Source organism: Chenopodium quinoa, unplaced genomic scaffold (assembly GCF_001683475.1).
Source record: "Chenopodium quinoa cultivar QQ74 unplaced genomic scaffold, ASM168347v1, whole genome shotgun sequence".
Lineage (NCBI taxonomy): Eukaryota > Viridiplantae > Streptophyta > Magnoliopsida > Caryophyllales > Amaranthaceae > Chenopodium > Chenopodium quinoa.
In genome coordinates this window covers 1,549,874-1,621,962 of record NW_018743252.1, presented here as the reverse complement: position 1 = coordinate 1,621,962, position 72,089 = coordinate 1,549,874, and the positions used below count along the sequence as shown (strand labels likewise).

The window sequence follows — 72,089 nt, the reverse complement described above, 5'->3', positions numbered from 1 at the left end:
TTGTATTCTTTCAAAAGTTGATGAAAGTCATCACCCAGAACTCCTAGAGCAGTCGTCCTAACCTTGACTGTTCGGTCAGGGCGCGAGTCGTCTAGGATTAGGTCTGTATGCTCACCAGTCGGCTGAGGGCGGAATTCATCTGACCGCTCCTCTAACAATGATTGCTATTTCTTCTCTTTTCTTGCGGCCCCCATCTGGGCAGCCTTTCTTTTCCTGCCGCCTGCTTCTTGAACAGGCGCACTCTCCTTGACATTGTCAAGGTCTGTTTTTCCACCACTTGACCCAGCGGCCATGACAGTGGGCTTGATATCCGAGAGATAACACTCTCGGGCCATCTTCTGATCTCCCCTTAGGGAGCCGACTGTTCCGTCATCCCTCTCAAATTTGAGCAACATAAGAGACGGGATAATAACAGCCTTTGAATTATTCAGGGTTGGTCGTCCCAGAATCATGTTGTAGGCCGAGAGTTCTTCAACTACCAAGAACCGGACCACCATGTGACGACCTTCCCCTTTTTCGCCCAGGCGGACGGGTAAATCCACTCGTCCTACCGGGTGGACGACTCCACCTCCAAACCCTACTAGAGGGTGGGATACCGGGTGTATGCAATCAGTCTGGTATTTGAGCTTTGACATACATTTGCTACTGATAAGATCTGAGGAACTCCTGGTATCTATGAGGATTCGGCCAACTCTCTGGTTGGCCACTTTACATTCAATGACAATGGAGTCATCATGCGACCCGCTTACCCCTCCTAAATCTTCTTCAGTGATGACAATTTCAGGAAATGAATATTTGGAGGATCGTTCTTGGTGAACAGAATTGACATCTAACCGCCTGATATTGTCCTTGTTGCCCCTGATAGTGGGGCCGCCTCCTGAGAAGCCGCCTGCAATGGTGTAGACGATTGCATCATCTGTATCAGAGCTGTCGGTCTGTTGATTCTTTTTGGCCGACTGCTTTTTCGAGGAAGTGTTCCCCTTAGATTTCTTGACATAAGAATCAAGATCGCCTTGCTCAGCCAGGCGGTCCAGATACCGCATGAGACTGATGCATTTATTGGTTTCATGACCAACGTCTTCATGATAATCACAGAACTTTTCTTGGTTCCGGTTGCTCGCAGAACCTTTCATGGGGGCCGGCTTCTCAATTGAGATCCGTCCCTTGATTTCTTTCAGGATAGCTTGGTTATCCTTGTTAAACGCATACTTCGGGGAGTATGGTTTGAATTCTTTCTTCTTCTTCTGGGCCGGCTGTTTAGAGGAATCAGCCGCCTAGACCTCTTTTCTCTTTTTCTCATCTTTGTTGGACGACTGCTTCTATCGTCCTTCTTTCTTGTCGAACCTCTTTCCGTCCGACTGCTTTCCAGTACTACAAAGATCGGTCGCTTGTATATAGGCTTCTGCTTCGATCAAGGCTTCTTGAAGAGTCGCCACCCTCTTTCGAACCAAATCAAATTTGAAGGTCAACCCGTCCTTGAGACCTCTAAAAAAATCAGTATAAGCCACCTCATCCGGTAGGCCTTGAATCTGTATCCTCATCAGGTTGAACCGCCTGATATAAGAACGAAGCCCCTCCTTCTCGCCCTGTTGAATTGTCCCTAAATCAAGGGTCGTCTTTTTCGCAGGTATGTTCATGGAAAAATTGGAGGTGAATAAGTAAGCAAGCGTCCTGAAGTTGTTCACACAACCATTCGGCAGGTTGCCGAACCATTGTTGTGCGATTCCTTTAAGAGTCGCTGGAAAACACTTGCACCAACTGGGATCATCCAACCCTTGGAGGTACATCAGGTTGGTGAATGCCATCAAATGGTCTTCTGGGTTAGTAGTGCCGTCATAGGCGCCTACTTACACATTTTTCACTTTGTCCGGTTGAGCGGCTTCAGTAATTTCCTTGGAGAAGGCCGACGACTGTTCCCCAAGTCTAAGCAACCGTAGCTGCCAGTCCATAGATTGGACATTTTTTGCCGCCTGTCCTCCAAACAAAGGTGGCTGCAGAAAATATTGTTGTTGCGGTACAAATGGTAAGTTTGGTACCGCCTGGTCACTATGATAACCAGACCGACGGGAGGTACCGCCTGTCTGACTCTCATTATTTGACTGGGTATACCTCATAGAGGTATTGCGCAGACTATCTTGAAAATCTAAAGTAGAGGCCGACTCTGACAGTCGGTCGTTCTTCTTCTGCTCTAGCAATAACCGAGCGTCTGTGTATGTTTTCTTCGACCCATCCGCCTGTATATGACGAACGGGCTTCCTCTTTCCTGGAGTTGGAAAGCGGTACTTTGTGAAATCAAGCACAGGCGGCTCCCACTTCCTAGAGTTAGGATGAGGGGTCGCCTCTCGTCCTTGAACAGGCTTCCTCTTGCCTGAAGAGGAAGGTTTCTTAGCCGACTGCTCCTTGGTCAGAGAAGGCGTCTTTTTGTTGAGGAGTTCCTGAATCTCTCCCTTGAAGCCCCTCATAAAGGTCATGAGTTCGTTCCTTGTAATGGAAGCAGACCCATCTGCCGGCTGCTGCTGAGCAGGCGGTGCACCGACTGGATCACTGAGTCCGGTTTGAGGATCTTCCCGTTCTCTCCTTTCGGTATGACGGGTACGCCGGGCCCTTAGGGTCCCGTCTGAAGCTGTATGTGCTTCAACTTCAAACTCTTCTTTAGTATCATGATCCGACTGAACTTGAGGATCGTCCAGGGGACGCCTTTCTTCAGGAGTCGGTACAGACGTGGATGCCATCTCAAAAGTACTCTCCCCACAGGCGGCGCCAAAATGTTTCGGGGTTTTCTGATGTCCTGCGGGAGAGTTACAATTCCGAGACTGGAACCGGACGCATGTACCTGCAAAACAAACGGATACTCCGGATGATTGGAGATCCGCCTCCAACGATCAAGTTAGTACTTGTTTAAGGAGTAATTAATGCGGAAAAAATGTGATTGAGTCTCTCTAGGTGAGAGTGTTTAATGTGTGTAATCCCCCTTAATGAGGATTAATGAGCATATTTATATGCCTTGGGATGCGTGCCAATACCTAGGTTTAGGTTTAACCTAGGGCTGACTGGGCTTCCCACAAAGATTGGGCCTTGTTGGCCAGTTTTCCCATGTGTCATGGGAAGGACACGTGTCGCGTCGCAGTTGGTCCATGGTGGACGAATATATGATTGACACGTGACAGGTTCCTATTGGCCCATGTGGCGGACACATGGCGGAACCTGACTGGTCTACTTGTCAGATGGCGATTGGTGGATAAAAATCCCCTAATCACTTACCATCAACCAAAAGGTTGGTGGTAGCCGCTAGAAACAAGAATTTTTTTTTTAGGGTTTTTGAGGAGGAAGAGAAAAAGAGGAGAGGCGGAGAGTTAGATAAAAGTAACGAATTAGATTTGATATATCTAAAATTTTAATGTCACGCAGATTATAATCCATAAATTAAATTATTTTAATGAAAAAAATATAGTAAAAATATAGGAAAAGATAAATTTACTAATACAATACTACGAGTATAAGAAATCCAAAAAAAATATACTAAGAAATATTTAAATGATAAACGCTTATAATAAAGTTTGATACCTATCATTATAAGATAAATTTTGATAGTATTTATGATAAGAAATACGAATTGTTCGTTAATTATAATTAAATTAAAATTTGTGATACCTACCATTATAAATTGACACATCATACGACACAAACAAAATTTCGTATCAATAAAAAACCCCATCAAGCGAATTTTGTTTTAGTAAATTTGTGTTAATTTTTGGTCATCAATGGCCGGGTAATTTTTAGCTTAATTTTTAAAATCCTAGGTTTAAATTAGTATTTCTAATTATTACTTACATTGTATTAATTTGGGATACTCAACGATTATATGTTTATGCATTATTTACTATATTTTTTTACATGCAAATCCAACACATCATATGACACAAATAAAATTTTGTATCAATACAAAACCCCATCAAGCGAATTTTGTGTTAATAATTTTGTGTTAGTTTTAGGTCATCAATGTCCGGGTAATTTTTAAAATCTTATGTTTAAATTTATATTTGTAATTATTAGTTACATTGTATTTATTTATGATACCTAATGATTATTTGTTTATGTAATGGCATACGATTAGATGTTGTATACTTGGCTTTGGTTATTTTTAGAGATGATGAAAAAATTCCAATGCACGCATAGATTTGATTTTATATCGCAACAATTTTTCATTTATTGGTAAATATATTTATTTATTTTATATAAATATAAAGATTTAATTTATATCAATTTCAGTTTGGCTAACATTTCACGGGTCAATTTATCTATTGATGTAGTAAGTTGGTTGTGGACGAGGTTGTTGATTCTATCGAAATAAAAGATATGGTACAACAATGAAAAATGATTTAGGATTTAAATTATTAAAAATTTATCATTTCACATTAAAGATTTTTTATAACGAAAAAAATATCATATTTACAATTTATTTATATTTAATAAATTCATTATAAATTATAGTAAAAAAAATATTAAACTTTTGTAATTTTGTCTGAAATTATTAAATACAATAAATCAAATAATTAAAAATTTTAGATGAAAAAAACGTGCATTGTACGGGCTTCCATCTAGTTAAAGATACTTTAGTGGAAAAGGCTACACATACAACCATTGTATTTGGAGACCACATACAATGTTGCATGGCAGCTTTTCATTGTTAATTAAAATGGGCCCCAAATTCCACAACTTTGTAATTTCATTCAAATTTGAAATGGAATTTCAAATTAACCTAATGTTTAAAATTCAAATAGTTTGTCATTTTCAATGTTAGTAATTTAATATCTTTAATTAATTTTTTTTTTACAAAAATAATTTGTTCATTTCTTCGATTCAATGAACATTGTTCCAAAGACAGGGCGAAACGACAACCATGGCAGATGAAAAAATAAACCTTGAAGCTGGTGCATTATCATTTCAGAATCTTGAATTTACATCCATCGCTCAGATTAGTCGGTTTAATTGAACAAAATAATCGTAGTATACGTGAGAATATTAAGAATTTTCGACTTAAATCAGTTTCAGAATTTTCGAGTTTGTGGTGTTCAAATCACTAACTATTCCAATTAACAATGTAAAGGTTGTGTTATTATTTCAAAAACATATTTGTTACATATTTTGCGGTTTAATTGACTTATTCCTCCTCCATTAATCGTCTCCAGTTATTAATGGGTCTATTTGTAGAATATACCTATTTTCAATTGAAGTAGTGAAATGGGTATTCTTGTTCTTCCTCTTGATTTCAAACGAATTTGGATTTTGTGGTGGAATTACATGATTGTCAAGGGCACAGATGTAATCGAAGGCATATTGAATAATAAATAAATAGGAGATTGACTTGAAAGCCGACAACAGTAATAATGGTCGAAAATGGTTTAAGGTCGTTGACAATGGCAGAAAACCCACAAAAAATTTCGAACAATATTGTTTAAAAATATTTTAGTAACAAAGTAGCTATGTTTGGTAAGCACATATCGGAAAATGACACAACAATTCATAATATAATATTTGAAAGTTTTTTAGTAACACAAGCAGCTATGTGATTAAGGCTTTGATTAATTGATAGATATGCAAACATTGACATGTTGTTACGTGATTTCGAGTTTGATTCCTTAAAGCGCATGTTTTTCCCTTTTAAACTTTTTGCTATTACCCTTGCTGAGATAGATAATGTGAGAAAGACACAATCAATGGAAAGTAATAAGAAATTAAGGTGAATAAGTAAAGGTAATCAACTAAATAACAATAGACTTTCACATTAATAATAAGCGTTGAATAAGATCACAAGTAATAGATTATAAATTCAACTTTTTTTTTTGAAGAATATATAATTGAAATTTCATTTAGATTCGGAAAAATGTAACAAATAATTATACCTTTTGTTTTAATATTGCACGGTACTAGTTTGATAAAGTAGTTTTGCTTATTGCAAAATGAAATATCATGATTATATTAAGTTATTATTATTACTATCATTTTTATCAATCTTATTATAATAATTATATTAATAATAATAACTCAATTATCTATTAACAGGGGATGCTGATTCATGAAATTAGTTGTAAACACAATGGATAATTTAACGATGATAAGTTGTTAGCAACCGAAATAATCGTTTAGTGTAAGATGTCATACATGAGCAAAATTATGAATGAATTACTATAAATTTTGTTGAAGGATCAACTTCAAACAAGTAAAAAGCGTTTACTTGTCAAAGGAATTTTGTATGTTATGAAATATAAAATTGTAATTTATAAATGTATTATTTCTCCTCAAATATTTACTAGCATCGCTTTGAAAAAAATCATCATTGGCGTGAATTTCATTCTATGTAATAAATCAACTTAAAAAAGTCTTCATTTGTATAAGCTCCTTTTTAAATACGACATATCTTATATAGAATGATGAAATATGGTATATGTTACAACTTAAAAAAGCTAATCGTTATTAGTATTTAAGGAGTCCAATTTGGTTATTGTTATTGCATATTGAATTAGCATTAACTCAAAACATATTTTAAGGGTTTAAGTTGTACCCAAAAAAAAAAAAAAAAAAAAAAAAAAAAAAAAAAAAACATTTTAACATCGAAATTTCTCAAATAAAACTTGGAAGATCGCAATAGTATTTTGAAATGCTAAAAGAATAAAATCACGTACAAATATAACCTTTTATTTACTAAAAGGTTACTTTCTATTCATTAGGCTAATATATTTAGTACATTTGTAACCTTATATATGTTAGAGTATAATAAAAAAAAATATATAACCCCTTTTTTTAGTAACATAGGGTCTGATTAATGAAATAAATTGTAAACACCAGGAATAAGTTAGCAATAATAAGTTGTTACTACTCGGAATAATCATGTAGAGAATGATGTGATGATACATGTAACATTTTAACATTATTAACAAGTTTATTAGTTTTATTATTTTAACAATTTTACACTCATACTTGTTTCGAAAAATATTAAATAAATTTTCGCATAATGACTCATATATTTAGTACATTAAATAGTAATCGTATATATGTTAGAGTAAAATAAAGAAAAACATAAATCAATTTTCTAGTAACAGGATACTGATTAATGAAAAAGTTGTAAACACAATGGATGATTTAGCAATAATAAATTTTTAGCAATCGAAATAATCATTTAGTGAAAGATGTCATACATATGCAAAAATATTAATTAAGTGATATAAATTTTGTTGAATAAGTACCTTAAAAAAAGTAGATAAAATTTACTTGTCAAAAGAACTTTGCATGTTAAGGAGTATAAAACTTTAAATGTATTATTTTCTAGCATCACAACCATGTTTAGTATTCTTACTAGCATCACAATCATGTTAAGACTTTGTTAACAATGACAACGAGATATTCACTATAACACATTTTCACTGTTATTAATATAAACTAACAAAATAATTGGGGTTATTTCTTTATTTGTTTTACCCAATTGTTACTAAGAAAAAATTGATTGTTACTAAAAAAAATGTCAAACTTTGGATGAGCCAAGGACGTCGCAAGAACTACAAATCGTGCCATATTTTTATCAGATATCTTTGTTAACTATGATTTAACTAAATTTTTCGGGAGTTCAGAATTTCTTCATAATCTGAATAAATGAAAAAATTGGCATAAGATTATTTAAGTACAAAGAATTATTTTAACTAAATTGATGATTCATGTTAGACGATCCCAAATTATTTTGAGACTAAGGCTTTGTTGTTGTAATGTTTATTTTGAATCAGTTTCAAGGTGGAATTGTATTCTTTAACTGGTGTGATATATAGGTTGAAAACTTATTATATTAGTTATATTCTTAGTAATACTAACTACTAAGTCTACTTAATCACTGAATCCTCATGAAGCACTAATGAGGAATATATGTAGAAAGATAGGAGTCATTATTGAGCTTAATGAGCTATGAAGCATTCATTACCTACGTTTATGTTCAATTTGAAGCATTAAATTTCTTTGTAAAGTGTTGTCTCTAGAAATGTAAATCGTAAAGTATGATAATTTGGCATGTTAATTATGTCCAACTCTTAGTATTGTTCACGCGGAGTGCAGAAAAGTTATTAGAGGATTATGTTATTTATCTCTGTAGCCTTATACAAAGTTATTGCTTGAGTCTCAAAAAAATTGGCATGAGAATAGATTATGATAATATGAGATAATCAACGCACGAATCGAACATGGTGGATTGTTAAATTAATTTGAATTTGGTAGACATGAATGAACAAGCTTGCCAATTCAAAGATTATTACTTCACTGGAATTTTCGTCAGCAATAATGGACTTTGTCATCCTTTCCGGCAGAATGTTCATCTTCTTCGGGTAAGCATTTTTTTTTATTATTGTAAAATAGTTGGCTACATCAATGGATAATAAAATCTGAAAAAAAAAAATAAAGTAATTAATGTTGAGTTTTATTTTACAACAATTAATGTTGAGTTTGCCGCCAAACAAATTCACCCACCAAGAATCCCGCCCAGATTGCAAGAAAGCGTCAAAATGGGTGAAAATTCCCCCCCCCCCCCCCCCTTTTACCTCTTCTTTTTTTGGCTCTTGCTAATGTGACAACATCTGAGTGGTGTTGTATGTAGGGGCCATATACAACAGTTGTATGTGTATCAGCTCCAATACTTTAGCATTTTTAACTTCACATGTACTAACGCATAATTTTAATCATTTGTATTTCTAATTAAATATTTCGGATCTTATAAAATTTGTGTTACAAAAGTACTATGTATAAATTAAGATGAAATTATCTGATTATATTTTGTCTAATATTTACAATAAATTAATAATACAAATCATATCATATCATATCATATCATTAATATATAAAGCCGGTCTCGCAGCTAGGCCACGAGACAGCGACACTTGACATTCCAGTTTTTCGCCAAGTGTCACGCCACGTAGGCAAAAAATAGGTATTATTGTGACATATATGATGCTAAGTAAGCGATTTTTAGATTGATTTTTTAAGATAAAATTGTTGCATAGAGTTTTATTATCGATAGAATTCTAATATTTCATGTATACAAAATTAATCATAACTTTTACTAAATTTCTTATAACTCTGTTTTATTTCCATCACCAAATTCGTTTTACAAAGTTCTTTAAAATAAGATCCATTTATAATATATTTAATTACAAAATTTTATACGTAGCTGGCCAAACCGTGTCACCAACTGTTACAAGAATTACTTCGTTAATTCTATAGGGGTTACTTGGTTAGTGTTATAGCGGTTACTCAATCAGTGTTATAGATAGGGGTTACTTAGTCAGTGTTAGAGGTAACTTAATTAGTATTACAGGGGTTACTCGGTCATTTTTATTACTTTGTCCGCCCAGATAGTGTGGCTAGCCGCATACAAAATGCATTGTTATTTAACTTATTTAAGATTATAGAATCAGTAAAAATAAGTTTTAATCAGTAAAAAATAATTTTAGTTTGGTGAAAATACTTTCATATTTAATGAAAATAATTTAAGTTTAATAAATATAATTTCAAGTTATTAATAACATAGATATTTATTTACAAACAAAACTACAAAAAGTACACTCCATATGATATCGTATGTCTAAATATCCTACATTATCAAAACGAATTATTTGACCGTATTTAACATTCAAGTAAAAATATTATCTTAAAATTTTATTAACCATCTAGGCATCGCCCAGGCACAAAACTAGTCACTAATAAATAAAGTCGGTCTCGCAACCATGCCTGCGAGACAGCGCGCGACGCTTGGGATTTAAGTTTTTCGCCAAGTGTCGCGCCACATAGGAGATAAGTAGGTATTATTGTGATACATGTGATGCTAAGTAAGTGATTTTTTGATAGATTTTTTAAGATAAAATTGTTGCATAGAGTTTTATTATCGATAAAATTCTAATATTTCATATATACAAAATTAATCATAACTTATAATAAATATCCTGTAACTCAATTTTATTTCCATCATCAAATTTGTTTTAAAATGTTCTTTAAAATAAGATCCATTTATAATATATTTAATCATAAACTTTTATACGTAGCTGGCCAAACCGTGTCACCGACTATTACAAGATCAGAGTTACTTCGTTAGTGGTATTTGGTTAGTGCTATAGTGGTTACTCAATCAGAATTATAGATAGGGGTTTCTTAGTTAGTGTTAGAAGTTACTCAATTATTATTACAGGGGTTACTCGATCAGTTTTATAGAGGTTACTTTGTCCGGCCCGCCAGATGGTGTGGTTAGCCGCATACAAAATGCATTGTTATTTAATTTATTTTAAAAAAATATTAGAGAATCAGTAAATAAGTTTTAATCAGTAAAAATAATTTTAGTTTGGTAAAAATACTTTCTGTTCAGTGAAAATAATTTAAGTTCAATAAAAATAATTTTAAGTCAATAATAAAAAAGATATCTATTTATAAACAAAACTACACAAAGTACACTCCATATGATACGTATGTCATTATCAGAGCGGATTATTTGACAATATTTAACACTCAAGTAAAAATATTATCTTAAAATTTTATCAACTATCTGGGCATCACTTGGGCACAAAACTAGTTCTTAAATAAACATGGTTCACATTAATTTATTGTGAACCACTATTATTAGGGACACTACAATAGTTAAAATAAAGGTTACCATGTTAAAATCAAAGTCATTGTGTTAGCATAAAGATCATAAGAGGTTAATTTTTTTTTTAAATGAATGTGTTTTAATTATATTTGTCAATATGAATAATAAAGGTCACTATATTAAAATTAAGATCACTATATATGTTTAACATAACATCGGTTGACATATATGTACTTCAGCTTTAAAATAAAATTAAGGTCTCACGAGTTCAATACAACGTTATTTGCGCGTGGATAGGTCCACAATGATATTATTGTGAACCAGATTTGAATAAGACGGATTTTCATTAACTTATTGTAAATCAGATAAAGTTACACAAAAATAATATATTAATACAGTTACCTTCAAATTAACAGCCTTTTAATAAAATTAACCAAAGTTCAACGTGATCAAATGACTGCATAAATCATGTTCGTTTTTGTTTCATTTGGTACTCTGATAGATGATGCTGGGGCAACTCGTTTAATTCGTGATGCTTGGAGTCAATGTGGAGGGAAGTATAAAGCAAAAGAAAATGTTGCTTTAGGAAGTATAAAGCAAAAAGAAAATGTTGCTTTACTTACAGAGTACTAACATGTTTCACTTTATTCTACTCCCATTATATAATACGCTCTCCGTTTTGTTAAAGTGTCCCATTGCTTGGCATATATGTCGATACTAAACTTTGATTAATAATATCTTCAATTATCAATAGGTGAAAATTATAACAATTAAAATTAATAATCTATTCATTTAAATAATTCCAACAAATACCCACTGTTAGTGAACCAACTCAACTAAAAGCTTAAGCTGATGGTTGGAATATGATTTATACTCTATTACGCCTCCTTACACGAGAGCCTGTTGGACTTGAACTGTGGATGCAGCATGGACCCTCCTCATACCCTTCGCTTAATATTCCACTTGAAAGTGGGGTTTGGATGAGATTTGAACCTGTGATATTTGTGTCACGCTGACTTTGATTTCATGTTAGTGGACCAGCAACTCAACCAAAAGTTTAACCTGATGGTTGAGGCCCAATAATATGTTTTATACTTTATTAACAAGACTATGTTTTTTCGTATGTATTATTCACAAACATTTGGTTTCCGAATGTTATGTTGGAGACGGGAAGAGTGGACATTTGATGTGTGGGGTGAAGAGAAGATGGTTTAGATTAGGATGGGTTATTGTTCTTTGTTTCTCTGTGTTTTTAACTAATGGGTTAGAGATTTCAATTGGATTAGTCCATCAATGAATGGAGCTATAGAAATTATAGTATAAATTGTAGCTTTTGTAAGACTTTTCTAGCATGATGAAAGGGACTTGGAATGTATTGTACCGGAGCTCTTAGTGATGATATTAACCTTCCATTTAGGAATATTGGAGTACTTATTTGTGATGACTGGTGTTTCGGGGTTTTCTGATGTCCTGCGGGAGAGTTACAATTCCGAGACTGGAACCGGACGCCTGTACCAGCAAAACAAACGGATGCTCCGGATGATTAGAGATCCGCCTCCGACGGTCAAGTTAGTACTTGATTAAGGAGTAATTAATGCGGAAATTAAAGTGATTGGGTCTCTCTAGGTGAGAGTGTTTAATGTGTGTAATCTGCGTTTTTAGCGTGTCCTCTCCCTTAATGAGGATTAAGGGAGGTATTTATAACCTCGGGAAACGTGTCAATCTAGGTTTAGGTTAACCTTGGGCTGATTGGGCTTCCCTCGGAAGTTGGGCCTAGGTGACCGGTTATCCCAGGTGTCATGGGAAGGACACGTGTCGTGTCGTAATTGGTCCATAGTGGACGGATCATTGCTTGACACGTGGCAGGCTCCTATTGGCCCATGTGACGGACACATGGCGGAACCTGATTGGTCCACTTGTCAGATGGTGATTGGTGGGGAAAAATCCCCTAATCATTTGCCCCTCACAGGTGGCACGTGACTGGTCACGTGTTACCTGTGACAGGTATCGCCCTGTAACAGGCGACGGCCTGCTACAGGTGTCACTCGGCGAGAGGCCGAGAGATTCTCCCGCCAAAATTTTGAATTCTGGAAGTGACCCTTCGCCTTCTCACTTTGCCTATATAAAGGAGTGTTGATTTCGGTCATTTTCACACTTGAAAACTTTGTGAGAGAACATTCGGACCCCTGAACTTGCTCTGACATTTTGGACCCTTTCTGCCTACCGCCTGCTCTGACAAGCCGACTGCAAAGGATTTTCAGAACTTCATCAATCGTCACTCGTTCAGGTAACCGTCGGTTCTCTTACACTTAATTTTCTCTTTACTTTGTTCTTTTTTGAAATGGCACCACGGAAGCACACGACACGACCTAGGTTAGTGATCAGCCGGTCACCGGGGACGGCTGAATCTAGGACTAGGAGTGCCGCCTGCCCTTTTCTGGACCCATCTTTGCCCTTTATACAAAGTCCGACTGTATCTGTGTCTATGCAGAGCATGATGGCCAGAACAAAAAAGACTGCCAGGGTCTTAAACTCAGACGGTTCCTCCCACAGGGTGCCGATTAGTGAAACATCTGACCAGGCGCCAGATGTGGAAGTGAAACAAAGCGGCTTGAAAGACGGCAGTTCTGAGGGAGGAGTCAAAGTGACCCCTTCCCATTTTACAGTTGACAATTCTACATTCTCTCCTGCTCCTTTTGAAGGAGAGGAGGCGGGCCCCTCCGGGAGAGGGGAAGAGTCGTCCTCTTCGGACTCGTCAGAGGACGATTCCGAGTCTAGCTCTTTTGGCCATGCTTCCCTGGACACAGAAGAGAAAAACAGTAGCCTACAAGAGGCGAGGCTTTCTCACGCAGTTGAGAAGGGGGACGATTGGGCGGAGCCATCCGCCTCTCACTGAGAGCAAAATACCCCCCACTACTGCACGGTACCTCGGGGCCGGATCACGGCCATGCAAGAGAAAGTGGAGAGCTTTATCGCAAACCACACAATGGGCCCCCGCTTTTTAGTGTTCGTGCCGGATCCAGAAGACACAGTCGTATGGCCGGCTGGTACCAGTTATGATGGCGCCTGCTTTGGCTGCTACGAGGCGGCCATCAAGGCTGGGCTGCGCTTCCCACTACATCCAGCTGTTCAGCGGATCTTGGATGGGTATGAGTTGGGGTTATGGCAGTTAGCCCCGAACTCCTGGGTCAACGTACTCGACTATGTGGCCGGGTGCGAACTGCACCGGGTGGAGCCGAGCTTTGAGGCTTTCGCCCACATGAACTATCTCAACCGGACCCCTAAGGCAGGCGGTACCGGCTGGTATCAATTGACGAGCCACAGGGGCTACCTCATGACGAGAGGTAAAGCAAACAAATGGAAGGACTGGCGGAGCACCTTCCTCATCATTGAGAGTTCAGACACAGAGCTGAACAAGCGCTTCAACAGGTGGAACAGGAATCCGCCCCTTCTTGCAGGCGGCCGCAGCATGCCGCCTGTTCCCCCCAAGGCTAAGAAAGAGATCCTAGATAAAGGACTCTTCAAAGTAGAGTCGAAGGTGAACTCTACTTCAGGGGTACGAGAGAAAGTACCCCTGCACTGCGTCCCGAGCTTCAAATGGCTCTACGACGAGTACTTTTTGGCCGCCTGTGGCCTCAGCAGTCGGTGCTCAAGAGGTAGCCGGCCTGTCGAATACTCTGCTGTTCCGTGCATTTCTTGTTATGACTTTTATTAACTTTGCTATTTGTTTTTGCAGCGGACGCCATGAGCAAAATTACCGCCTCCAAGACTGCGGCGGCCATGTTGCGGGCCTCCATCATGCAACAGTCTTCAACCGACTCCCCCAACAAGGGGGCACCCTTGGTGGGCTTCGAACCTTTCACCCTCTTTTTGGAGTTGTGTTTATGCATGTACTGACTCTTTTCTTCTTTTTTAGACGGGCGCTCCAAGAGCTTCTTCTTCCCAACAGCCGGACCCCAAGGCCCGGAGGACGACTGTTGCGAGCTCTCCTGGTTCTGCCAGGAAACATGCGGCGGCTGAGAAACAGCCGGCGACTTCTTCTAAAACTCCAGCTGGGCCACCTAGAAGTATGAAATTGTCCTTGTAAATTTTAGACTTGCTCTCTTCTTTACTAGGTCTAATCTGTTTGTTTATGCTTGATGCAGCCGGCCCTCAGGAGCCTGACTTGGTCGAGGTGGCCAAGTCTATGATCAAGGCCGTTCCTCCAGCTGAAAGGGAGGCGGTCAGGGGTGTCGGCACCCTTGACCTAGACGGGATTGCAGGGGTCCTTGCTGAGGTATACTTAGCATATTTTTGAGTATTTGAATTCCAGGACGCCCGTTTTCTTTTTTGTTTGGAAACTGACGCATGTTCCCCTTTTTACTTAGGCCCTGCTCCGAGTGAACGGCCTTCGCAAGCTGCTTGACCGGAAGAACAAAGAGGTAAAGGCTGCAAAAGCTATGGCCGCCTCTGACTGTGATAAGGCAATGTTTCAAATTGCCTAAAATGAAGTTCTGACCATTGATATTCTTTATTATCAGGCGCAGGCTACCGCCGCTATCCGGGCTCAGTTAGAGGCGCCCAGAAGAGGAATAGCGAGCTGGAGGCGACCATTAACAACCTCAAGGCCGAGCTGAGACCTCTTCGCCAAAAGATGTCCTCATACGAAACCTTGGAGAAATCCTTGGCGAGCGTAAAGGAACGCCTGGTGACCCAGGAGAAGAGTCTTACTCAGGAGCTCTCGGAAAAGGCCGAGCAAGAAAAGAAAGAGCTGGTCCGGGAGATGATGGAAGACTCTGCTCAAATCCAGCGCATGACTTGGGGCCGCCTCTTCCCCAATGCCGACTTTGCCTCATGAGAAAAAACGTACCGCCAGTGTTCTGATAGATATAATCAAGAGATCCTGGCGGCTGCTGAGGAAGAGGCGTTGGAGGAGGAGGAGCAGCCGGTAGTGGCGCTTGTGCCGCTTGGGGGTAATGCATCAAAGAAGTACAGCTGAAGCCGAGTCCAGCAAGAAGAGTGCTGACCAGGCGGCAGCTGCTGATATTGAAGATCTGCCCCCTTCTTAAGCTTTATGTCTTCTTCCCACGGCCTGCGTGCCATTTGTTTGTATTTACCCGGCCAGGGGGCCGGGGCTCTGAATATTTTGCCGGTCTTTAATGACCGGCTTCCTTTTCATGAATATTTTTGTTTTGCTTCAAATTTGTTTAAGTATTGAATATTCTGATATCCAATTGTACACTATACCGACTGTTTTACATGGCCGATAGTTGCAGACAGGTACGGATAGTTAGTCACGCCGCCTATGCCCCTGGACGACTGGTTGTCTATTTCCAAGCTAGGCGATCAGTCGGCCATTTATCCAATCGGTATTCGAACCATTTTAAAGACTGGATCTCCTTTAGACAGGCGGTCCTGTCATTTGTAAAATTAACCAAGTAGGAAAGTTGTTTCCTACTTGTCATGCTTTTAGGCTAGAGACTTTAGGCCGTCTAGGCCAACTGTTTCCCGCCATATTTAATCTAGTGTGAACAGGTGCTGTATGAACACCTTTTTAGTTTCATACTAAATTTTTAAGGAGTGACCAAGTAAACATGATTGTTACCTAGTCGCCAAGTAACTGAGTAGTAGAGGTATCAAGCGGTGGGTACCGGTAGTTCCCCTTTATTCGCCAATGTTTGTTGGCTTTTAACTCATAGGTTGTTAACCTAGCAGGAGTAGTGGTTGAGAGCCCCTGTTTGCTAAAAACAGGCGGACGACTCATACCTTTTAGGCTCCATACTAAGTTTGAGAGAGTGACTATGAGTTAACTTTGGTGTTACTCAGTCGCCGTCACTCCTGCTTGAGTAGTAAAGGTACCAGGCGGCAGAGGCCGGCTGAACCTTTTGATTCGCCAATGTTTGTTGGCTATTAACTTAAGAGGTACCCCCTGCATTTATCCCAAGTAATACAGGCGGTCATCTGACTCAGATGTCAACTGCTACCACTGGTTTGGTTAGTGATAGAGTTATCCTTGTCTCAAAAACGGCTACGTGGTTTCCCTTGGGGACAGTCGTATAGGTGCCGTGTAATTAGTTTATAGAGCAATGTTCCACCCAAAAGGGAGCTGCTCTCTGCGACGAATTTCATCCGGAGGGATGCCGCCGGACGCCTGCTATGATGTTGGGACAGGTCGTATTAGTTTTGAAGATTGGATCAGTTGGCTTGGCGCCTGGTCTGATCATTCGGCCTGTGGCCTTGGTTAGTTCTTGGTGAACGTAGCGCTAAGTAAAAGGAGGGTAGCCGCCTGTTTAGGCACAGGGTCGGCCAGGCCCTGATCATTTTTAGTTAAGTATAAGGGGGGTGGTTGTGTGTTTGGAACCAGTCGACCCTCTTCTATGGAGAGTAGCCGACTATATGTCCAGACGGCATGCCCCTATGGTGATAGAGTAAAATATTCAATGGAGAGTAGCCGACTGTAAAGGTACAGGCGGCATTCCCCTCTGAAGATAGAGTAAAATACTTAATGGAGAGTAGCCGACTGTAAAGGTACAGACGGCATGCCCCTCTGAAGATAGAGTAAAATACTCAATGGAGAGTAGCCGACTGTAAATGTATAGGCGGCATGCCCCTCTTAAGTAAGAATAAAATTTAAACATGGTGAGTAGCCGACTGTTTGTTAGTAGGCGTGCCCCTCTTAGTACAAAATTGAATATTAAGTATGCAAACTTTTATTAAGTAGCCCTTGACTATTTACATCATTCAAAAGAAATATTTCTTAAGATTATCTACATTCCAAGTTCGAGGCAACGGTTGTCCGTCTGGTGTTCCCAGACGTTAGGTACCGTCCCTGACCTCTTCACAGATTCGGTAGGGTCCTTCCCAGTTGGGAGTTAGTTTGCCAGACTCATTAGCCCTACCAACTGCTTCCATTTTTCTTAGTACAAAGTCCCCCACTTTGAGTGGACGCCTGTGTACTTTTTTGTTGTATGATCTAGTCATTCTCAGGCAGTAAATTTCATGGCGCAAGACAGCATTGCCCCTCCTTTCAGGAAGTGAGTCTAATGCCAGGCGCATGGCTTCCCAGTTTGCCTCTTCGTCATATAGCATTACTCGAAGAGTCGGCTCGTAGTGTTCTATTGGAAGAACAGCTTCCGCACCATAAGTTAGGAGGAATGGAGTTTCTCTAGTCGCCCCTTTTTCAGTCGTCCTAATGGCCCAGAGAACATGTGGTAATTCATCCGCCCATAGGCCGCCTGCTCGTTCAATCTTTTTCTTGAGACCGTCTGAGATGATTTTATTAAAGGCTTCTACCTGGCCGTTTGCTTGTGGACGGCCGACAGATGCAAAGTAGTGTGCAATTCCTTGGTCACCCAACCAGCTTTTGAGAACAGACGTCTCAAATTGGGGACCATTATCAAAAACCATAGACATGGGAACCCCGAACCGAGTGATGACATTTTTCCAAATGAATGAAATTACATCCTTCGTCTTGATTCCCTTTACAGCCTCCGCCTCTACCCATTTAGTGAAGTAGTCGACGGCAACAAGTATGTACCTCCTTCCGCCTGTAGCAGGCGTATATGGACCCAGAATATCCATGCCCCACTTAGCAAACGGTAGTGGGCTATGAATGGTAGTGAGGTCAGTAGCCGGACGGTGAATTAGTTTGCCAAACCTTTGGCACTTGTCACATTTTTTCACCATCTCCATTGCATCTGCTTCTAAAATAGGCCAAAAGTAGCCCTGCCGCCTTGCCCGTTGAGCAAGCGTCCTACCGCCTATATGGGAAGCACAGTAACCAGAGTGAAGATCGTCTAGTATCTCTCGTCCCTTTTCTGGAGTAACACACTTTAAGAAGGGTTGAAGCCACCCTCTTTCGGACCAAATCAAATTTGAAGGTCGACCCGTCTTTGAGACCTCTGAAAAAGTCAGTATAGGCTACTTCATCCGGTAACCCTTGAATCTGTATTCTCATCAGGTTAAACCGCCTGATGTAAGAACGAAGCCCCTCCTTCTCGCCCTGCTGAATTGTTCCTAAATCAAGGGTCGTCTTCTTCGCAGGGATGTTCATGGCGAAGTTGGAGGTGAATAAGTAAGCAAGCGTCTTGAAGTTATTTACACAACCAGTTGGCAGGTTGCCGAACCATTGTTGTGCGATTCCTTTGAGAGTCGCTGGGAAACACTTGCACCATGTGGGATCATCCAACCCTTGAAGGTACATCAGGTTGGTGAATGCCATCAGATGGTCTTCTGGGTTAGTAGTGCCGTCATAGGCGCCTACTAATACATTTTTCACTTTGGCCGGCTGAGCGGCTTCAATAATTTCCTTGGAGAAGGCCGACGGATGTTCACCAAGTCTAAGCAACCGTAGCTGCCAGTCCATAGGTTGGACATTTTTTGCTGCATGTCCACCAAACGGAGGTGGCTGTAAAAAATACTGTTGTTGCGGTACAAACGGTAAGTTTGGTACCGCCTGGTCGCTATGAAAGTCGGACTGACGGGAGGTGCCGCCTGACTGACTCTCATGATACGACTGAGTATGCCTCATCGAGGTATTTTGCAGACTGTCTTGGAAGTTTGAAGTAGAGGCCGACTCTGATTATCGGTCACTCTTCTTCTGCTCTAGCAGTAGCCGAGCGTCTGTGTATGTTTTCCTCGACCCGTCCGCCTGAATATGACGAACAGGTTTTCTATTTCCTGGAGTAGGAAAACGGTATTTTGTGAAATCAAGGGCAGGTGGCTCCCACTTCCTAGATTTAGGATGAGGGGTCGCCTCTCGCCCTTGAACTGGTTTCCTCTTCCGTGAAGTGGAGGGTTTCTTAGCCGACTGCTCCTTGTCCAGAGCAGGCGGCTTTTCTTGTTGATCAACTCTTGAATTTCTCCCTTGAAGTGCCTCATGAAGGTCATGAGTTCGTTCCTTGTGATGAGAGCAGACCCATCAGTCGGCTGCTGCCGAACAGGCGGTGCGCCTGCTGGCTCGCTTCCAGTTTGAAGATGTTCCCGTTCCCTCCTTTCGGTATGACGGGCACGTCGGGCCCTTAGGGTCCCGTCTAAAGCTGTGTGAGCTTCAACTTCAAATTCATTCTCAGTATCGTGGTCCGACTGAACTAGAGGGTCGTCCAGGGGACGTCTCTCTTCAGGAGCCGGTACAAACGTGGATGCCATCTCAGAAGTACTCTCCCCGCAGACGGCGCCAAGATGTTTCGGGGTTTTCTGATGTCCTGCGGGAGAGTTACAATTCCGAGACTGGAACCGGACGCCTGTACCTGCAAAACAAACGGATGCTCCGGATGATTAGAGATCCGCCTCCGACGGTCAAGTTAGTACTTGATTAAGGAGTAATTAATGCGGAAATTAAAGTGATTGGGTCTCTCTAGGTGAGAGTGTTTAATGTGTGTAATCTGCGTTTTTAACGTGTCCTCTCCCTTAATGAGGATTAAGGGAGGTATTTATAACCTCGGGAAACGTGTCAATCTAGGTTTAGGTTAACCTTGGGCTGATTGGGCTTCCCTCGGAAGTTGGGCCTAGGTGACCGGTTATCCCAGGTGTCATGGGAAGGACACGTGTCGTGTCGTAATTGGTCCATAGTGGACGGATCATTGCTTGACACGTGGCAGGCTCCTATTGGCCCATGTGACGGACACATTGGCGAAACCTGATTGGTCCACTTGTCAGATGGTGATTGGTGGGGAAAAATCCCCTAATCAACTGGGTTGGTATTCTTTTTTTTAAACGAGTTGTTGGCCTGCGCGTGTAGCGCGCGGTCCCTTAATTTGGTGATCTATGCTCGGTGATTAATGTGTAATTAGTCGTTGTTGTATATGTAGATTATTTCTAATGTTGTATTGGTAACGGAGTCAGGTATATCTATTACCGTTGAACAAAGATGAAATTTGATGGAATGGATTGTTTTGCTGATAAATTAATGTAATATATGTGTGTGTTGATTAGCAAAATAATTTCAATAAATTACTTATGGTTTCAAAAGTAGTAGAACTCATTGTAAAATTGTTTATTCGAAATTTAATGGGTTGTTAAATGTTTTGGTGCCAAATATAGTTATTATGAATTAGAATCGAATTTAAGAGCTTTGCTTTAAACGAATTAAAATTAATCACTTGGGGCATCAAATGTTGAAAGGATACTTTTAACTCAAATGGAAAGCTATATGAATACAAAATGTCTTTGTTAACAAATTTGCATCATCATAAATAATGGCGCGCAGTCCCCCAATTTGGCGATCTCTGATTGGTTATTATCATTTAATTAGCTTATGTTTTATGTTAATCATTATTTTATTGGTTTACTTGTGATAAAGGGGATGTGAGGATTGACAAACTGGGTGGTACGATCAAGGCGATTGGAGGATTGGTAAACTGGATGTTTATTTTCCAATCAAGGCGATTGGAGGATTGACAAACCGGTGGTGCAATTAGGGTGATTGAAGGATTAACAAATTGGGTGGTGCGATCAAGGCGATTGGAGGATTGACAAACTGGGTGGTGCAATCAGGGCGATTTAAGGATTGACAAACTGGGTGTTGCGATCATGGCGGTTGGAGGATTGACAAACTAAGTGGTGAAATCAAGGCAATTAGAGGATTGACATAATATATGGGTGGTGCGATCAAGGCGATTGGAGGATCAGCAAACTGAGTAGTGCGATTAGGGCGATTGGAGGATTGCAAACTGGATGTTGCGATTAGGGAGATTGGAAGATTGGCAACATCCAATTTGCCAAATTGAAATTGAAATTCAATGGTTGAAAAATAAACTTCATCAATGGAGGATAGAAAGCTCGCCACTTTAATGGAAGTCTCGGATCTTATAAGAGGAGAAAAAAAAGTCCGTTCAAAACCAAAACTCATTTATCAAACCTTCTTCAATCGTATATGAGGAAACTGCATAAAACTAAACATTTAATAAATAATCCAATATCATAATTAATTAGAATAATAAATAAATTGAACAAGACCCAAGTATCAAAATTTTAATTGAGGGGGGATTGGAGGATTGGTAAACTGAGTGTTGCGCTCAGGGCGATTGAAGGATTGCAAACTGGTGTTGCGATCAAGGCAATTGGAGGCTTGACAAACTGGGTGGTACGATCAAGGTGATTAGAGGATTTGACAAACTCGATGGTGCGATCAAGGCGATTGGAGGATTGCAAACTAGGTCTAGTGATTATGGCGATTGGAAGATTGGCAATACCTTATTTGCCAAATTGAAATTGAAATTCATGGATTGGAAAATAAACTTCAATGGAGGAGAGAAAGCTCAATGCTTTAATAGAAGTCTCGGATCTTATGAGAAGAGAAAAATTAAAAAATCATTCAAAACCAAAACTCACTTCTCAAACCTACTTCACTCGTACTTGAGGAAAAGTGTATAAAACGAACATTTAATAAATTAAAATCAATGAAAAGCAAAAAATCGCACTGGTTTGAGGGGGCGTTTGAAGGATTGACAAACTGGGTGGTGCGATAATGGCGGTTGGAAGATTGGCAAAGTGGGTGGTGCGATCAAGGTGATTGGAGGATTGGCAAATTGAGTGGTGCGAACAACATGATTGGAGGATTGGTAAAATGAAAGCTTCTTGGACCATTTTAACGTAAATACCCACCCTCACTCAAATTATGATGAATATAGTATGGGTTGGTCTAAGTTGTAGGTAATTAATTTTTTTTTAATGTAATTCTTGGTAACTTGCGTATAAAAGAGTATGTGCCTTTGGACTATCCTTTGGACTATCAATATTGTCTTAAAAGTGTTGCCATATTGTAATATTTAAGATATAACCTGTAGGGTAGGTAGTTAGAATTACATATCTTTGCATATTGAATTGCATGTATAATAAAAGTATTAATTCTACAATCCTTTCATAATAATGAATGCTACTTCAATTTCAATTACTAATTACGTTAACGAATTTCCCATAACAATACAGAAGGGAAAAAGGGGGAAAAATCGTGAAAAATTGCACATGTTCACTCAAATGTAATTGCTACTTAAGCTATAAATTACAAGATTAAACACAAAGCATCAATGAGGTTGTTGTTCTGCAGCACACCCCACAAAAGAGTGAAGAGCCTGAACTCTTTCGACTTTTCAGAATTTTTTGAGCTTGAACTCGGTAAAGAGCCTCCTTCTCGATCTCCTCCTTATTGGCCCTGAAATTAATCAAAGCAGACCAACAATAAGAAGTATGATCATTCTCATACTCAGCTATAAACCTATCGAAATCAGCTGTCCTTACCCCGGGTTCAAATCTCATGCCTGATTATTTACTTTATTTTGCTTCAAAATGTCAGCTAACATGAAGCCAAACTCATCCTTCCAATCCCCCGCCTAATCCCCCACCTAATTTAAGAAAGGAAAAACCCCTTCAAGCAAAGGCCATGTCTTATTAGAGTATTCTCAACACCACAGGCAGCAAAACACCAATGAGAGCAAGCTTTGCATCCAACCCAGCTACGGGTATTGTTGGCCAATCATAGTTATAACACACAGAACACATACAATGGCTACAAGTCCCTTCTTCAATTCAAAAAACAATAATTTATACCTGATTCAATCATGCATTCCCTGTACATAAAAAACCTGTAAAACGAAGAGTACGGACGAAGGCCTTAGCCACAATTTGCACAAGTTCATTAGCTGGTGTTATAAGAGTTTTTGACGGAGCCTTGACAACTGAATCAGAGGTAACCTTTTGTGCCTAAAGAGAGACATTCTTTATCAATCGAGCCATTTTCAAGACAGCCCCTGAGAGTGAACCAAAAGGAAATGTCACGAGGCAATGTTCCCACAACAGTCAATTTTGCAGTGTTGTATGACAGTAGAAAGGCATGAAATACTAATGATTCACATCTATGAAACTTACCAAAATCTTTATTGGCGCTTGTCGCATGGAAAATTCCAGAGTAAACCGATCCATTTTTAACCTGGACTTCTACATGATGTCCAATTAGACAGGTTGTCAACTACACAAGTCGATCTCGCGAAGGACTCTCAGACCCTACACTTCTGCTGCCACTTGTTATACATGCATCAAAAATAAAACTATGAAGTTGCAAATGACAAATTAGTGGAGCACTTATATTAAAGATCTTCACCTGCACTTGTCACTCTATCGGGATTTGATTTTCCAGGCTGTGATTTTATATCCATCCTGTTGCTGTTCTCTTTTTCAACTCTGCGGCGATTAAACCTTTAGCAGAAGTTCTTGGCTGCGCAGCTTGCTGCAGGTTCATGCTGAGCAGACTGACACAACCTCCGTAATGGCAAAATTATTAGGGTTAGAAGCAGCAAATACACTGTGAATCATCATATCACACAAGACCAGTTACATGCACCCTGAAAGTTAAGTTCATCTAAGGACACAAAGGCAACACGAAATAGATTGCCTCCCTTCTACTTTGTCTACAAACTTCAATTATGACACTCAAACTAATATTTACAGTAGAAAATCATCAAATACACAAATGTGTCATCCACTTGTTTGTAGTAAAGCAAGATGATCACAAACATAATATCAACCAAAACCACTACTCATGGAGAATCCTGCTACTGAATACCTAGCAAGAGCTCGTTAATAACATTGAAGGCCATGCCTTAGGTTAGAGTTTTTGAGGGACCTGGTCCATAAATTATATTTTCTGAGCTTTTATAAAATAATTTATAAAGTTAATTGTGAAATAAATAAAATTTTAAATTAAAATCTCACCCTGAAGGCTTGAAATGATGATTGGACAAAAACAATCATCGACTAAATATGGATAAATCACATCAAATGGGGAATGAAATCCAATCATCTAAAGCTAGATGTATGATACTAAGTACTCCCTCTGTCCCTTATTTTTTGCCCCATTTGACTTTTCATGGTCTCCAAAACGTGTCTTTAAACGTATCTCCAATTCTATACGCGTAAAAATTATAAAAACTTGATATTAATAAAAACATATAATGAGAGGATCCTAACAAGATGCCATTTGAATATATTACCACTTATAAATTAACGAGAGTTAATGGTCAAAGTTTTAAAAATTTGACCCATATATTTGTAATGGGGCAAAAAATAAGGGACAAAGTGAGTAACAACGAAGGAAGGGGAAAAAATTAAAGCCTTTCTAATGTAATCCCACATCATGACATGGTTTCACCTTCTTTCTTTTCTATTTTTTTCTCCTTACTAAATCTTTCAACCAAATGTCAGTCCAAGACTTCAACTTAATGAAGTTATAAGCTTTATAGAATAAGGATATTGTCAATTCGTTTTATAACATTATCAACCAATTTCATAATGCATGGTTAATTGAGATGTTCAGAATTATCTGCAAAAATCAAGACGAGTAAGACTGGAATTTTATGCATAGAATAGCAGGGTATGATTCTGTAATTTCTAGATTCGGCAATATTTATTTATTTATTCACTTTCATGAGAGTCAAACTAACATGAAATTAACCCTACACTATTAATTATATTGAACTTCAAAATAATAATAAAAGAAATATTGTAATAATAATAAATCAGGCAATCAGCCCAATTCACTCATTCCTTACAAAATTCTTAAGCTATGATCTGATCAACAGAGGCAGAAAGAAATATTCAAACTTCAACAAATCAAACATAAAGTAATGGTACACAATTCGAATAACATTTGGTATGGCCTAAATTTACCCTTTCATTTTAACCTGTATAATGCTCCATTTCAAAAATCACCCAAATAGCGCGAAACCGGTTTAACAGCTACCAAATAACAATCAAACCAACAACCGTTCTTCGAAAACTAAATTAGCGAAACCGATCCCTACAATTTTGCAGAAAAACCTAGTTTAAAATTGAAACACTTTTCTTTGCAAAAATCAAATTAAAAACTGCAAATCTCATGAAAAATACGCCCGTGATAGTAATTGAGTCATTCCCCTTAAAAGCCAAACTAAAAAAATTAAGAGCGTACCTCAAAAGCTGCTTCAAAGGAGGAGAGATAGCTAAGAAGGCGCTTCAATGGAGGATTCAGAGTGCGCACTTCAATCAAGAGGAGAGATTGAGCGTACCTTAGAAGAGGAAAAAAGCAACTCAAAGGTGAAGAAATAAAATGAATGGTAGAGAGTAAAATCAGGGAAGGAAAAAAAAAAAAAAAAAAAAGAGGGGCAGAAGAGTCTTCACACAAAAGACAAAAATAACCTAGGTGAAATTGGCAATTCAACCAAGGGGGCAGAGGGCATTTGTGGTATTTTCCTGTTCATAAGGAACAGTAAATTGTGCTACAGTATTGGTGCCTTGGACTTTTTAAAGAGTTATATAGATATAGATATAGAATTATGCAGGTAATACATTCTGTTCTCAGGGAATAGGGTGGCAAAATTTGTTTATTCTTTAATAATAACATGATCTATTAATATATTTTTGCTTATGGTTCTATACTTCCATTCATTGTAGAGTAAATGGTCTTTGCTTGAGTTGGATTATATACACCTTCTGCTAAACCTTGTGAGAGATTGAGAGGTTGATTATGATTATTTTTGTAGGGTTGATATGGATATTCATGCTTATAGTTATGGCTTTATGGTTGATATTCTGAACCTTGGACTTACCAAAATTTTTAAGTATGTATGTATTATATCTCAGCTGATGAGTAATCATATTTGACAGAATGGAAAAGTATAGTTAGCTGCTAGAATTTGTCTTGGACTCTTAGGTGCTTGGAGGTGATTGTGTGTTACTAGCACTACGATCTATAGCAGCAAGATTTGTTTTGAGTACTTTGAGCCATGGATCGGCGATTCCAATGGCAGTGACATGAAACTGCTATCCCTTTCTCAGATAGCAGCGCAGATGCATGACCTCTTTTTTGAGTTGTGCCTAAGTATCAAGTTCAAATTGCAATCATTTTAGCATTATCTGGTCTACATCAATGAAGGTATTAGATTTTAATTTTCTTTTTTTACAGAACTATAGCATAGGAAATGGATAGCTTCAATATGAATGTAGTTGACATGATGATGATGATTGTTTGTTTTCAAATTACAAGCATTATAGTTGAATATGCTCACTGTGCATACAAACATGGTGAGATGTTAAAGTGATTGAAGGAGAGTGAAATTGGGTTATTGGCTTTGTTTCTTATTAGATTACAAGCTCTTTTTGTACTATATTCTCTGAACGCTGGAGAATCAACTAATGGTCTCTTTTGTATGAAGGCAATGTTGCTTTCATGGATTTAAAAAGTTAAAAGTAACTATAACTAAAAGGGTAAAATGTACACCTATAAGATTCTTAATTTGAAGGTAAAGAATCTGTGTGTATTCACAAGAATTTGGGGATATTTTTTTCTGATCATTTCCCAAATTATGTTTATCAATTTTTTGAATATTTTTTTGAGATGATTGATTAATTAATTATCTTAATCTGCCCCCTTCACAGGTTCTATGGTGATTGTTTCAACATTTGAGCATCTAGTTCACCACGTATACAATGATATCCTTTAGCAAAGGAAGGAAACTACTCTAAAATCCAGCAGATTGGCGTGGCTTGCTTTGCTGGTTGGAACTTGGAGGAGAAGAGGGATTGGAGTATTGGACAAAGTATAAAATGGCATTGAACATTGGAAAATTGGTGTTGAATGATGCTCTACTCAGGCTTTTGGCACCTAAACAAGTTTTTGGTGATGATAAGTTGATCAAGTATGATGCTCTTTTGTTGTATTGGTTTCTTGATATCCTTCATGATTATCGGTTTCTTGATATCCTTCAGATTTTACTCGGGGAAGATATTCGTGAAACTATAGTTTTTTTTTTAGGTGAATTTTGTTGATTTTTTTTCGTATTTCTTTAATTTGATGTTGAATTTGATTATGTTTGTAATTTTTTTAATATATATTAAATTGAGAGTAATCTTATTATTTATAAGATTAGAATTCATGCTCTATGAATCTATCATAATAATAGGATACATCTTTCTGGGAAACATCTTATAACTAGGCTTCTATCTTCCCCTAACTCTATTCCTAGGTATTTAGAAAACAATCTCATGGTATATTTAGTGTTTATGTAATTCTGATAAACAACCTACGAATATACCGCTTAATAATATATCTTCCACTTTTTCGTAGTATGATTCTTGTCAAGTGGTTCTAAGGTTTTACGTCAAGACCTATTAGATGCATTCTTAGTGTCGAAAGGAAGTTGCTTTCAACAACAACAACAATAAGGGGAAAAAAAAAGTGTCGAAAGGGAGGGAGATAGAGTGGAGAAGGGGTTATTAGCCACTACGGCCATATATTGCTCATTTGCTTACAAATATCAAATTAAATGTTCCACTACAAATTAGTAACTTTTGATTTGCAAACGTTACATATTATGTTCAACAAAAAAAAGGACTTTTTACCAAAGTGAGCTTTAATGGCAAAGTAATTACCAAATTGGTCTCGTGGCGAAGTATTTCCCAAACTAAGCTTGTGGGGTGAAATGTTGTTTCGGACAGCGTTTTACACCCGAATTTTTGTTAAAAAAAATTCAAAACATAAAACGCTGTCTCAGACAGCGTTTTATGGTAGTTGACTTGTTGGTATGTATTTCGGAAGAAAAATACTGGAATACACGTATTGTATGTATGTGGACTATAAAACGCTGCCTGAGGCAGCGTTTTATGCTTTTAATAAAACGCTGCCTGAGATAGCGTTTTATTTAAAGCATTCAGGCAGCGTTTTTCTGCTGGACTGCATCACCAGCAGCCAACTCCTGTTTCTGCCATCTGCTGCTGTCCTGCCTTCTGCTGCTGCCCCTACACATCACCCTCACCCAGCAGCCTCAACCTCAGCCCCACCATCAACCACCACCCCCACCACCATCAACCACCTCCCCCACCACCACCGACCGCCACTCTCGACCACCCCTATGCACTCCAAAACACTCTAAACAATGCAAGAGCATTCCCACCACCAGTCCCAACCTTTCCACCAACCTTGACCACCATCGACAACCATCAAACACTGGAAACAACCCCAACAACACTACAACTATCGTGAAACAACACTTTAAGTGCAGCTGACCAAATATATACTGTTTGATATATATAACGGCGATGAAAGATCTAGTTTTACTGACAAAATTCAAATTCGGACAAATAAGGGAAATAAACTTCAAATTGTACAGAGAGTCATTTAAAAAACATTTCTTGTATTAATAATGTAAGCGTTATATACTACATTGTTAGATATCTGAGTACCACAAAAACATCAACTAACTAATATTATCCGGACTTATGTATTGGAGTTAACTAATCTCCATCCTGTGTGTCCTCCGTCCGTCTACGAACACGCCTCGGACGCCTGCTGTAATGCCGAATGGTGGTGAATGGGTCTCGGGACGGTGGAGTCAGCTGGCTAGACGATGAGTCATCCTGGGTATGGCCGGGAGCGGTGTTATGGATGAAGTAATCCTCTGCCTGTGTAGAGCCCGAAGCATCACCTCCACCACTGCTCTGTCCAAAGTCGAACTGTGAATGGTAACCACATGCGCCACAGCTTTGTCCGAAGTCGAACTGTGAATGGAAGGAGTTGGGGTCATGATCTTCCCTGGGGTGGACGAGATGGCCATGGCCATATATCTGCAAGCTATGTATGCCCATATCTCGCACCCGCTCGACTTGGGCTCTGGTGGGTACAGCTGCTAAGGCATCTAAAAGTGCATCAACCATCGCACCCATATCCCCCGCCTGCAATAATCATCCATGACTTAGTCATATGATATAGAATTTCAAATAATTTTGGAAAACAAGAAAATGAAATAAACTCACAAGTCCGCTGATAACATCATAAGCTGGATGGTAGTGCGTGGACGGTGACGTGTAGGTAGGGTTAACGAAAAGGCGTGTAATCTGCCTGTACCATACCATGTAAGGATCACGCGGATCCATAACACCCTGAAACAGGTGACCGTTAACGACGGACTCCAACCGTTGGTCCCAAAGCTCAATGAATTGATGATGCTCCTGTGCCCAGTTTGTCTCCAACTTTTCCCCGACGGTCAATTCCGTGGAGGCGGATACTAGTGTCACAGGCCATGGGGATAGGCTGGTGAAGTCCGAACTATCGCAACACTCGGTCCGGTACGTGGCTCTCCACGACCTCGAAACAGATCATGGGGGTCCTGGCAAGCCACTCAGCACGATGCTCGAGCAAGTGTTTCGGCATGGCCTCTACCAACACAGCAAAATAGGGATCCCATGTCATCTGCAATAAGGAAATATCGTAATTAGGTTAGGGAAATGCCAATAAACAGTATAAAGAGTAAACAAAAGATTACAAATTTATTGCAAGATTCCACTTGTTCATCCGTGAGTCGGTCGAGGGCGTCACGGTAGTAGAGAAGACCTCTCGCTGTATGCGCATGTGTCAGTCTGGGAACCACCCTATGTGTCTATGGCCTCCCTTTCTACCAACTCGCTCCCCCCTATGTGTCGTCACTTGGTAAATGTGCAGCCGACGGTTATAGGCATCCACCCTGTGGTATCTTGCTTTTGTTGTGTTCTTCTCCAAAATAGTAGTGACCTTTGGGGGATATGCAAGTCCCTGTTCGGCCCTGGACTCAGCATATTCTCTTCTTAAGGTGAAATACATGTTAACTCTGTGGAAAGTTAACTCAACAAGGGACATAACTGGCATGAACCGAGCACCTTTCAAAACATTGTTAAATGTCTCAGATAAGTTTGTTGTACATATCCCATGTCTGCGACCAGCGTCGTGAAACAAAGACCACATAGGAAACGGCACTTGGGCAATATACTATGACGATTTGGTACATGCCTGACCAATCGAAAACAAATCAGCTTGCAGTTTTCTTTCTTGCCTTTGGTACGCAGCAGCCTTGAACGTATCTCTCGTGATTGTGCTTCGCACGTGAGATTTCAAGTATGAAGCCAAGTGACGAACACAAAACCTGTGATAGGCTCTAGGCTGAGTGAATCCAATGTTAGGATCATTCATTGCTGCAATGATCCCTGCATGTCGATCAGATATAACACATAAGCCATCTCGTTGCGTAACTCTTTCCCGAAGGCAGCTCATAAACCAAGACCAGCTGGAAATGTTTTCCCCCTCAACCAACGCAAAAGCTAGTGGAAAAGCTTGGAAGTTTCCATCCACACTTGTAGCTACCAAAAGTGTTCCTTTATACTTCCCGTACAAGTGTGTCCCATCGATACAGATAACAGGCATACAATGTTTGAAACCATCGATACAAGGACCAAATGCCCAAAACACTCGTTCAAACACTTCCATGTTGCTGGTATAGCTACACTCCACTAGAGCTTTGTGTTTCCATATGACTACGGTTCCCTGGTTTGACTGTTGCAGTGCTTGCATGAACTGAGGAAGTCTTCTGTAAGAACTCTCCCAATCCCCAAAAATTTGAGTGATGGCTTTGTCCTTGGCATACCATGCTCGTTTATACGGAACTTCAAAATGGAATTGCTTGGAGATGAGTTCCTGTATGAAATCAACTTTTAGAGTCGGATCTTTCTGCACAAAGGACTTCACATACTCAGATATTATGGACGAATCCAAGTGTTGGTGATCAGTACATAGTACTTCGGTAACACAGTTCTCCCGGTGCGGGCCTTTGTATGTGACTATGGTGAAGCCACGCGAGTGCTCACTTGTCCTGGTACCCCTTAGAGACCATCCACATTTCTTCTTGCAACGCAGATGAAGGACACTCTCATTTGAGGTCACTGTGGTGTAGAATTGATTTCTCTGTATAGAATACATCTTCACCATTTCTTGAAGCGTTTTCTTACTGTCAAAGTACATCCCCTTCTCGAATTCTCCCCCTGGAACAAATGATGTATGACGACCCGAATCGGCCTAATACTCATCAACTTCATAATTCTCATTTATCTGACTAAACCAGGGTACTGCAGTTCTAACCAAGGGCTCATCAATGTCTATCTGCCCAGCTTCAAGATCCATGTCATCAAGTCCATCATCCTCCTCCCCATTATCGTCCTCATCATCTGTATCCGCATACACATCGTACACCGACAATTCGTTATTCACAATATTATCAAAATTACTTGGCTCTTCTTGAGACGGTGATGCTTGCACCTCATCTCGCATCGGTGACGGAGCCGCGGTGTGTGATGTCGAAGGACCGGATTGGCCGAACATTGTCACACAGCCCCCCGCATGTGCAGGTGATGCTATATGAGGACTAAACGACATCTGAAATTGATCGTCATGCAGTAAGCGACTAAACGTTCCCATCCCATATTCATTCGATGGAATGTGGATTGAGGGGCCTTGGAAGGAAGCGGTGTTGTAATCGGAGACATATGTAGGATGTTGTTCTGCCCAAGTACTTTGTTGGGTACATATAGGCACCGTTTCTACATATATCTCATTGGGAACAACCTTCATTGCAACAATGCTTCTCAAAGCTTTTAAATGTTTGTTTGTGGAGACAGGTAACACTTGAACCCCATGGCCAGTCTCACACCTCATTTTAAGGTTCAGTTTAACATTCATTGGGTTTGAGCCAATACTACTGTGAACCTCATTCATCAGATCATTCACAGTCATGTTCGGTTCAAGTGTTATAAGTTCCATATTCCCTCCAGTGTACTCAACATTTGATCCATCGCACATAATTTCACCCCCCACCGGCATAACAACACTACATTTTGTGTAGCCATATTCTACATAACAACCATAACACATTTAAGGATAATCGAATGCTAAAACTACGTAAAAAACCCCTAATTTAACAATGCATAGCAAACATAGCTTTGATAATGGAAAGTTATATCAAATTTCAAGAACCTACATGTTTAGCTAATATGACAACAATGAAACAAGCCCATTCTCACTATCAACATTTTCATCACCAATTTCATTAACTCTTAGTACTGCATACAACTATCAACATACTAGTACGGCATTACCATCAACAATTTCATCATTATTTTCACAAAAATAAACCACATTACCATCAACAATTTCATCAAAAATAAACCACATTATTTTCGTCAATTATGTATCACATTACCATCAACAATTTCGTCTACATTGTTCTTCAATAATGTACTACATTATCATCAACAATTATCAACAATTTATCACATTTTCATTACTAATTAGCAACAAATTAATACAATTTAGATCACATTTTGCTACAACATACAAAAACTACCAACTATTTAATGTTAAATTATACTACGAATTTAGGGTTTACCTGGATTTAGAGAGTGAGTGAGTGAGTGAGAGAGTGAGCAACAACTTCCCTTCACTTGGGCGGCGGTGGCAGTGGCGGTGGTTCGGTGTTTGTGAGAATGAGAGTTGCTTTAGTGAGAGAAAGAGTGTAAAATGCGGTTGTGAGAATGTGAAAAACGCACCAGAATCTGGGTTTATGCCCCGCAAGAAACGCTGCCTCAGGCAGCGTTTTACAGTATTGGGGTATTTTTTTTTAATAAATTATGAAATACGAAGTTTGGCCAACAAAAGTCAAACATGAGACAGCGTTTTACTTTTTGATTTTTTTTTTTTTTTTTAAAATCTGGGTGTAAAACGCTGTCCGAGACAGCGTTTTACTACAAAAACTTAGTTTGGGAAATACTTTTGCCACGAGACCAATTTGGTAAATACTTTGCTAAATTAGCTCACCTTGGTAAAAAGTCCCAAAAAAAACTGACTATAACTTTTCGAGATTAATTAGGCCAAATTGGATACGCGCGCTCCCACAGCTAGTAAATAAATGAAATTACTAGTACTCCACTAGTACTCCCCAAAAAAAATAGAAGTCATCTTCCAAAAATAAAAATACATGAATTGGCCCCCAAGAAATTGAAGCTACCAGAGTTAGATTCTTCATGCTTATTCTTCGACGGCATACAGTACTGGTGGAGGACTTTGTAAGAGACTTTGGAATTCAATTCTCCAATTTTCCAGTAATTCGGACATAATTTATTTCGCAAAAATCCTGCCAATTTTGATAAAAAAAAAAGAAACATTATGGCAACATTCAGTCGATTATTTACAAGAAGAGCTTGTCGCAGTGCAATTTCTTCTTCTAAAACCATAAACCCTACTTGTTTAGCTCAACCCCTTCAAACTCGTCTTTATCATGGTAATATTTTCTTTCTCATTTCTGGTTTTCTTTGAATTTTACTCTTTAGTTCTTACTTCTTAGTTTCTTAACCTTATTTTATTGTTTTAAAGTTTTAATTTTGGGTTGGAATAATAACAGCTTTTAGTGTTGAGGATGCTATACTTTGAACCTTTGGCACATAAATTTGTAAACTTCATAAGTAAAATTAATGGGGTGATGACATTGTTGTTTAAGCTGAATTTGCTTCTTGTTGGTAGATTTCAATAAAATTGAAATGGTATGCTTGGTTTTGAAATTTAGTGGCGTTTCTGAATTGGGGTTTTGCTAATTTTAGTTAATTCTAGTTCTATTTATTGTTGGAAAGCAACACTAGATTGTATTGTTAATTTGTTATTAGCAATGCATTTGTTATTTTAGGGGGAAAATATACTAGAAAGCAGTAGAATTAAAGATGACATGTTTAAGATTGAGCTGAAAGTTTTCTGATCTTATGAAACGTACTGACCTCAAAAGGTTCTAATTTTGCTTGTTTAAGTTGATTATTGAATGATTGTAGCTCAGAAAGAGTATTTTTCATGAATTCATATATTGTTTTTTGATAATTGTGTGTAAATTACTAGGAGTGTCTTGGAAGAGATGAATCATGAATGCTCTTTAATGATAATGTTTTTACATCTTTTTTATATCTTCTGGTCGATATAACTATATAGGGATAGTCTGATTGAGTGGTTGATGCTATACAGTTATACAACGAGAACATTCATCAATTTCGCTGCAATCATGTGATGTGCAGGTTGTGGAACCCAGCAGCAAGTAACCAGTGCATTTATAGGCTGTATTCCATTTTCTAGTTTTGAGTCTACCCGGTCACTTTGCATTCCGCTTGTGCTAGCTAGTATTGTTGGTGTTGGGATTCTAGACGTGGCTTATGCAGATACCAGTGAGGTTTGTGCTTATTATCTAGATGGACTACTCTGTGCGGCAATTCACGTGTTCATACGTTACCTGTGCCAAGCCTAGTTTGTCTGCTTTTTAATTTATATGATTTGTGTCGGAAATTTGGACTCTAAACTGTACTGCACAATGTGTATATTGAATATATATTTCTTGATTGCAATCTATACTGAACTCGTTGCAGGTTTCTGCCGATTCTCCCTTGCCACCTGATATCCCATCAAGTTATGATAACCTGGAAGAAATAGCAAAAAAGGAACAGTGGAGGCTGGAGGATCTTATAAGAAGCAAAGGCATGGAGTATGGTTCTTATCCACAATTCACTGTTGCGTTAAAGGGCGAAAAGGTACACATACCGTATCACCCTAGTAAATTCCTGCGTCAAACACCTTTACTGCTGTATGAGACGACTTATAGAGTTTTTTGTTTTGTGTAGTTTTGTGTCACCTTCTTTCTAATCTCCGTTTACTATCAAATTTCATTAGGATATCACAAAAGTTACTAGAGGCGAGAAGCACAAAATGGGGGCTAATATGATTCCTTCCTATATGGACTTGAGGGATTGATAATTTGAATCATTGGCCCTGTAGTCCTATGATGGTGTTAACAATCTTATTATTTCATTCTACTTGAGGAAAATAATAGAAATTCGAAATTTAGTAAAAATCATATAGAAGAAATGTTAATTTTGATAAGATTGAGATAGATTTTGAAAGCATACCAAGTGAATTTATATTCGAGGAAGTTAATAAGGTGGGGAGTCAATGGTGGCTGTGACCACCTAAATGGCCTTTAGGAGTCTCGTGGGTTCCATGAAAAGTACCCGACCTTTTTTCTTTCCGTGCCTAGAAAAAGTCTTTAATTGTCTAAAACTGAAGACTATAATCTAATCTTTCAGATCATTTTCGAGTTTTCAATATTTAAGTTACTGTGAGGGGTTATCATGGGAGACCTAGATAGGTTTAGGTGTACAAAGTTCCGAGAATGAGTTTGGTTCAATTATTGAAATTATGTTGTGCTGGTAGTCAAAGTTGGTTTTATTCACCAACTTGGTATCACTGGGTCCTACTAAGGTGTCAGAAATCCTTCATTGGGTTATCTAACCCAAACGGCCAAACCTACCCATTACTTACCATGTCATTTTTGATGCATGGATTACATGGGTTGTTTACACCATTATGTTTGTTACTCAACACCATTACCCTCATTATTGCATTTTGTTGTTTACAAATGTTGATAATGAAGCTTTTTGTGATGGAAAAGTATTCATAATGATTGGAAACAATAATCATTATTGGTGGAAAATAATCATGTTTGTTTTTTCCTCATTTTCCTCCTTTTTTTATCAAATTGATTACATGAACAAGTATTACCTCCGTTCTTGAAGAAAAACAAAAAATACGTGTTCATTATGGTATTACAAAACGACAATTACTCTACTCACATACATTTTGTGGAGTCATAAACAAACTTTGATAAAAAAAAATTATCATGTAGTATCTTGCTAGAATCGTTTCAATGTGTGGTATCAAATTTTCATATTTTACACAAATATGTAATTAAAGACATAATAGGTTAAACAGGTACGTTAAAGACTACACGGAATACAAGTAGGTAAAAGAAAGGAAAATTTGTCAAAATTAATACAACCTTTAAATTTTTTCATAATAATACACGCTTTTGCACACATTTGCTTTTAACAAGTTATTTTACCTGTAACCTGGTCATAAGGTAAAACTGTAATAATTATTTTGTGTGTTTTTTTTTAATAAAAAAAAAAATCCCATGATCAAAACTAATTCACTATCACCTTTCATCAGCAACAATCAAAGCTTCACCACTTGACCCATCGCACCAACACCACGGCACCACCGTGGCATCGTCCACCTTAAAACTACCCTCTAATCCTCAAAACCGGCCCCACCGAACTAATAATCGTCCCGATTTCATGTTCGCACACCTGCCCGCACCACAAGGGTCTTTAAATTGGGGTTGATTTTACGAATTTTGGGTTAGCTTGGTCATGAGATGGAGGCTGCCATGGTGGTTGTTCTTTTGTGCGGTTGCCGCTAGTTTTCTGTGTTGCTTGCTGGTGGTACTACTAGGCGTGGGAATCGCGGTTGTGAAAAGATGGAGCAGCACTTCTTTAGGCATGTGTTCGTGTTGTGGGAGGAGTGGGTTGGTAGCGAGGAGTACATGGGGCTAGGTATTCATATTGTTGGTTGTTGTCACTTGGTGGAGATTCGGTCTGGGAAGAGGGTGAAGAGGTGATTTATTGTGCGAAAGGAGGGAGGTACAAGTGGGTGGTTGGGTTTGTTAATTGATGGATTGATGTCGGCGTGACGGTGGGTGTTCGGAGTTAGTGTGGCGGTGTGGCCGCAAGACAGTGGTAGAAGTTGGAGGAGAGAGGGAGAAGGGGAGTGGAGGAGGGAAGAGAAAGAGGGTTTTAGAGGAGAGGACGAGTGGTGGTGGAGGAGGTGGTCCAGGTGGAGGGAGGGCTACGTAGGAAGATGTAGCAATGGACGGAGAAGGGAGGAGATACAGTGTTTATAAAAAAATATTAAAGTCAAAATAAAATTAGATTTAATTAATCAGATATTAAATTTAAATTATTTAACTAAAACAACCCAACCAATTAAATAGTGACATGTGTCACTTTAACTGGTTTAAATAAGTCACCAACATGTTACAACTTGTTAATAGCGGATATCCCCAAAAGTTGTATTATTATGAAATAATTCAAAGGTTGTCTTATTTTTAGCGGATGACTAAAAGGTTGTATTATTTTTAACAATTTTTCCTAAAAGAAAAAAAAGAGAGTTTTATTTATGAATAGAAATAAATAAGTACTATAGTTTATGTAAACATTGCCTCCCATCACCAACTTAAATAACCCTTCTAATCCTGATTCATATAAACTAAAAAAACAAGCACCCTATGGTCCTCGAAAGCTCCCAAAGTGTCAAATAAGCATCTCCATATTCTCCCCGAGCTTATCTTATATTTTCGATTTTCCCCCTTTACCCTATTTTTCCCATATTCACCCTTCAGTAAAAGATAATTTTTTTGAAAAAAAAAGAGTCAAAATTAAGCTTTAAAACCAATATGTTGGATTCCAGATAAAAAGGTTATTATCACATTTTCACTTGTTTTGAGCCATTATTATGTTAAGAACTTAAGATGGTGTGCATGGCCAAGTAATGTGCACACAAAAATCTCACTAATGTATGATGATTTTAATGCTTCAAGGCCTGGTCACTAATGTATGGATCATGTCCAATTGATCATATCAACAAAGTGTGGAAGTCAACTTTTCACGTGGCATTATTATTTTGTAAATGATTAGAAAAATGTAATTGTTATGTGTGACTTGTATCTAGAGCTGTCTATTCGGGTAAACGGGTTGGGTTTGGGTCGGGTCAATACGGGATAATGTCGTAGCCTATGCGGGTCGGGTTCGGGTTGGGTCATGCTTGAGTTGGGTCACGTCGGGTCATACATCTTATTGGGTTTGGGTCGGGTTTAGGTCGGGTCAATAACGGGTCGGGTGAATAATAGGTCGGGTTTAATTCGGGTTTTCACGGGTTAAAACGAGTTAGGGTCATTCTCGGGTTCGAGTCGGATTCGATTCAAGTCAATAATTTGCGGGTTATAATAAGGTCGGGTCATTCTTGGGTTCTGTTCAGGTCAATAATTTGCGGGTTATAATCAGGGCAGGTCATTCTCGGGTTGGGTTCAAGTCAATAATTTGCGGGTTATAATAGGTTGAGTCAATAATTTGGGGATGATGCTTCTTTCTTTTGCTGGACCGACTTGGTCTCCCTGCATCCAAGACAAAATACTTTGATCAATATATATTAACATAGAGTAGTTTTAGCCTTACGAAGTTACAACTTTACGAGCAGCTTAGAATATATTTAGCATATATTATCTAATTATTGTATATATCTTTTTTTAGCTAGTCAATATCTACAATAATAATGATATATACAGTAATTAGAGAATATATGCTAAATATATTCTAACAATTAGAAATGAGCAAATAATTATAATTAGTCTATGTAAGGAGTCGTATGTATTGAACTATTGACTATTGAACTTATCATAGTAACTCGTTTGCCCAATCACACAACTACACAAGTGACTACGTAACTATATAACTATATATTAATAAGAGGGTCTAAATTGAATTTAAGGTGATTTGAAATCGGGTCAGGTCAATAACAAGTTAGGTTGAGTTCGAAATGGGTTAAGAACAATTCGGGTTGAATTTGGGTAGGGTCAATAACAAGTCGTGTTGATTTCGGGTCAGGTCGGATTAAATTCGGGTTTTGACGGGTTAAAACGGGTTTGGGTCAATCTCGATTCAGGTCGAGTTCAGTGCAGGTCAATAATTTACGGGTTATATTCGGGTCTCAGATACTCGGGTTAACTCGGGTCTAGGGTTGGTTTCAGGTCGGGTCTTATCAAGTTCGGGTCACCATTTTTTCGGGTTCAAACAGGTCGGTTAATAATCGGGTTCAGGTAAATTTTTCGGGTCGGGTCAGCTTTTGACATCTCTACTTGTATCCACATGATTAGAAAAATGTAATTGTAAAAAGGATATTAGCGCGTCCGTGTTCACTTGACCTTGCACGACCGTGCAAAAGGGTCATAGAAATATAATTTGATGTCGAGGCCAGAAATTTTTTTCCGCACAAATTAAAGGGGAGCGTTCGCGCAAAGGGGAAGCAGAGCCTTGCGTGTCCGCCTAAGTTAAATGTGCGCATCCGCACAAGACTTCCTCTGTTCCAGTTTTTGGCACGTGTTTTGTCCTTTGCCATTCGATGCTTTGTTAAGATCTGTGTTTGTGATGACTGCTACTTGTGCTTTGCCTCGGGGAGTAATCAATCAAAGCCTTAATCCCATAAGTGGGTCGGCTACATAAACCAAATTTGATTATTTCATATAGTCATCGATGAAAAACTTCCTCCTCCATCCCTTACGATCCAATGTCTCATCCTCATGCAAATCCATATACTTCACATCCTTCCTAACTCCTTCCAGCCAAGTCATTTTCGGTCTCCCTCTCCCTTGTTTAACCCCTCCACATTCCCACTCTTCCACTCTTCGTACTAGTACACCCTCGGGTCTCCGTTTTACATGCCCAAACCAACGCAGGCCATTTTCCCTTAGTTTGTCTGCAATGTCTGCCACACCTACTTTCTTGCGAATAACCTCATTTCTAATTCTATCTTTTAAAGTGTTCCCGCACATCCACCTTAACATGCGCATTTCCTGTAACCTCCATCTTTTTGATGTGCTCCTTCTTGAAAGCCCAACATTCTGTACCATAGAGCAACACTGGTCTAAAATTTTCTCTTCAACTGTAAGGGAATGTTTCGGTTACATAACACTCCTATGGCTAGGGCTGAACCGGACCGGACCGGACCGACCCGAACTAGACCGAAGACCGAATTTTTGGAAAGTTGGGACCGAAGATCGGACCAGTCAAATTAGGGCTAAACCCCGGACCGGACCGATTCTCAATGATCGTGAATAGCTTTCTGATGTGGACTTTATTGTTGTGGGCTTTAATTCTTGGAGTATTGTACATTATAACCATATTAATCATTACTGTATAGACTGTAGTGTCAAGAATCTCATGCTTGCCTAATGCCTATTTACACGTACTTTTATCATTATATTCATGTTAGATGCTAATGTATAATATACTTTTCATTATAGATGCTAATGTATAATATTCATGTTAGATGCTAATATATAATATATTTAGGAATCAGGAATCATTATATTCATTTTGTATTCTTTGCAAAAGAAAAGAAGCAATAATTAATAAAATAACAATTACATCTAAAAGTCATTAAGTCATATAGTACCAATTTATAACTCAAAAGTCAAACCACAATTCCAAAAGTATACGTTAAATATACTACATATCATATTAAAGCCAAAACATCAATGAGGACGATGACAATGAAATTGCTCCAAAAATCTTGAACACCATCAAATCATCAATATCAATCTACAAAAGGGAAAAAAAAAACATATAAATTAAAAAATTCCAAAGAGTTAATATATGTATTGAAGTATTAGTAATAATATAGTAGTATTCCCTTTTTCATTCATCAAACAAAAACCACGTCAAATTCACCATCATTTAAAGTAGAGCTCTCCAAATCTATATTAAAAAAAAAAAAAAAAAAAAAAAAAAATCAAATCGGCTACTATAGTAAAGAAATAAATAATAATTATAATGATGTATTAGAAAATACCTTTCTCAAGTTGCTCAATTTGTTCCAGTTTTTACTCAACACCTCTTTCTTTATCTTTCCTAGGACGAAGCCAATCCTGTGAAGATATAAGAGCTTGCACCATCTTTTAAATGACATACAATTATTTTTACAAACATCAATAAAATTATTAATTACTTATTAAATATAAATAAAAAAGATAATAAAGAAAAATAAAAAAGATGAAGACCTTAACTTAGGAGTCAAGGAGCTTCTAAATGAATCAAGATGACAACCCCCGACACTAAATGCCGACTCGGATGCAACAGTGGATATTGGCATTGCTAGTACATCACGAGCTAAGTGTGCCAATATAGGATATCTATGAGCATTTATCTTCCGCCAAGTTAGTATGTCCATCTCTAACTCATGTTCACCTATTTGATCATTTAAGTATCTATCCAATTCCAAACTTGAATATCTTCCATCTGTCGCTAAACAATATCGTTCTATAAGTCAAAAATAGTGGGCGAAGTACATCTACTACTAGTAGAGAATGAGTCATCACTATGCGATGTGAAAGGAGTATACATCTTTCTATAGTCATCAAACAATGAAGTTGCTCTACGATACACAATTTGACTTAACTCCTCATCTTTAGGTGATGGATACATACGACCGAAAGCAAGTTTCAAGCCTACAAATTTCACCTTGGGATCAAGTATGGTACCCATATAGATCAACACATTCATCTTTTCAGTATCTCCCTAATATTTGTCAAACTTTTGCTGCATTGTAATGGCCATAAGTCTAAAATCTCCATCATCACTATTCATCCACCTTTTCAATTGATCAAGAGCACGAGTGTAGGGTGATTAGGGGGATTTTCCCTTAATCCACCTCTCGCCATGTGGACCAAAGTGTCACCCAGTTGGGCTTATCAGGACCTGACACGTGGCGCGCTTCCATTGGTCCACCATGGACCTCCTATGGTATGCCATGTAGCCCTCTCAACCTTGCCTAAACAGGTAAGAGATTGGGCCCAATTCCCAAGGAAGCCCAGTCAGTCCTAGGGTTGGCCAAAACCCTAGAACATGGCACACTTCCCAAGGCTGTAAATACGGTCATAAATGCTCATTTATGACAAGAGAGACTGTTCACAAAAAACACTCGGATTTACACAAATCCCAAGACAATCACACATTACTCGGTACCGCCTGCTAGACCCGTCCTAGCATCCGGCACCTATATACATTCTGCTTTACAACTCCTCCATCTACTAACTTGATCGTTGGAGGCGGAACTCTCTACCCAAGGAGTCTCCGTTATCTTGCAGGTAAGGTGCGTGGTTCCAGCCTCGAAGTTGTAACTCTCCCAAGGGACACAGAAAACCCCGGAACATAGGGAATTTTTCAAACCCAACTTTAAGCCCCACTGTGATCATGTATTTAAGCATGGTGGCGTCCAAAGGGAAGGAAACTAAAGATAAAATAGTCGCCAACTAGTTTTAGGAACTTGTAAACCGTTCACGGGTGTGAAGGTTACACCCCATTCACGATCACGGAGATCGCTAACTCCATAGTGGTCCGGAACCATGACCGGATATTCGAGGATGATGGTATGAATCCAACCTAAAAGAGATTGAACCCGCCCTAAATTGGCCTCTACTTAATTCTTATGATATTCATGTGCGCTTTCCGATCAACATACATACATCAAATTAATCCTAAGCATATTTAATCTACGTTGGTTGATTATTAATGCACAAATAAATCTATTATTGGCGATCACTTGAATTAAAATCATATTAATCTAAATCAAATTTATAATTATCTTATTAAGCGTGATTTCAAGTACAAATTCCCTTTAAATATGTAAGAAGGGGCGTGATCAAGCAATAACAATAAATCATGAATAATCAAGCAATGTATAATTAATTGACACAACAATCATCATCATAATATTATTAGCAAGACGGGATTAGCAAGATCAGAGGCATGATACCAAACGGATTAATAACAAACCCTAGCATGTTACTAATAAAAATCATAATCAGAGCATTAGCCTAAACATGATACTAAAAACTAACATGATATTAGAAATATTAGTTAACACCCTAAACATGATACTATGAATCATAAAGACATCCTAACATGATACTAGGAATCATGAAGACATCCTAACATGATTTCTATATCGAAAGAATAATTAAGTAATCGAATTACTTACTTTGATGCCTCGTACTTCTTTCTATCAAAACAATACACACTTTAGTAACTTCAGGAAAGATTAAATCAAATAAATAAATCAAATAAGAATTGAAATATAGATTTGGGACTAAACCCTCATAACTATTATCCTTTCACGTCGAGGTCGAAGGCAACTTCGAGCTTGGCTTGGAGTATTCTTGTGAAGGAGGTATGGTGTTTGCTTAGGAAAAAGTATCAAAGATGTATTAAAACGTATTTAGGCTAGGCTAAGAAAAGAATCAAGAGATAGAGAGAAAGTATTAGAGAGGGGATTAGATGATGATTGTTGGTGATCAAGCTTGTTGATGGTTGAAAACGGAGGAAAACGACCTCTATCTATAAGAAAAAAGAGGGTCGAAAGACAAAAATAGAGTCAGAAATCAAATCGGAATAAAACAGATTCCAACGCGGCGCTACAGCTTTGTCACGGCGCGACAGGTCCATCGCGGCGCGATAGTCAGCAGTTTTTGTGGTTTTTGTTTTTATCATAGCTTTTGATCCAAAAACCGGAATAAGATAAATAATAGATCGTTGGAAAGCTCTTGAAGTCTACTTTCCAACCCAATTGGAATCTGATCGATATCTTTTGTAGAATAAAAGATATGATCGAAATAGTGGGACACTGTCAGTTTTGGATAGAGTTTGGTATTTCGTTCATATTTTTTCCGTTTTAGCTCGGAATTAGGATTATGATATATCATTGGAAAGATAATTTCAAGGGCTATCCAACCATCTAATTATTTGGATAAAAATTATGAGGCACAAAATTCAGATTTGACCGGGATTAGGATTTTTTCAAAAAGAGAAGTTTTATTGAATTTCAAACTGTTTGATCTTTTTCTTTCGAAAAGGATAGATTAGAACCTTCTAGAGACTTCTTAGAAGTTCCTAATGAATCCTAATTGGTTTAGGATTGGGATTAAGGTATTTGGACCCTCATGATCATTGGGTTGTAGGTAAGATGGACCTAGTCTCGGTTTGGGCTTGGTTTAGTATTTTGGCCATAACTTATTCATTTTAAGTCAGATTTTGGCTTATAATATATCGTTTGAAAGCTCTTTTCAAACCTCATCCAACTACACAATAATTGGACCAGGATTATGGACCAAAATAATCTGGTTTGGACGTTTTATAAATAGGACACGAAATGAATGATTTTCAAAGACACGAAATGAATAATTTTGGGTTTAAAGGCATGAAATAAATGATTTTGTTTTAAAACCTTTTAAGTGAGGCTAGGAATATGGTTAAGGCTTAAGGAAACTTCACGAGACTTTACAACTCTTCACCTAACTCGATAATCAAAGACGTGAAAGGTACTCATCACTAGGTTTGGTTTTGGGGAGACAAAATCAGGTGTCTACAACGAGCAATGTGAAAAAAAGTATTATTACTTGTTACATACAATGAACCAGAAACAGCATCAGTCAAAACCTTAAACTCTCTTAGGAAAACTACTAACCCTTGAACCACCTTCCAATCACTCTCAAGGGGGGGCTTTAGAATTTCTCAAATCATCTTATCCTATACCACCACTCTTATTATCATCATATCCACCATGGGTTTCAGTAATCGTATTTTAATCTAATTGAGGATTAGTTGGAATATCTATCCTCCAAAAGATATCTCGAAACTTCAATGCTTTTTCTAGCATATCAAAAGTGGAGTTCCACCTAGTTGGAACATCTAAAGACAATGAAGAATGGTTTGGAGCATACCTTATTGATGGATTTTTTTATTCTTCTTCGACCCATCCCACACTATAAGGTTTATAATGTGTGCAACACATCTCATATGCATATAATCACCATTACCAATACAAGACAATTTACTTTGCTTAATTTTTCTTAACTCAGAACATGCAACATCATTAGAACTTGCATTATCAACCGTAATAGTGAATAATTTTTCATCCACACCCCAAGAAGTCAAACATTCTTCCACCCCCTCAGCACCCTTGTGGTTATAAATAGGACAAAAAATCAAGATCATTTTATGCAACTTCCACTTAGTATCAATGAAATGACCAGTAAGACACGTGTAATTGATTCTTAGGATACTTATCCATGTATCAGTAGTGATAGAAATCCGTTGACATTTCATTCTTAGTAGTTTCTTTAATTGTATCCTTTCTCTTGCATAAAGTGGTAAACAATCACGTGCAAAAGTAGTACGTGATGGTATATGAAACCTAGGGCAAACTACAGACATAAAATGCTTAAAACCAGGTTTTCTACATGACGAAAAGGTAGTTCATCCACAATAATCATGTAAGCAAGAGCATCTCTAGCATCATCAACATTTAAAGCCCAAGCTTTCATTTTATCTTGTCCAACATCAACATCATGGTCAAAAGCTATCTCAGTTTGTTTTCCTCTAATTTTGTTTTTAGGATTAGCTGGACAACCCTGCCAATGATTTTTCACGTTTTTTGAACCATTGACATTAACATCACAAGCAAATGTTTTATTCTCACAATACATACACTCAGCTCTAAGCTTACCATTTTCCTTGTACTCCCAAAAATGCACCCAATATTCTGCTCTCCTTCTTCTTCCCCTTGGAACATAATGTCTTCCCTCCAACTTTTTCCTAGGTGGTAGTAGTGTTGTGACATTTTGCTTCTCTTTATCAACTTTATCAGAAACATCATCATCATTAAAAATTGCATCTACATTTGCCTTTGAATCTTCAAACTCAGAGAATGGCCTCTTATTTGTTGATTTGGAGCTTGACATCTACAAACAAAATGTAGGCAAAAAATTGTTATTATGAAGCATTTTGTATGCATAATATATAATTCGTTAGATGCAATTAACCACAATACAGTAGGTCAGTTTGCTATAAGCTTAATTGCTATTTGTTTTCTTGTATAGTAATACACCTAGTAGGCTAGTAGCATGTATAAAATATAGTAGTTTTTTAGTGCTACTAACCTACTACTGCTATTAGTGGCTTAGTGCTATATAATCTACCTTTAACTATTAGAGAATATAATATAGTAGATTTTTGTAGTGCTATAATCTATATTTAACTATTAGAGAATATAATATAGTAGTTTTTTAGCTCTATATGCAAATAATCTATCTTTTTAAGTATGTTATTAAAGATGCAAGATTATATAAACATATGAATGATATAATATAGTAGTTTTGTATCCATGTTAAACAATAAACAATTGTATGCATGCAACTCTGCAAGTGGCAACTGTACCTTAAATAATTACTCTAGTTGTCAAAGTACTCAAGTGCATATATATTACAATAGTTTCATGCAGAATAAACACGAATCTCAATTAACACCATGAGTTTCCACTCCATGAAATTATGAAAATATAATACATTTATACAATTAATAAAATTATGTAATGAAACTTAAAAGGAATTTAAAATACTCGTTACCTTTGCCGGCTCAAATCAGCAATAGTACTCCACTTTGCCTAAATTGATGATAATAATATAGAGAGGCAAATCAATTAATCAATCATAAGAGACTTTTGGGAATTTGGGATGATGGGGTTGCAGACTTAGAGAGTTTAAGGTTGTAGTTTTCTTGAGAATTGCGAAAATGGAAGAAACTTTAAGGGTTTTTCAACAGTGACGTTTTAATTTCCCTAGAAGTAGTTTAGAACTTTAGAAAGTTTAATTCCAAGGGTTTTTGTTAGTAATTAACGCAGCCCACATTAATTTTCATATACATAAAATTGGGTTTCGGTCTGGTCTGGGTTTTTTCCGGGTTTTGATCGAACCGGACCGAAACCCAAAATTTTTACTTTTTAAAACCGAAGATCGGACCGGTTATATTTGGTCTGGACCAGTCCGGTCCGGTCCAAAATTTTGGTCTAGCCCGATTTTTGCACAACCCTACCTGTGGCCACTCTCCATTTAAGCCACCCTGACTTAATCTCGTGGGTCACGTCTTGATCAATATCACCTTTTTTCTGGATGATTGACCCAAGTTATTTAAAACATTCACTCATGGTCAAATCCTTTCCATCCAAACTTACCACCTCATTGCTTGTCCCCCTTTGAGTACCTAAGCGGCATACTAAATATTCAGTTTTACTACGACTTAGCTTAAACCCTCTAGATTCCAACCTTTGCCTCCATTGCTCCAACTTGACATTAACCCCATCTTTACTTTCATAAACTAAAACAATATCATCCCCAAACAGCATACACCATGGAACTTTATCTTGAATTGGTCTAATTACTTCATCTAGAACCGTTGAAAAAAGAAAAGGGCTTAATGCAGACCCTTGATGCAATCCAATTGTAATAGGAAAATCTTTTGTCAACCCTCCACATGTCCTCACATTTGTTGACACATCCCGATACATATTCTTAACCAGATTCACATACCTTCATGGAATACCTTTCTTCAACAATTCCACCAAAGTACCGCTCTTGGCACCTTGTCATATGCCTTCTTTGAATTAATAAAGACCATATGAAGATCCTTCTTTTTTACCCTATAAAACTCCCATCATCAGTCTTATCAAATGGATTGCTTCCATATTGGATCTCCCTGTCATAAAACCAAATTGGTTATCCGAAATACTTGTGCATGCCCTCAACCTATGTTCAATCACTCTTTCCCACAACTTCATAGTGTGGCTCATAAGCTTGATCTCTCGATAGTTAGAACAATCTTGAGCGTCTCCTTTGTTTTAATAGACCGGGACCAAGGTGCTCTTCCTCCAATTTTGTGGAATTCATGTAGCTTAATCTAAGGGTTTCTTAGGGTTCTTATGTTATAAAAGAACCATTGAGTTTTAGGCTTCATTAAGCTAATTAAGCCATTATTGACTCCTTGTATATTCCTCTTGTTTCCTCCATTAAAGTGAAGAAAAGCTCTCGAATCCCCCACCTGTGGAGTATACTCCTCTTGTATATTCCTCTTGTTTCCTCTTGTATACTCCACATAACTTCTTGTGTGTTTATGTTATCCTCTTTATTGCTTTCACATATATTATTTTTCGTTGATCTTGTTCCGCATAAATCAAAAATTTATACCGCCTATTTCATAACAGAGTCAGTGTGCAAACTGAAAGCAAACAGTTAAGCTTAAGAATTGAGACTTTTTTCCCTCGGCTTGTGCACAAAGGTGATTTGATTAGAGTGTTCTGATGGATTAAATTTTGATTCCCTTCTCTCACAATGCTTTACTTTATACATATCAGTGTATATCATGTTAAGGCTCACAATGTCAAAAGATAAGAACAAACTATCTAGTTATTGTAGAGAAGGCTGTTTGCGTTGTGCAGCCATGTTTGTACATTGTTTTTTGCTCTTATGATATCGGTTCTTTTTTTTTTTTTGGGAATCGTTGCCTGCAATAATAATGATTCTTTATGATAGTGTAGATTGCTATCAAGTTTCCAGTACCCGCTTATTGCGAAATCCCTAGACTGATAGAAAACCTTGCTTCAAGCCTCAATGGTGGTTCACTAATGGATGCTCAAATTAGGGACAGGTGATTTCAAAGTTTAAGCTCCTTCATCTTTTTTGGCTTTTCTTTTTACATATTTTGGACGTCATATCTGTTTATGCTATTTCAATTTCATCGCTATTAGTACTTAATTCAGTTATATTTTGTTATTGAATCTGCTTTTATCAATTAACTCTATTTTTTTTTTCTGTTAGCCTGTACAATTTCAGCATAGTTACTTGTCAGCTAGCACTCAGGCTCCCAAATGGAAAGAGAGAAAGTGGAGAGAGTAATGTTGGGGGGGGGGGGGGGAAACATTTCAAATGACAGCGATCTATGTGTTTTAATATTTAGGCCACTGATAAAGTCCCTCATAAGCTGGTAATTATTGCCTATAGTTTAACATTTCAAATGATACTGTCCTTATAGATGCTATATGGCCTATTTTGATATCAAAGAGAGTATTGCTCGCATCTAGCATTGAACTGATGTTTTTGTTGCTGGTATACTTTCAGAAGGTTGAGTTCCTAAAGAAAGGAAGCTTTAGTCCTGCTGAGCTTGAGGCTCTGGTCTCCATCATGCAAATAGCTGAAAAGGCCAGGGCAGAGCAAACCTGGAGAAAGAAGTAGTTCTGGAGGAACACCATCGACAAGTAAATCAATTACTAGTTTGGAAGCCATGGGCGTACGTGTATTCGGCCTTGATGAACCACTTGTTGGTAATGCCAATGAAGAGGTATCATGGGATACCATTGCTGGCTATGATCAGCAAAACAGGTATTTAAAATTCGGGGCTTTGACACATTGTTTAACTGAAGGACTTTTAAGAGATCTTTGATATGTTCTGCATGTACTTGTGAAGTAATAGTCATTGAATGTCAAGTAATTAGGCTCAGTAGGGGATGAATTGTAAATGTGAAGTAGGGGAGAGTGATCTCCTTGACCTTTTATGTGTGCCTTTTATCTAATAGTTGCAACTGCAGTGTCTCAGTTAAGATACTTCATATATAAGAGACAGCTTATTTAATGAGATTACTACATACTTCGTATGTGACTCCTAAAATTCTGCCTGATCAACATTAATGATTCATAAACCCTTTTTTCTTTACTCATTTTCTCTCTTATAGGGAAATAGAGGATACTGTATTATTGACTCTGCGTAGTCCTGAAGTTTATGATGACATTGCCTGTGGGACTCGGCGAAAATATGAGTCGAATAGACCCCGAGCCGTGCTTTTTGAAGGCCCTCCAGGTTTTCCTTCTATGATAACTGAAACTATGCTGTGAACACATTTTGTCTTGTGTATGCCCATATTATAAAGGAAATAACAAACTATGTTTCCCATCTTGTGACCGTCAGTCTTATGCATATACTTTGTGCTTAGGTACTGGGAAAACATCTTGTGCTCGTGTTATTGCTAATCAATCGGTAAGCCTTTATTCTCTGTAATGATCTTTGATGATGGATTTGCTGCCCTTCATCTAGAATGATATATATTTCACGAGTGTTAAATGTACTTTTTTATTTTTTAGGACTAATGTTGTCTCATACCTTTCCAGCTGTGAAATGACCAGTCAGTCTTTCATTACATGTGATAAATATATAATAATTAAATGCAGTTTGTTGAAGAATTATGTATGTTACATATTGTTGGTTTACTTATGTGGTTTCATAGTATTGTTATTTATTTGAGTTTCATAAACAGAATGAATTATCAAGGCCCTGCAGTTGGAATGCAGTATATTCTTCCAGTCAATGGACTTGATAGATTATTGTGGATAAGAAACTAGGCTGCTTATATGAGCATGTGATCAATGAAACACCTGACAGTTAGTCCATTGAAAAGAGTTGAGGCTGCAAAATTGTAATCGTGATGTTCGTGTTCTTGGTCTGAAAGACCAAAATGAAGTGTGGAGTGTCCATATCCACGTTAAGTGTCCTTTAAATTTACCCACACCTACTTTAGTCACTCAAAACTTCACATGAAATTACATTATTGCCTTAAAATTTTGGGAAAGTAGTTAGAATTATCATAATACTCCAGACATGAGAATTACATAAAGTTAACCAAGCAAACATAGAAAGTTAATTCATGGGAAATATAATATCCTTTATGTCAACCAAACATGATTATAGTATTTCCTAGGAATTTTAACTTCCCATGCATTGTAACTTCTTATAGGTATTTAATTCCCATATGCAACCATATGAGGCCATATTCTTTTTGTCCTTTAATTAGGCCACATTTTCTCAGGGACCATCTCATGAATTTAGCTGAAATACCGTATAATCTTCATCATACTAAGGTAGTACATAGTTGGAACTCTTATAAGGTTATCATTAAGAGGAAATTTGGAAAGTTCAAACTTTGACTTGTTATAATTTAAGAAAGTGGCATATTACTTTGGGGCAATCTAAAATAGAAGTGGCTTATTATGTTAGGATGGAGGATATACCTAGTTTCTTGCAGCTCATTTAGCATTTCATGGACAGTCTCAATTAATCTATTTACTAAGATGACCATATGTGAATCCGTGCAGGTTGATTCTTTTTCTATTGCCCGTGATGGTGATATACATGAAGTTACACGGAGAATTTTATCGGTGTTATTGAGGCAGGTAAAGCAGTCTTCAACTTGGCAGGAGTTCTGAAGATTGAAATTGTTCATATGCTAGTTGCTAGCTAAGTACTTTGACCATGCCTCTAGGCCTGGAGTTTGACAAGTATTAGAATAATTGTTTGAAGTGATAGAATGAGAACATGATCTGTTTATAAACTCCTTTGAACTTGAGATGCAGAAGGCCAAGAACTAAATGAATGTTCTGCTTTTGCCTTTATCAGCCGCTTAGTCCTCTCCAACTAGCCATCTCTCTCTGTGTATTGTGCTTTTCATAGTTCCTCTTAGCTTTGTCATTCTTGAAAATACTTTCAGACCAAGCCACACCTCATAATCTTCCGGTTTGGCGTGATCGAGCCAGGAATCTGCTCTCTAACCCTTTCCAAATCGAGCCTTCTCTTGACACTCAATGACATCTTGCTCCTTTAGCCTGTCAAGAGATTACTTAAAGTCTACTGTGGATTAAAAATTTAGTGAGTGCCAGTTGAAATTTTTTTAACTTCTAATTTCAGCCAATTTTCGTGTTGCAAAGATTCTCAAAAATTGTATTTGTGTGAAGTTTAAGTTATACTTCCTCCGCTCCTCTAATATTGCAACATGGGGAGGGGACACGGATTTTAAGAAGAGGAGCAAGATATAGAGAAATAAAGATAGGGACCCATGAGATGAGTAAAGAGAAAGAGAGAAAACATGTGCAAATAGGGAAATGTTGCAATATTTGTGAAACGGAGGAAGTACTTATTTAGTTATTTTATAAACCAAGACTACAGTTCTGTATAATAACTTTTTTGGTACAGATTGATGGTTTTGAACAAGATAAGAAGGTGGTGGTGATTGCTGCAACAAACAGAAAGCAGGATATTGATCCTGCTCTTATTAGGTACAGTAAATGCTACTTAATCTATTAAGAAGCCTTCTTCAAATCTTATTTGCATTTTCATACTTAAGAGGCAAAACAACAATTTAGTTCCTTGACCATCTCTGCATTTTATTTTCAGCCGATATGATTCAATGATTTTCTTTGGTCTGCCTGATCAGCAGAATCGGCAGAAAATAGCTGCTCAGTATGCCAAGCACCTGACCAATTCTGAACTGGATGAGTTTGCTTCGGTCACTGAAGGGTAAGCGAAGTTCAACTGTTTTTGCACTGATTTGCATTGAACATTGGATATGGATTGAATGATCATGGAATTATAGATAAATATCAAATACTACGTATGTGCATTTGGTCATATTCTTGTGGAAATTAATAAATACTCCATTTTCTCTTCATAAATTAAATATTCGCTGCTTCCCTTCTAAATTTTGAGTTTAAGTTTCTTTTCACCTTAAAGTTCTAAGTTCAAGTTTTTAAACAAAACTTTGGAGATGTATGTTCAAGTTAGTACATGGGCCATTAGGTTTAATAAAGGCTACCAAATTCCAGTTTACAACTAAATCAAGTTTAAAGAGGGTGTTTTGAGCTGAAAAGAACAAAGTGGAATAAGCAAATAAAAATGCTACCTTTGTTTATAGTGATGATCATTGCTCTGAATTCTCTTAATTTGTTCCTTTTCCACAATCAGCTTGTCTGGACGGGATATCAGAGATGTATGTCAACAGGCAGAGGTTGCTGGTCGTCCAAGGTAGGTTTTCTTCCCCCCCCCCCCCAGCTCCCTCTGAAAATATTCCTTCGTTTCAAGGCAAACTTGCACCTTCATAGATGTTTGTAAATGTGTCATAATTGAAAAGAAACTAATTGTACTATCAACAGGTTATTCGGAACAAAGAAATTAACACTTCTATTGACGCTAAAGAAAGATCCCTTCCGTCTCTACAAGAATATATCAAAAGTGCAATATCTGAGAAGAAAACCCTGTTTGAGATTGAAGAGCAAAGGAACCAAAAACAGAGTCATCGCCTTGATAAGCGACATTGGACATGAGTTGATGGGATATTATAGATTTGGCATCGAGCATAGCGTGAATCATATTGTATTTTGACTCTTTGTAGGGAGTATGTAGGAAGATCTCTACCCATATTGCGGTATACAACATCAAGTGTTTATACTTGTTGGTTAACGGCCAAATCATCCACCCGTATAGACATTATATTCCCTCCGCCCACTATTATCTGCAACAAATCTATTATTTGCGGTCTCCTAGGCAAAACTTTTAGTAGAGTGTAATTAAGTGGAAAAAGGAATGAATGGCGTGGTCCCCCCTCCCCCCCCCCTTTTTTTGTTTGCTGGTAATCAAAGCTAAAAAGAGGGAATGTACTTTTCCCTCTCAATTTTTTGGAGAAACATTTGAATTTTCAGAATTTCACATAAGGTTTGAATTTTTTTTCATTTCACTTCAATTTTTTCCGTCCAATGGATATTTTCAACCATTTATGCCTCTAAAGGCATTCACCATTCATTGTTCACATTCATTACATACCTAGTCACCATGGGCATTAAATACTCAGCAATGTTTGTTCAATAGAAACCCATTAATTACATCCATAATTAGTCAAAAGCTACTTGCCTAATATGTAATTAGTCCTAAACTAAGGGCAGCATTAGGTTTTGCTTCATTACCACTTTAAAAAACAACAGCAGCCAAAAAACTTCATCACAAGAATTTTTTGGAATTGAACAGCTTTTAATGGAACAATTGGAAGAGTACAACAGTATGATGAAAGCATGGATGAGGATGATTAGTCAGACAACAATAAAGTAGAGGAAGAAGCAGTACCACATGTGACAAGCAGAAAGTAATTGAATGTGAATAAAAAACGCCAAATAGTGGATGACATACTTGTCAATAGGGTGGGGAATTGAAAAGAGGGTTTTTGTCTCACTTGGCAGTCAAATATGGCATTCATAAAAGCACAACATTCAAGTTATGGCAGAACATAAAGGAACAGATGGCACAAGGGAATGTAATTGATGTCAGGAGCAAAAAAAAAACTTAGGAAAACTGGTCCTAATCCAAAAGAGTTGTCTGATGAGTGGTTGCAATCAGTACCATTGTACAAAAGGACAACAGAAAAGAGTTATGTAGCTGCTCTGAAAGTGTCACATGGGTTCATCCATAACTTGAAGAAAAAAGGCATATTAAAAAACGCATACAAGCACCAACCATCCAGCACTCACATCAAATCACAAAGTTGCTAGACTGAAGTGGGTTTTAGGGCATATTCACCCTATCCCACCAGTTGGAGATCCAACATCATGGACATGCAACAGGTTATACACATAGATGAAAAATGGTTCTATATGAACTCTGAAACAAGGAGGTTTTACCTCCTACCCAAAGAAGAAGACCCCTACAGATGTCAACAGTCCAAGAGATTCAAAGTGAAAGCTATGTTTATGGGGATGATTTGTAAGCCACTCTATGACATGTAAGGAAATATGCTGCATGATGGTAATTATGGTATTTTTCCATTTACTTACCAGCAAAGAGCTAAGAAGAAAACCAAGAATAGAGATGCAGGTGTTCTTGAGACAAAGGAAGTTCAAAGTGTCACCAAAGAAGAAGTCAAGAAGATGCTATTGAACAACATCATCCAGCTATACACAGGCAATGGCATCCTAGTCTTTCTAAAGACATTTTCATCCAATGGGATAATGCAATGCCACATCAAATTTCCAAGGATGAGGAATTCATTGCAGCATGTACTGCTAATGGATTCAACATCCAAATGGTCTTTCAACCAGCTCAATCTCTAGATCTTAATGTCCAAGATCTTGGGCTATTCAAGGTCATTCAATCTTTGCAATACCAGTCATTTCCCACAACCATAGATAAACTCATTGAGAAAGTATATGAAGCATGTTTCGGGGTTTTCTGATGTCCTGCGGGAGAGTTACAATTCCGAGACTGGAACCGGACGCCTGTACCTGCAAAATAACGGAGACTCCTGTGAGCTCCGCCTCCAACGGTCAAGTTAGTACCTGATTAAGGAGTAATTAATGCGGAAATTAAAGTAATAAGGTCTCTCTAGGTGAGAATGTTTAATGTAGGTAATCTGCTTTGTTAGCGAGATCAGCCGGTTATTAGTGTGTTCCGTAATGTTTTTCGCGTGTTTTCCCCCCCCCCTTAATGAGGATTAAGGGAGGTATTTATAACCTTGGGAAACGTGCCCATCCTAGGTTTAGGTAAACCTAGGGCCGATTGGGCTTCCCTCGGAAGTTGGGCCTGGGTGGCCAGTTTCTCCATTAGGCATGGAGTATGCCACATGTCGTGGCATAACAGGTCTAAGGTGGACGAATAAGCGCGTGCCACGTGGCAAGCCCTGACAGTTCCAACTATGGGACACTTGGCAGGTCCTGATTGGCCCACGTGGCGCATTCCGATTGGTAGGAGCAAAATCCCCTAATCATTTGCCCCTCACAGGTGGCACGTGATTGGTCACGTGTTACCTGTGACAGGTGTCGCACTGTAACGGGCGACGGCCTGCTACAGGTGTCAGTCGGCGAATGGACGAGAGATTTTCCCGCCCAAATTTTGAATTCTGGAAGTGACCCTTCGCCTTCTCACTTCGCCTATATAAGGGAGAGTTGCCTTGAGTCATTTTCACACTTTGAGAACTATTTGAGAACATTCAGACCCCTGAACTTGCTCTGACATTTTGGACTTTTTCTGCCTGCCGCCTGTTCTGACAAGCCGACTGCACCGGATTTCCAGAACTTCATTAACCGTCACTCGTTCAGGTAACTCAGTTCTCTTACTCTTAATTTTCTTTTTATTTTCTGAAATGGCACCACGAAAGCACACGACACGACCTAGGTTAGTGATCAGCCGGTCACCGGGGACGGCTGAATCTAGGACTAGGAGTGCCGCCTGCCCTTTTCCGGACCCATCTTTGCCCTTTATACAAAGTCCGACTGTATCTGTGTCTATGCAGTGCAGGATGGCCAGAACAAAAAAGACATCTAGGATCTCAAATTCAGACGGCTCCTCCCACAGGGTGCCGATTAGTGAAACATCTGACCAGGCGCCAGATGTTGAAGTGAGACAAGGCGGCCTGGATGCCGGCAATTCTGTGGGGGGAGTCATAGTGACCCCTTCCAATTTAACAGTTAACAAATCTGCTCCTTTTCAAAGAGAGGAGGCGGGCCCCTCCGGGAGAGGGGAGGAGTCGTCCTCTTCAGACTCGTCCGAGGACGATTCCTCGTCAAGCTCTTCTGGCCATGCTTCTTTGGGTACAGAAGAGAAAAACAGCCGCCTGCAAGAGGCGAGACTTTCTCACACAGTTGAGAAGGGGGACAATTGGGCGGAACCATCCGCCTCTTACCGAGAGCTAAATACCCCCTACTACTGCACGGTACCTCGGGGCCGAATCACAGCCATGCAAGAGAAAATGGAGAGCTTTATTGCAAACCACACCATGGGCCCCGACTTTCTAGTGTTTGTGCCGGATCCAGAAGACACAGTCGTCTGGCCGGCTGGTTCCAGTTATGATAGCGCCTGCTTTGGCTGCTACGAGGCGGCGATCAAGGCAGGGCTGCGCTTCCCATTACATCCGGCTGTTCAGCGGATTTGGATGGGTATGAGTTGGGGTTATGGCAGTTAGCCCCAAACTCCTGGGTCAACGTACTCGGCTATGTGGCCGGGTGCGAACTGCACGGGGTGGAGCCGAGCTTCGAGGCTTTCGCCCATATGAACTATCTCAGCCGGACCCCTAAGACAGGCGGTACCGGCTGGTATCAATTAACAAGCCACAGGGGCTACCTCATGACGAGAGGTAAAGCAAACAAGTGGAAGGACTGGCGGAGCACCTTCCTCATCATTGAGAGTTCAGACATTGAGCTGAACAAGCGCTTCAATAGGTGGAACAGGAATCCGCCCCTTCTTGCAGGCGGCCGTAGCATGCCGCCTGTTTCCCCCAAGGCTAAGAAAGAGATCCTTGACAAAGGACTCTTTAAAGTAGAGTCGAGGGTCGACTCTACTTCAGGGGTACGAGAGCAAGTACCCCTGCACTGCGTCCCGAGCTTCAAGTGGCTCTATGACGAGTACTTTTTGGCCGCCTGTGGCCTCAGCAGTCGGTGCTCAAGAGGTAGTCGGCCTGTCGAATACTCTGTTGTTTCATACATTTGTTGTTTATCTTTTATTAACTTTGCCGTTTGTTTTTGCAGCTGACGCCATGAGCAAAATCACCGCCTCCAAGACTGCGGCGGCCATGTTGCGGGCCTCTATTATGCAACAAGCTTCAACCGACTCCCCCAAAAAGAGGGCACCCTTGGTGAGCTCCGAACCTTTCACCCTCTTTTTGGAGTGTTTATGCATATACTAACTTTTTTCTTCTGTTTTAGACGGGTGCTCCAAGAGCTTCATCTTCCCAACAGCCGGACCCCAAGGCCCGGAAGTCGACTGTTGGGAGCTCTCCTGGTTCTGCCAGGAAACAGGTGGCGGCTGAGAAACAGCCGGCCACTTCTTCTAAAGCTCCAACTGGGCCGCCTAGAGGTATGAAGTTATCCTTGTAAATTTTAGACTTGCTCTCTTTTTTTTTTTTTTTTTTTTTTTAAGTCTACTCCGTTTGTTTATGCTTGATGCAGCCGGCCCCCAGGGCCTGACTTGGTAGAGATGGCCAAGTCTATGATCAGGGCAGTTCCTCCGTCTGAAAGGGAGGCGGTCAGGGGTGTCGGCTCCCTTGACCTTGACGGGATTGCAGGGGTCCTTGCTGAGGTATACTTAGCATATTTTTGAGTATTTGAATATTCTGGACGCCTGTTTTCTTTTTTGTTTGGAAACTGACGCCTGTTTTTTTTTTTTTGTTTTTTACTTAGGCCCTGCTCCGAGTTAACGGCCTTCGCAAGCCGCTTGATCGGAAAAACAAAGAGGTAAAGGCTGCAAAAGCTATGACCGCCTCTGACTGTGACAAGGCAATGTTTCAAATTGCCCAAAATGAAGTACTGACCATTGATATTCTTTATTATCAGGCGCAGGCTACCGCCGCTGTTCGGGCTCAGTTAGAGGCGGCCCAGAAGAAGAATGACGAGCTGGAGGCGACCATCACAAATCTCCAGGCCGAGCTGAAACCTCTTCGCCTAAAAATGTACTCTTACGAAGCCATGGAGAAATCCTTGGCCAGCGTAAAAGAACGCCTGGTGAGCCAAGAGAAGAGTCTTACCCAAGAGCTCTCGGAAAAGGCCGAGCAAGAGAAGAAAGAGCTCGTCCGGGAGATGATGGAAGACTCCGCTCAAATCCAGCGCATGACCTGGGGCCGCCTCTTCCCCAGTGCCGACTTTGCCTCTTGGGAAAGAACGTACCGCCAGTGTTCGGAAACATATAATCAAGAGATCCTGGCGGCTGCTGAAGAAGAGGCGTTGGGAGAAGCGTTGGAGGAGGAGGAGGAGCCGGTTGTGGCGCTTGTGCCACTTGGGGGTAAGGCATCAAAAAAGGATGCAGCTGAAGCCGAGTCCAGCAAGAAGAGTGCTGACCAGGCGGCAGCTGCTAATACTGAACTGCCCCCTTCTTAAGCTTAATGTATTCTTTCCACGGCCTGCGTGCCGTTTGCTTTGTATTTACCCGGCCAGGGGGCCGGGGCTTTGAATATTTTGCTGGTCTTTAATGACCGGCTTATTTTTAATATGAATTTTTGTTTTGCTTCAAATTTGTCCAAGTATTCCATATCTAATATCCCATTGTTTACTAGACCGACTGTTGTACATGGCCGAACGTTGCAGACAGGTACGGATAGTTAGTACGCCGCCTATGCCCCTGGACGACTGGTTGTCTGTTTCCAGGATAGACGATCAGTCGGCCATTTATTCAATCGGTATTCGAACTATTTTGTCTGGATCCTTTTTAGGCAGGCGGGCCTGTCTTTTTGTAATTTTAACCAAGTAGGAAAGTGGTCTGACCAAGTAAATAACGTATTACCTAGTCATCAAGGAATTGAGTAGTAGAGAAAACAAGCGGCGGGCACCGGTTGTTTCCCTTTATTGCCAATGTTGTTGGCTTTTAACTCATAATTTTTTAACCTAGCAAGAGTAGTGATTGAGGGCCTCTGCTTGTTAAAACAGGCGGACGACTCATACCTTTTAGGCTCCATACTAAGTTTGAGTGACTATTAACATAGGAGTTACTTAGTCTTCGTCACAATCTAGATTGAGTAGTAGAGGTACCAGGCGGCGGAGGCCGGCTAGACCCCTTGATTCGCCAATGTTTGTTGGCTATTAACTCAATAGGTTGTTAACCTAGCAGGAGTAGTGGTTGAGAGCCCCTGTTTGCTACAGGCGGACGACTCATACCTTTTAGGCTCCATACTAAGTTTGAGAGAGTGACTATGAGTTAACTTTGGAGTTACTCAGTCGTCGTCACTCCTGTTTGAGAAGTAGAGGTACCAGGCGGCATAGGCCGGCTAGACCCCTTGATTCGCCAATGTTTGTTGGCTATTAACTCAATAGGTACCCCCTGCATTTATCCCCAGTAATACAGGCGGTCATCTGACTCAGATGTCAACTGCTACCACTGGTTTGGTTAGTGATAGAGTTATCCTTGTCTCAAAAACGGCTACGTGGTTGCCCTTGGGGACAGTCGTATAGGTGCCGTGTAATTAGTTTATAGAACAATGTTCCACCCAAAAGGGAGCTGCTCTCTGCGACGAATTTCATCCGGAGGGATGCCGTCGGACGCCTGCTATGATGTTGGGACAGGTCGTATTAGATTTGTAGATTTGATCAGTTGGCTTGACGCCTGGTCTGATCATTCGGCCTGTGGCCTTGGTAAGTTCTTGGTGAACGTAGGTGCTAAATAAAAGGAGGGTAGCCGCCTGTTAGGCACAGGGTCGGCCAGGCCCTAATCTTTTTAGCTAAGTATTAGGGGGGTGGTTATGTGTTTGGAACCAGTCGGCCATCTTCTTATGGAGAGTAGCCGACTATATTCCCAGGTGACATGCCCCTATTGTGAGTGAAATACTCAATGGAGAGTAGCCGACTGTAAGGGTACAGACGGCATGCCCCTCTGAAGATAGAGTGTAAAACTCAATGGAGAGTAGCCGACTGCAAAGGTACAGACGGCATGCCCCTCGTAGTACAAAATTGAATAGTAAGTGCAAACTTTTATTAAGTAGCTCTTTACTTTACATCATTCAAAAGAAATATTTCTTAAGATTATCTACATTCCAAGTTCGAGGCAACGGTTGTCCGTCTGGTGTTTCCAGACGGTAGGTACGGTCCCTGACTTCCTCATAGATTCGGTAGGGTCCTTCGCAGTTGGGAGTTAGTTTTCCAGACTCATTAGCCCTACCAACTGCTTCCATTTTTCTAAGTACAAAGTCCCCTACTTTGAGTGGACGCCTGTGTACTTTTTTGTTGTATGATCTAGTCATTCTTAGGCGATAGATCTCATGGCGCAAGACAGCATTGCCCCTCTTTTCAGGAAGTGAGTCTAATGCCAGGCGCATGGCTTCCCAGTTTGCCTCTTCGTCATATAGCATCACTCGAAGAGTCGGCTCGTAGTGTTCTATTGGAAGAACAGCTTCCGCGCCGTAAGTTAGGAGGAATGGAGTTTCTCCAGTCGCCCCTTTTTCAGTCGTCCTAATGGCCCAGAGAACATGTGGTAGTTCATCCGCCCATAGGCCGCCTGCTCGTTCAATCTTTTTCTTGAGACCGTCTGAGATGATTTTATTAAAGGCTTCTACCTGGCCGTTTGCTTGTGGACGGCCGACAGATGCAAAGTAGTTTGCAATTCCTTGGTCACCCAACCAGCTTTTGAGAACAGGCGTCTCAAATTGGGGACCATTATTAAAAACCATAGACATGGGAACCCCGAACCGAGTGATGACATTTTTCCAAATGAATGAAATTACATCTTTCGTCTTGATTCCCTTTACCGCCTCCGCCTCTACCCATTTAGTGAAGTAGTCAACGGCAACAAGTATGTACCTTCTGCCGCCTGTAGCAGGCGTATATGGACCCAGAATGTCCATGCCCCACTTAGCAAACGGTAGTGGGCTGTGAATGGTAGTGAGGTCAGTAGCCGGACGGTGAATTAGTTTGCCAAACCTTTGGCACTTGTCACATTTTTTCACCATCTCCATTGCATCTGCTTCCAAAGTAGGCCAAAAGTAGCCCTGCCGCCTTGCCCTTTGAGCAAGCGTCCTACCGCCTATATGAGAAGCACAGTAACCAGAGTGAAGATCGTCTAGTATCTCTCGTCCTTTTTCTGGAGTCACACACTTTAAGAAGGGTTGAAGGTACCCCCTCTTGTGAAGTTCTCCCTTTATCATTTCAAAACAGGAGGCTCGTTTTTTCAGTGCTGCCGCCTGTTGAGGATCATCCGGCAGTGTACCGTTTGTCAGATATGCCCTAATTGAATCCATCCAGGTTGAGCTTCTGTCTAGGATTCCAATAGGGTTTTCCTCGATGCTTCTCTTCTCCATTACTTCCCAAAAAACAGTTCGAGGAGTATCAGAGGAGGCGGATGATGCTAATTTCGGGGTTTTCTGATCTCAGCACTTGGATCAGATGGAAATCCTCAAGGGAGCCGACTGCTTGTCGGGCCGCCTGTAAATACTTGATCATGGCCGGATGGGTTGCTTCGTATTCACCATTGTACTGACTCACTATCAATTGTGAATCGGAACAGGCGTCTATTTTTCTTGCCCCTGCCGCCTTGCACATGCGGATCCCGGCTAGTAAAGCTTCATATTCTGCCTCATTGTTTGAAGCCTGAAAACTGAAGCGTAGAGCATACTCGAACCTGTCGCCCTCTGGCGATTGAAATATGACGCCTGCTCCACAACCATTTGAAGTAGAGCTTCCGTCCACATATACCTTCCATACTTGGTCTGGAACTTGAGAGTCAGGAGGACGAGTCATCTCTACAATAAAGTCAGCAAAGGCTTGCCCCTTCACTGCTTTTCTAGGCTCGAAAGTAACTTCGAGGCTCTGTATTTCTATGGCCCATTTGATCATTCGGCCTGACGACTCCATGATGGTCAGCGGCCGCTTGATAGGTTGGTCTGTATACACGACGACTGTATGTGCCAAAAAGTAGGGCTTCAATTTTTTAACAGCCATGAAGAGTGCAAGACCAAATTTCTCCACTAGGGGATACCTCAACTCGGCATTTTTCAGTACGTGACTGACAAAGTAGACCGGGAGCTGACAGCCGTCCCTTTCAGCAAGGAGAACAGCGCTTAACGCATGATCAGAGACGGCCAGGTACATGTAGAGAACCTCTTTGGGCAAAGGGCTGACCAGCCTCGGCAAGGAATGCAAGTGAACTTTTAATTTCTGGAAGGCGGCCTCAGCATCCGGCCCCCATTCAAACCTTGCCTTTTTCTTAATTGCCTGGAAAAAGTATAGGCATTTGTCGCCTGATCGGCTTAGAAATCTTCCCAAGGCCGCCAAACAACCTGTTAACTTCTGAACCTCTCGGATGGTACGAGGCGACTGCATGTCAATGACCGCCTGCACCTTCTCAGGGTTCGCTTCTATTCCTCTCTGATTGATAAGGAATCCGAGAAATTTCCCAGACTCAAATCCAAATACACATTTCTTGGGATTGAGCATGACATGGTGCCGCCTGAGTGTGGCGAAAGTTTCTCGGAGATCCGACAGATGATCTTTCTGAAGTTTAGTCTTGACAATCATATCATCAATATATGCCTCGACGTTTCTCCCAATCTGATCAAAGAACACAGTGTTTATCATTCGTTGGAAGGTAGCCGGGGCATTCTTAAGACCAAACGGCATGACCGTGTAACAATATAACCCCTGATCAGTGACGAAGGCCGTCTTCTCCTGATCTTTCTTCCATAAGGGAATTTGATGGAAACCAGAATAGGCGTCCATGAAACTCATCAAGGCATGGCCGGCTGTTGAGTCGACCAGGTTATCAATTTTAGGCAGAGGATAACTGTCTTTGGGGCACGCCTTGTTTAAGTCTGTGTAGTCTACACACATTCGCCAGGTGCCATTCGGCTTTTTAACAAGCACCACATTTGCAACCCAGTCTGGGAAGTAACATTGCCGAATGAACCCTGCATCAAGTAATTTTTTAACTTCGGCGGCTGCCGCCTTACTTCTTTCTTCGCCATGGTTCCGCTTCTTTTGCCGTACCGGCTTCTTTTTCGAATCCACGGCGAGTTTATGTACCACCAGATCAGGACTAATGCCTGGCATTTCATGGACTTCAAATGCAAAGATGTCCTTGTATTCTTTCAATAGGTTGTGAAAGTCGTCACCAAGGTTTCTCAGAGCAGTCGTCCCAACTTTGACTGTTCGGTCAGGACGTGAGTCGTCTAAGATCAGGTCCGCATGCTCACCAGCCGGCTGAGGGCGGAACTCATCCGGCCGCTCCTCTGCCAATGATTGCTATTTTCTTGCTTTTCTTGCGGACTCTGTCTGGGACGCCTTTCTCTTTTTGCCGCCTGCTTCTTGAACAGGCGCACTCTCCTTGACATTGTCAAGGTCTGTTTTTTCACCACTTGACCCAGTGGCCATAACAGTGGGCTTGACATCCGAGAGATAGCACTCTCGGGCCATCCTCTGATCTCCCCTTAGGGAGCCGACTGTTCCATTATCCCTCTCAAACTTGAGCAACATAAGAGACGGGATTATAACAGCCTTGGAATTATTCAGGGTTGGTCGACCCAGAATCATGTTGTAGGCCGAGAGTTCCTCTACTACTAGGAACCGGACTACCATGTGTCGTCCTTCCCCTTTTTCGCCCAGGCGAATGGGTAAATCTACTCGTCCCAGTGGGTGGACGACTCCTCCTCCAAACCCTATTAAAGGGTGGGAGGCCGGATGTATGCAGTCAGTCTGATATTTCAGTTTCGACAGACATTTGCTGCTGATGAGATCTGAGGAGCTCCCGGTATCTATGAGGATTCGGCCAACTCTCTGGTTGGCCACTTTACATTCAATAACGAGAGGGTCGTCATGCGGCCCCCTTACCCCTCCTAGATCCTCTTCAGTGATGACTATCTCAGGAAATGTATATTTGGACGGCCGTTCTTGGTGAACGGAATTTACATCTAACCGCCTTATATTATCTTTGTTGCCCCTAATAGTGGGGTCGCCTCCTGAGAAGCCGCCTGCAATGGTGTAGACGACTGCATTATCTGTATCGGAGCTGTCGGCCTGTTGATTCTTTTTGGCCGACAGCTTTTTTGAGGAAGTGTTCCCCGTAGATTTCTTGACATAAGTGTCAAGATCACCTTGCTCAGCCAGGCGGTCCAGGTACCGCATAAGACTGATGCAGTCATTGGTGTGATGACCAACGTCATCATGATAAGCACAGATTTTATCTTGGTTCCGGTTGTTTGCAGAACCCTTCATGGGGACCGGCTTCTCAATTGAGATCCGTCCCTTGATTTCTTTTAGGATAAACTGGTTATCCTTGTTAAACGCATACTTTGGGGAGTATGGTTTGAATTCTTTTTTCTTTTTCTGGGCCGGCTGTTTAGAGGAATCAGCCGCCCAGACCTCTTTTCTTTTCTCATCTTTGTTTGACGACTGTTTCTGTCGTCCTTCTCTTTTGTCGAACCTTTTCCCGTCCGACTGTTTTATCGTTCACAGATCAGTCGCCTGTATATAGGCTTCTGCTTCAATCAAGGCCTCTTGAAGAGCCGCCACCCTTTTTCGAACCAAATCAAATTTGAAGGTAGACCCGTCTTTGAGACCTCTAAAAAAGTCGGTATAAGCTACCTCATCCAGTAACCCTTGAATCTGTATTCTCATCAGGTTAAACCGCCTGATGTAAGAACGAAGCCCCTCCTTCTCGCCCTGCTGAATTGTTCCCAAATCAAGGGTCGTTTTCTTCGCAGGGATGTTCATGGCGAAGTTGGAGGCAAATAAGTAAGCAAGCGTCCTGAAGCTATTTACACAACCAGTCGGCAGGTTGCCGAACCATTGCTGTGCGATTCCTTTGAGAGTCGCTGGGAAACACTTGCACCAAGTGGGATCATCCAACCCTTGAAGGTACATCAGGTTGGTGAATGCCATCAGATGGTCTTCTAGGTTAGTAGTGCCGTCATAGGCGCCTACTAGTACATTTTTCACTTTGGCCGGCTGAGCGGCTTCAGTAATTTCCTTGGAGAAGGCCGACGGCTGTTCACCAAGTCTAAGCAACCGTAGCTGCCAGTCCATAGGTTGGACGTTTTTTGCTGCAGGTCCACCAAATGGAGGTGGCTGCATAAAATACTGTTGTTGCGGCACAAATGGTAAGTTTGGTACCGCCTGGGCACTATGAAAGCCGGACTGACGGGAGGTCTCGCCTGACTGACTCTCATGGTACGACTGAGTATGCCTCATCGAGGCATTTCGCAAACTGTCTTAAAAGTTTGAAGTAGAAGCCGACTCTAACAATCGGTCACTCTTCTTCTGCTCTAGCAGTAGCCGAGCATCTGTTAATGTTTGCTTTGACCCGTCCGCCTGAATATGACGAACCGGTTTCCTATTTCCTGTAGGATAACGGAATTTTGTGAAATCAAGGGCAGGTGGCTCCCGCTTCCTAGATTTAGGATGAGGAGTCGCCTCTCGCCCTTGAACTGGCTTCCTCTTCAGTGAAGTGGAGGGTTTCTTGGCCGACTGCTCCTTGACTGAAGCAGGCGGCTTCTTGTTGATCAACTCTTGAATCTCTCCCTTGAAGTCCCTCATGAAGGTCATGAGTTCGTTCCTTGTGATGGGAGTAGACCCATCAGTCGGCTGTTGCCGAACAGGCGGTGCGCCTGCTGGCTCGCTTCCTGTTTGAAGATGCTCCCGTTCCCTCCTTTCGGTATGACGGGTACGTCGGGCCCTTAGGGTCCCGTCTGAAGCTGTATGAGTTTCAACTTCAAATTCACTTTCGGTGTCATGGTCCGACTGAACTTGAGGGTCGTCTACGGGACGCCTCTCTTCAGGAGTCGGTACAGACTTGGATGCCATCTCTGAAGTACTCTCCCCACAGACGACGCCAAATGTTTCGGGGTTTTCTGATGTCCTGCGGGAGAGTTACAATTCCGAGACTGGAACCGGACGCCTGTACCTGCAAAATAACGGAGACTCCTGTGAGCTCCGCCTCCAACGGTCAAGTTAGTACCTAATTAAGGAGTAATTAATGCGGAAATTAAAGTAATAAGGTCTCTCTAGGTGAGAATGTTTAATGTAGGTAATCTGCTTTGTTAGCGAGATCAGCCGGTTATTAGTGTGTTCCGTAATGTTTTTCGCGTGTTTCCCCCCCCCCCCCTTAATGAGGATTAAGGGAGGTATTTATAACCTTGGGAAACGTGCCCATCCTAGGTTTAGGTAAACCTAGGGCCGATTGGGCTTCCCTCGGAAGTTGGGCCTGGGTGGCCGGTTTCTCCATTAGGCATGGAGTATGCCACATGTCGTGGCATAACAGGTCCAAGGTGGACGAATAAGCGCGTGCCACGTGGCAAGCCCTGACAGTTCCAACTATGGGACACTTGGCAGGTCCTGATTGGCCCACGTGGCGCATTCCGATTGGTAGGAGCAAAATCCCCTAATCAAAGCATATGAGTGGTTTAATCCAATAGTGAACAAGTACACATGGATAACTTTACAAATAGTAATGAAAAAGATTTTGGAGAAGAAAGGAGACAACAACTTTAATTTACCTCATATGGGTAAGAAAAAGTTGGACAACTTAGGTCTGCTACCTGGAGGTTGAAAGGGAACTCATACAACAGGTACTTAAGCACCTCAACACACTTTTCATTCCAATTGATCCAAGCAATGCATAATACAGTCAGATGGAGGTAGATGCAGACTAGGTGCAACTAAAGATCAGTTGTACATGCCAATATGACTGCCACACATAACCAAAGAAGGACTCACAACAGGTTTTTGTCTTAAGTAAGCTTTTGTATTTTGTTAATGCTTATTAAGGTTTGGTTATGTGTATTTTGATAGATAAACTAGAACATATTAAGGCACTCATGTAATGAATGATCAAGCACAGGGACTCTGCTAATGTATCTTTTGCTTTTGTAATGAATAAATATGGAATATCAGTTAGAATAGAAAATGAATTCCATCAAGTAGATTGCTTTAATTTCAAATGAATGTTGTAGGATGTTACCTCAAGGAGCAAAACAAACCTAAACATCCAACTCAAAGTGAGTCCCTTCGTCATTTGGAATTTGTGCACAAATATAACTCTTTATTAGGGACTCATACACAATATGCACATGAACTGAGTTGCAACCACTACTAGGCAATTACATGGGACTCTATAGGCTACAGAACATAGCTCATCATTCATCAATCATGCATTCCCCTGGCCAATAACTCAAATGAGTTACTGGCATTCAAAGTAAGGTAAATACAGGCACAAATACACCATTCAAAACAATCCACCAGCGTAAACAACATCCACAGGACAAGTTTGTAAATCAGTATAACCATCAACAACAGCATGCACACCAACCATCAATCACATGGAGGGACTCACACAAACACACTGGACATGCTTTTCAAAACTCATACACCAAAAATCATGATAATCATGTCACTAAACAAACATCACATAGTAGTAGGACAATTAGCATAAATCAGTCATAATAACCAATTAAAAATTAAAACAAAGATAAACAACTAGGGTTTAGTATTAGTTACGCTGCAAGATCAGTTCATGGGAGGGAAATGCTCAGGGTATTTGTCCCTTAGGTAGGCAAGGTAAGTTGGATCCCAATTGCTCATGTCATCCGGGGCGCCAGATCTGACGCGTTTTTTTCCCACTGGAAGGTCCAGCGTGGTTAACAGCCTTAGGGGACTCAGGGAAAGCTTGATTCAGCACCTTAGGGGAGTCAGGAGCCTCCACCACTGGCATGGCCACCAGAGGACCTCCTTCATCCACCAGATCTACCTCCCCAGGTGACTCAACAACAGGGATGTTGACAACAACCACTTTAGAGGGCTCTTCCGTCACAACAACCGCACCAACATCGTTAACAACACCTTCCGGCGACAAATCTGGACCTACACTAGGCTGAAAAGCCTTTTCCTTCACTGGTTCCGCGCCCAAACCCTTCTCCTCTTCGTCATCACTCAAAATGCACTCAACTATTTTCACCCCTCCACCGGACTTGTACCTTGAAAAAGAAGTAGAAGCGCGACGAACTGGTTTTAGAATTCCAATTCCTCACTACGCTCTGTAGCGTGTAAAAGGAGGGTCAGTCTTCCTTTCAGTGCTGTCAACTCCAAGGGACTCATTGCAAAAAAGCTTGTCGTTTGGATTAGTTTTAAAACTCATAGTTTTTGGAAGAGAAGAAGAAATTGAACTCAGGGTTAGGGTTTGACAGAGAAAATGTGTAATCCCCCGTAATTTTTGTGAAATTTAAAATTATATTTTAACATATTTATGTGAATATTTAATTATGATTTTTTATTTACATAATTCATTTTACTATAATTTAAGCAAATAAATTTAATGTTTATAAAGTTAATAAAATTATTTCACTGCCCATATTTTAATCATGAATTATTATGCAAGCCCAACCCATTAATTATTAAGCCTATTCATTTATCTAAAACCCACTCACTTTAAACCCAAGTAACAATCTTAGTTTTATTAGAAATAGGAAACCCAAAACCCCACTTCTTATAATTTAAATTCACCTAAAATTTTTCACCTTTTCACTCCAAAATCTCACGTTCAAGTGCTGTTGCTACTGCCTTCCTTCTTGTTCCTCCTATTTCACGATCAACAAAAAAAAAAAAAAAAACACTGCTGCTACACCAGCCATCGCAACCACCGAGCACCACCACCACCGGCGTCCGCCTACTGCCGCGCCGCCCAGCACACCACCAGCAACCCCCTTGCGGTTCTTCTTCTTCTCTTTTTTCCTTCCTTCTTATTTTTGCCCTAATCCTTCATTGTTTTGATAATTATTTTTATGATATTGTTAATTGATTTTAATGGTTTAATCATGTGAAAATTTATCTTGAATTATGAGTTTTATGAATCTTATTATACACTTTAAAATTTCAGAAATTTTGTTCATAAAATTAGGGCTTTAAAATGTTAGTTTTCATATTTTGGGGTTTTAAACTGTGTTCTATAAGTTATTTAATTAAAGAATTATTATATTGTAATTCTACTATGATCATATGATGTTTAATTCAAAAACAAATTTTCAATTTTCCGTAATCAACTTTTGATCTCCGTTCTTAATTTTTTTTTAATCACGTTTAGATTCTAACTTGTTCGACTTTTACAATAAAATAGTGTTTTTTTATGTGTAAACGACGTTTTAATAAAAATTCACTACCTTTGGTAGTGAGTACCACCCTCTAAATATGGTTTTCGGGTAGTTTTTATTTTCAACGAAGGTTTAATGTTTAAAATAATTTTCAGATTATTAAAGTTTTAATCTTGGGTTTAAACTGTATTGATTTCATGTGTTTCAAGTCTCTAATTTCATTAAACAAAGGTTGTGGTTATTTTATGATTATAAAGTTTGGAACTTTAAAGTTTAATTGCAAGAATAAATTTTCAGATTTTTGGTTATTGTTTTTAGAGTCTTTAATTACATTAAATTGAGGAATTTTTGGGTTTAAAGTCTACTAACTTTCTATATAATGTATGTAGTGATAAAGATTTCTATAATTTCAAGATTTCATGTGCATGTAAAATAAATTTTCAGATTTTTATAAAGCTCAAAACTAGCTGTAATTTCATGAATAAGTATGTACTGTAAGGTTTTTATGTAGGAAACTTAAAGAGCTATATATAAGCTTTTAATTTTAGTAAAAGGAAGGTTTTAAAGTGTTGTTTAATTGAATTTTGAAGGTTTTAAAGTAAGTTAGTATTGCTGTAAATTATATTGCTAGGGTATTGATTGAATTATTATTGTTTGGTTTAGGAGAGGACTTTGTAGAAGGTGATTTCTAGTTCCTAAAGTGGCCAACCAACTCGTTTACTCAAGGTACGTAAAAGGATACGAAAACCTTGACTTTAGAAGCATGTTTAAGACTTGGAAAAAAATAGAATCATGTTAGGGAAACTTGTAGATTGGTTGAAATTGTTTGGTAGTGAGTTTGATTGATGATTAATGTGATGATTGGTTTGATTCATGTATGAGAAATGCATATTGATTTTCTTGTAAGTGTTATTTATGCAATAACTTGCAAGACGAGTTTAGAGGCAAAGGTACATGAATATATGGAATGAATTATTTTAATACTCGTTCATGTTTATTGAAATGGAATGAGTAAAGAGAGAATTAAAGTCTTATAAGACGAGGTTGATGATTTGAGGTGCCTTATGCACCTAAGGTGTTTATACACCGAGGTAGTTAAGGGATTTAATAATAAATATTGTTTGTCACTAATAAATCAAGAATTGAATTGAAAATTTGAATTGCTTGAATAATTGATGTATGATTGGTTGTATCATTTTGCATTAGAGTCATCATCAAGTTAAACTGGTAGATCACGTAAAGTGCAAGAAGGATGAGCAATAAAACTCTGGATTTGTGCACATCTAGAGTAAAGACAAACAGGGATTGGGGTGCACGGAGTATTAGCCGTGCACTTTTCTAGAGGCCGTTTGATCTACGAGTTTCTTGTTTTCAAATTTTAAAACTATAAGGAGTTAGATGAGATCCCATACTAGCTATGGCCACGGAGTCGCGCCCGTCTGCCATTGGATGTTTATTTCCGAAAGGAGGCATGGGGTTTTTCTTTTATTGATGTTTCAAAACGGAGCATGGGGAGACAACCTTGTCTATTTCTTAATCCAATCAATGAATGAAATGAAAGGAATTATCGTTGGTAATTAGTAAGTCTTAGTAATGTTAACAATTGAGGCATGTGTTTGGGTCAATAATTAAATTGTGTGTGCTGATTGATTTCTAGTAACATGCTACGGATGCTTTGCTATATCTCGTAGCTTGTATGTACTCAGTGTTGTTGATTGCGTGCTTTTGTGTGTCTCTTTCCTGGTCATGGCCTTCGCCTTTTCAATGACCCTGTAATGATCCAACTTTTACATTTGTAATATTGGGGAGTAGATTAATCACAGGTTTTTACATAATCAGAACATGCATCAAGGTTGTTTCAGGGTTTTTTGATGTGTCCTGCGGGAGAGTTACAATTCCAAGAATGACCTTCGACCGCCTGTACCTGCAAAACCACGGAGACTCCGGTTGGGTGGAGCTCCGCCTCCGACGATCAAGTCAGTGATGTACGGGAGGAGGAAAATACATAAAAGAGTAATTTCTTCTCGCATAATGAGAGAGTTCCGCAATTAATATTGCTCGGTTTTGGTGTAAGTGTCTTGAATGCAATGGCATGTCAGTGAATGTAAATTGAATGCCCCATTAATGAGGATTCTCCCACTATTTATAGTGGGGAGCATTGGTTCCCCATTTAGGGTTCCTAGGACACGTGTCAGCAGGGGATTGGAGCCCTGCTGACCAATGGCAAGGTGCCACGTGTCGCTCAGCCATCGGGCCACGTGGCTAGGGTAATTTTACCCCAAACATTTACCCCTCTCAGGTGCTGACGTGGAAAGGTGCCACGTGGCACCTGAGGAGAGAGCTGATGTAAAAATTTTATTTTATTTTTTTTATTTATTTTATTTTTTTTTTACAAAACCCCTTCAAATTCTAACTGAAAGAAGAGGGAAAAGAAGAAGGGGAAGGGACGCGACCCTTCGCCTTCCGGGGCAACCCCTATAAATAGGGGAGGAAGCACGCGAGAGCTCATTTACAAACTTCGTGAAATTTCTTGAATTTTGAGAGCATCCGGCATTTGAGAGCATCCGGTACTTGAAATTCAGAGCACACGGAGATTTGATAGTTTACAAGCAGCCGGTTTTCAGACCGCTTGTGAAGTAGCAAGCAAGCAAAAGATTTTCGAGAGGGTACCCCAGAGAACCCAGCCGGTTTTCAAACCGTCTGTGTCTTCGCAAGCATCCCCAAGAAATTTCTTGAGGTTTTCAACACTCTACTCTAGGTACCGTCTCTGTTCTTTCTCGCTTTTCCATGTATTTCCGTTTG

General features: G+C 39.6%; 3 protein-coding genes, 1 long non-coding RNA gene and 1 pseudogene across 9 annotated transcripts; 2 read left to right on the top strand and 3 right to left on the bottom strand.

Moving 5' to 3' along the window:
- Positions 1-22,383: 22,383 nt before the first annotated feature.
- Positions 22,384-25,754, bottom strand: LOC110735004. Of its 6 annotated transcripts, none has more exons than XR_002513969.1 (5): positions 25,530-25,754; positions 23,453-23,842; positions 23,135-23,334; positions 22,826-23,040; positions 22,384-22,739 (listed from the first exon to the last, which is right to left on the bottom strand). It is a non-coding gene; the product is annotated as an uncharacterized LOC110735004 (long non-coding RNA). The 6 variants fall into 6 exon arrangements; XR_002513966.1 differs by having other exon boundaries at positions 22,826-23,334; positions 23,453-23,604; positions 23,685-23,842; positions 25,530-25,744; XR_002513967.1 differs by having other exon boundaries at positions 22,826-23,334; positions 23,453-23,598; positions 23,685-23,842; positions 25,530-25,744.
- Positions 25,755-30,356: 4,602 nt separating this feature from the next.
- On the bottom strand, positions 30,357-31,349 carry LOC110734831. Its single transcript, XM_021914976.1, has one exon. The coding sequence runs from the start codon at positions 31,347-31,349 to the stop codon at positions 30,357-30,359; it is 993 nt and encodes a 330-aa protein (XP_021770668.1).
- A 1,799-nt stretch (positions 31,350-33,148) lies between these two features.
- LOC110735002 lies at positions 33,149-48,799 on the top strand. Its single transcript, XM_021915123.1, has 4 exons — positions 33,149-33,693; positions 34,469-34,620; positions 34,814-34,975; positions 48,477-48,799. The coding sequence occupies exons 1-4, from the start codon at positions 33,579-33,581 to the stop codon at positions 48,588-48,590; spliced, it is 543 nt and encodes a 180-aa protein (XP_021770815.1). The 5' UTR covers positions 33,149-33,578; the 3' UTR covers positions 48,591-48,799.
- Positions 44,263-47,734, bottom strand: LOC110735003. The gene is made up of 2 exons (XM_021915124.1): positions 46,513-47,734; positions 44,263-45,849 (listed from the first exon to the last, which is right to left on the bottom strand). Exon 2 carries the CDS (start codon positions 45,847-45,849, stop codon positions 45,313-45,315), a length of 537 nt encoding a protein of 178 aa, XP_021770816.1. The 5' UTR covers positions 46,513-47,734; the 3' UTR covers positions 44,263-45,312.
- Positions 48,800-48,806: 7 nt separating the features above from the next.
- Positions 48,807-53,391, top strand: LOC110734830 (annotated as a pseudogene).
- Positions 53,392-72,089: the final 18,698 nt, after the last annotated feature.

Coding starts and splice junctions, on each gene's coding strand:
- LOC110734831 (XM_021914976.1), bottom strand. CDS start 31,349: ATGGTGAAGATGTATTCTATACAGAGAAATCAATTCTACACCACAGTG.
- LOC110735002 (XM_021915123.1), top strand. CDS start 33,579: ATGGCAACATTCAGTCGATTATTTACAAGAAGAGCTTGTCGCAGTGCA. Junction 34,621..34,813: donor CTTATGCAGATACCAGTGAG/GTTTGTGCTTAT, acceptor AACTCGTTGCAG/GTTTCTGCCGATTCTCCCTT. Junction 34,976..48,476: donor TTGCGTTAAAGGGCGAAAAG/GTACACATACCG, acceptor ATGATAGTGTAG/ATTGCTATCAAGTTTCCAGT.
- LOC110735003 (XM_021915124.1), bottom strand. CDS start 45,849: ATGTCAAGCTCCAAATCAACAAATAAGAGGCCATTCTCTGAGTTTGAA.